General features: G+C 42.0%; 2 long non-coding RNA genes and 1 pseudogene across 4 annotated transcripts; 1 reads left to right on the top strand and 2 right to left on the bottom strand.

The window, feature by feature from the left end:
- Positions 1-22,855: 22,855 nt before the first annotated feature.
- Positions 22,856-24,150, bottom strand: LOC131910372 (small ribosomal subunit protein eS8-like; annotated as a pseudogene).
- A 1,498-nt stretch (positions 24,151-25,648) lies between these two features.
- On the bottom strand, positions 25,649-27,452 carry LOC131910371 (uncharacterized). Its single transcript, XR_009379119.1, has 2 exons — positions 26,342-27,452; positions 25,649-25,974 (listed from the first exon to the last, which is right to left on the bottom strand). It is a non-coding gene; the product is annotated as an uncharacterized LOC131910371 (long non-coding RNA).
- Positions 27,453-27,583: 131 nt separating this feature from the next.
- Positions 27,584-57,522, top strand: LOC131911196 (uncharacterized). Of its 3 annotated transcripts, XR_009379292.1 has the most exons (7): positions 27,584-28,082; positions 36,277-36,426; positions 37,941-37,997; positions 39,626-40,461; positions 45,375-45,768; positions 48,512-48,680; positions 57,219-57,522. It is a non-coding gene; the product is annotated as an uncharacterized LOC131911196 (long non-coding RNA). The 3 variants fall into 3 exon arrangements; XR_009379291.1 differs by lacking the exon at positions 45,375-45,768; XR_009379293.1 differs by lacking the exons at positions 45,375-45,768; positions 57,219-57,522 and adding an exon at positions 49,930-50,275.
- Positions 57,523-60,948: the final 3,426 nt, after the last annotated feature.

The following is a 60,948-nucleotide window of genomic DNA, read 5'->3' as shown; positions in this document are numbered from 1 at the left end:
TTCGGACACCAGGTTTCCCAGTGCTAGGTGCAGGGACCATGAGATTTTGGCCCTCAAGGTGGCTCTATCTGAAGCTCTTTCAACTGCTCTGCAGGCTGATGAGCGGCAGACACATCCCTTTTCTTCCCTCCTTCCTGCACTTTCTCCTTTTCTAACCGGAACATATTATTTTATTTAATATGACTGTGATGTAAGAACTTATAAAATGATTCAAGGAAAGTGTATGTTCTCGAATGCAACAGATCATTGCCAACATTTCTTTGCATTCTCCTTTTTATGCTTTTAAAAAAAACCAGAAATTGGGCTGGAGAGATGGCTTAGCGGTTAAGAGCACTGACTGCTCTCCTAGAGGTGTTAAGTTCAATTCCCAGCAACCATATGGAGGCTCACAACCACCTATAAGGAGATCTGGTGCCCTCTTCTGGCCTGCAGGGACACATGCAGGCAGAATACTGTATACATAATAAATAAATTAATTAAAAAAAAAAACCCAGAAATTCACAATCATGGTGAATGTTAACTTTCCTCACTTGATTTTCCTGCATTACTGAATGATGTCTATAACCATGGCTTTGATGTCTTTTAATACAGAGATGTATTTCTTAGTCTTTCCTATTTAGTCCATCTAGAAGAGATAGAGAATTGAGATATGATAAGATCCACTTGGAAATCTCCCTGAATATCCCCTTACTTGTCCTTTGAAATGTTGGCTGGGTTCTTTTTTTTTTTTTTTTTTTGAATACTGAATTAGCTTGGTGCCTTTTAGATAGGATGCTCAAAACTCCAAACAAACTCTGAACTAAAACACCGGCTGATTCTTTTCGGAAACTTGATTTGCTACTAAACTTAAATATAATACTTGATTGTTTTAACTCTAAGATTAATGCTCTCTTGAGCCCTGTTCCTGGGGTTTGGCCCAAAATCCTTCTCTGGATGTCACGTTTCTCCATCACCTGCAAGAAATCCTGCTACATGCCCAGCCTGAACATGAGGAGCTCTGTTTACAGCTCCTCAGTGAAAAGGTCATGAACCTGTGACCACACCGGGGGAGAGACCCCATAGAGAAGAAACCTACCACTGTGCTACAATTGCAGATATGGCTTCTGTGGCCTCCAGGTTACCTGGGGAGCCAGCCAGCATGTGATGTGAAACACTTACACTGACAGCTTTTCTCTGTGGGATGCTACACAGAAGGCCTGTGAGGGTGCCAGTTGACAGAGATCTTGCCTGCCTTCCTGGCTCTGCTGTGTTCTGCAATCCTGTAGAAAAGGTCAAGCAGGAAGAGGCAAGCTGAACCGATTTCAAGATTTAAAAATGATTCCAGGCATGGTGGCATACACCTATAATCCTAGCTGTTGCAAGGATGAGACAGGAGGATCCCAAGTTTGAGGCCAGGGGGATCTTGTATAAAAGTTAAAACAAAATTTCAAAAAAAGGTCTGTTTTTTGTGTGCATCAATCATCACCATTTTTAAGTCCTTAATCCACTTACCAATCCTACCCCCTCACTTAGACACAGCAAGACCAGCTGCTGGCCCTGCCAGTCTGTTCCTTTCAGATAACAGGGAGCCATCCCAGATGCAACCTCGTCTTTGTATCCAATATCCATACTGTTTGGTTACTTCTACTATATACAGCTTTCATATAGATCTACTTCATTTCCTGACTGGACTATCACATTTCACATTTTTTATCAGTTATTGGTTGCTGAGTGGATTTCTGTGTCACCATAGCAACCTATGCACCTATCCACCCCATCCCTCTCTCCATCCTCCCAAGTCCTGCTTCACTGCCTCTCACATTGTTCTGATATGTTGCACCTTAATTCATTTTTCTCAGCATCTTTGTGATCATGTCATGCATCATGGGTCACACTGTTTTTAGTGAAATCTACAGTCTGTGGCCTGGCCAACAGAGGGCTCTGGAGTCTGTTGCTTTCTTCTCTTCTAGTCTTGACACTCTGTCCTGATCGACTATAATGAAATATTGAATAGTGGATTCCAAAAGATGTATGTTGCAAAGATCTTCATAGTCTTGATACACATGATCCATTGGTGATCATTCAGAAGTGGCTATCCCAGGAGCTCATTAAGATGTCACTGATACCTCATTTCTCTGTGACAAAGTCTCAGGAAAAGATCTATGACAATGTATTTCCATACTAGTTCCTATACCTCTCACCCCAACTAGATTCAATATGGACTCCTATGATGTCTGATTCTGCATATGAAATTTTGTTTGTAGTTAAACTGTTACATACTCACTAAGAAAGCTGTGGATACTAAGACTTCCTGGGCACTAGACTAGGGATGTTGTTCCCCTAGCTTAACATGCCCTTACATCCAAGACAATCTTTTTTTTTAAGGGGAAGAGAAAGGAATGTGAGGGTAATTGGTGAGATAGTAAGCAAAGGAAGACTTTCTCACAAGATAATATGATGGAATAGCAAAAATTGGAAATGCAGGGGCCCCAAGATCTGGGGTACTGCTTACTCTGCATGTTTTCATGTAATAGGGTGAAGCCCATTGTTTTAGTTACTTTTCTATTGATGTGATAAAACACCATGACCAAGACAACTCATAAAATTAAGCACTTGATTTGAGGCTCACAGCTTCAGGGTGTTCGAGTCCATGGTGGCAGGAAGGTGTGAGAATTTACACCTTGATCTGCAAGTAGGAGACATAGAAAAAGACACACTGGGACTGGCACTAGCCTTTTGAAGCCTCAAAGCTGACCCCCAGTGACAAAGCCATACCTTCTAATCCTTCCCAAACAGTTCCACCAACTGGGGCCCAAATATTCAAACAGATGATCCTATGGGAGCCATTCTCATTTAAACACTACAGCCATAAACGTTCAGGATATCAGTAAACGATTTGTGTGTATGTGTTGTTTGTGGTGTGTGTGCATATGTGTGTGTGTGTGTGTGTGTGTGTGTGTGTGTGTATGTGTGTGTGTGTGTGTGTGTGTGGTGTATGCACTTGTGAGAATATATGTGAATGTATGTAGAGACTAGAGGTTGATATCAGTTGCCTTCCTGTTGTTTCTCACCTGACTTTTTTGAATCAGGGTCTCTTACTGACCCTAGAGCAGTGGTTCTCAACCCGTGGGTTGTGACCCCTCTGGGGGGTGTTGAATGATCCTTTCACGCGGTCACCTAAAACCATCAGAAAACACAGATACTTACATTATGATTCAAAGAACAGCAAAATTACAGTTATGAGGTAGTAACGAAAATACTTTTATGGTTGGAGTTGTTCCACGACATGAGGAATTGTATGAAAGGGTCGCAGCATTAGGATGGTTGAGAACCACTTCCTAGCGCTTGCTGTTTTGGCTAGATTGGCTAGTCAACAAGCCCCTGGGACCCCCTTGTGTCCATCTCACGAGTTCTGGGTTACAGATGAGCAGCATGCCCAGCTTTTTCGTGGGTGCCAAGAAATCCAAACTCAGGTGCTCATGTATGTGCAGTGGACACATCACCTGCTGAACCATCTGCCTAGCCCTTTTCCACATGCGGTTTCTTGAGATGGAGTCTTGTTATATCACCCAGGTTGGGCTCAAATTCCTGGGTTCAAGTGAATCTGTTGCCTCGGGAGATTAGAGACTGTGCCACTGTATTCAGCTTCAAAATTATTTACTTGTTTTTTAATGAAGTACATTGATACAAAATAAAAAGAAACTAGATTGTCCATATGGGGATTAAAACCTCAAATATTGTCCATAACTGTTTGGGAAAGATTAGAAGGTATGGTCAGTTTTAAAGCAGGAGGGTTTTTGCTGCTTTTTTTTTTTTTATTAATATGGAAAGTGCTTCTTCCATAATACTAAGAATAAAAGAAGAATACAAATTCTAACTTTTCTAAAATATGTACTGCAAATTGACATTTTAGAACATTGAGTTAACACTGGTTGTCTCCTGTACTAATTTTAAAATTATTTTTAAAATTTTCTTCCTGATATTTTCCAAACATTACTTTTGGAATCAGGAAAACATAACTTTACCTTTGTCACGAGCACTGCTAGGATTTGATCAGAAAGAGAGAAGAATTTAAAGGATTGAGTGGAAAGGGAGAGGAAAAGAGAGGTGTGTTTATGTGTGTGTGTGATGGTAATAAGAAGAGACACATTTTTTTTTTTTTAATTTAAATCCCTGGGACACATTTTAAGGCTGTGTTTTCAGACCATGGCTTCTGATTGTGAGGATCCTAGGATTCAATCATAAGGCATGAAAAGATTGCTCCTGTAAAATTTCCGAGCATCCTTTAGAATGAGGTGTAGACAATGGCTTCTTTTTAACCATTGTTCTGAAAACAGCAGTGAATTCCTTCCATCACTTTAATTTGCATATTGATAAATGAGTCACTGGATGGCGAAGCTCTGGAGTTTTAAGAAAATATTTCCTTCTCTCTCTGCTTCTCTGACTTATCTGGAGTCCTCGCAAATCAGTCAAGGGGATAAGAAGCCCAGTCCCTGTGGACCAGGGTGTCCCTTTGTCCCCAAGGCACGTCCAGTGCTATCCTGGATTAGGCCATGAATATGCACAGAGCAGGACATGGGAACGACTCCCCCCTCTGCAGTGACTGAATTACAATTTCAAAATGGAATGAGTTAGATAGTTATTATCAGTGTAATTATTCATAAATGTGCCTAATTATTCATAATTATTCAGAAGCATATTACTTCCCTGATTGCCGTGAGTGATCCTTGAGCTCAATTACAAGTGGGTTCTGGTCACAGGACTCAGTGAGTCCGGATCTTCTCTGCAGAGTTTTAGGAGCCCTTGGTGTCATCTGGCCCTTTAAATACACATAGCAAATCTGCTGCTTGAAACCCCATGGCTTCAAAGCCCCCATTGTCTTCCCCCCTTTCCAGTCACACACTCGTCTTATTTGGGTTCAGCCTGTTCCTTTGAGGGCGCACAGTGAGGCTGTTGTTTAATTAGGACTCTTGTTGTCATTCCTGTGTTTGATATCTTAATAACACCGGAGATCGCACACAGGAAAACAGGCCAACAAGAAAGGACCCTCATGCTTGGGGAGGCAGAAGCCCCGGAGGCTGGGCCATCCCACTAGATCAGTGGCTGAAGCTTCCTGTAAACAGACATCAGCTCCCCTGGCAGGTGGAGGAAGGCGGCCTTATTCTACTTAACACACTGCATTTGTAGCTTGTATACATACACCATGCTACCGAGGGCCATTTTGAAACAGCATCACCTCAGAAAACAGTTCCCGTTCTGTCTGAAGTTCACTGTGTTCTCAACGTGGTGCAGCTTGGACATGGGCTCGCTCTTGTGTGAAGGCTCACCAATACACAGGCTTCAATGATTGAGCCACAGCTCAATTTCTTTTTTTCCTCCTCTCTCCCTGGAAAACATTACAGCAATTACCATATTGTAGGGCGGCATTATGAAGTGCAAATTAGCATTTAGATTAGTTCTGGGGGGCAGGGAGGAGAGGTGTGTTAAGATCTTCCTAATCATGTATAGTTGTGCTGCACAGAGCTCTGGGCAGGGCTCTTTCAGATCCTGGTTGTCCTGTCCTGTGTGTGTGAGCATATTAGGTGGGTCTCAGGGGACAATTTCTGGGGGTGGGGGAGGGGGACAAAGACAAGCTGGCTCTGATCATGCAGATACACCCCTCAGACATGGGCAGCAGAAGCTGAAGATCCGCTTCATGCGTGTCGAGGTTTTCACCAGCTCCCCCTCTCATAATATAGCATTCCTGATTTGATTTTCAAGATCCCCTGGAACAAGAATCACTACTTTCACGTTTTGTATTTGGTCCAAGAAAGGAAAAGTTTCAGGCTTTCCTGACAGGGTGGAAAGAGACAAAGAAAACAAAAAGGTATAACCTAGAATTAAGACGTTTCGTTTTTCTTTACTTTATTTTACAAATTTGTCAAAAAGACAATATGCATAAAGGAGAGGGCTCCTTCCCTGCCACCCACAGGAGACAGTGAACAGAGCCTTATTGAAGCGCGTTCGAGACCCACGTCCTCTTTCCAGGTTTGCAAGCGATCATTTACTTGTTCTAGTGTTTCATGAATTCCTAATATCCACACAACACAGTGAGTGGAGCAAAGTGTAAGCCACAGTCCTAGTCATCATAGTCCCCAAGTCTACTTTTGAAGGACTCCTGCAGAACTCGGCTCTGATGACCGAGGAGTGAGTTCAGAGGAGGAGCATGAGGGTTGGAGAGGCCAGGACAACGTCTGTTGGATTTGGAGGTCATCTTTCCATAAGAGTAAAGCCTCCCCGCTAGCAGAAGTATTTTTGAGAACATTCTAAATGTTCCAAGAATCACCTCCTGTCCAGGATGATGCATGTCAGGGTTGGGAGGTGGAAAGCACTGGGGAAGAGGTGGCTTCATTGGGGACCAGTCTGACAGAAGAGAGGGGCTCCACGGAGGTGAGTGGTGGAAAGCAAGCCGAGAAGGGAGCAGTGCCTAAGATAAAAATATTCTTATCTCAATCTTAACAGGCTTCGAAAATGGATCTAGCAGGGCAGCAAGCCGCCTCGGTGGGTAAAGCACTTGCTTACAGCAGCCTGATGATCTGAGTTCAATTCCCAGAACCGAAGTAAAGGTGGAGGAAGGTAACCTGACTCCATAGAGTCATCCTCTGACCTCCACACACAACCTGTGGCATATGCCCCTCCCCATCATGAACGTGCATAAAAATAACAATAAAATAAAATGGATCTAACAGTAAGTTTTCCGAAAAAAATACTGCATGGTAAGTGAGATTATCTAGTTTTTCTATGTGCAATATGCAACTTCTCGGACATGGTAGGCCTTTTGTGTGGTTTGATTAACTCATTAAACTTGAAATGATTTCAACGAATTAGATACAACACTGCTGAACTCAGGGCCCAGTCTCAAGCATGTGACTTTCCCTGTGGCAAATCTGTCATTAATTTAGCAGCAAGTGTAAAAAGCCATATTTTAGTGAAATAAATACGATTTAGAACAAACTCTGTCTTTATCTATGGTCACATGCTGAGCTATGGTCACCCCAGCTAGGGTCACCTTCTCAGCTAGGGCCACCTTCTCAGCTAGGGCACCTGCTCAGCTAGGGTCACCCCAGCTAGGGTCACCTTCTCAGCTATGATCACCTTCTTAGGCTTTAGTTGAGATGTAAGGAAAACTGCCTTAGCAGAATAGAAAAATAAAGACCCCCTAGAGCAGATGGACTGAGAAGATAGATGTGCCAGTCTGGTCAGAGAAGATTTTGTTCTCCCCAGTGGCCCGAAGGGTCACAAGTTAAAACACTGTAATTTGAGGCCTGACAGATGACCTAGGTAGCAGCAGAGAAGCCAACATACCTCCTTGTGTGCAGGGCACACACAGGAACAACAGGAAGACTGGGTCCCAGGAACGTTTGCTCAGGGGTTTGGTCAAGACACAGATTGCTCAGTAAGGCAGGGACGGCTGGATCATGAGAAAGCCCTTTGCACTTGTATGATTTAGCACTCCATTCCAGGCTTCAGCCCTGACTTCATTTACCATTCTGTCATTCCCTAGGCCCTAACAAGACATCGGGGTAGGTTCCTTAGTGCCTCTCCAGCTCATGTCTCCAAAAGCACCAGGGTCTTGGAGAAGGGCTTGACAAAGCATATGCTTAATAAATATTTGTGGAGGAAATGTTAGATGAAATAAAAAAAAAATCTCTTTTGTCTGTTTAAACTCTCAAGTCCTGTAGCTTTTATTGATTATACTGATTCCAACCAGTTATTATTGTCATTTTTTTCTAACAATTTTTTCTATAACTGGTACTATAGCTGGGTTTTTTTTTTTTTAGTAATCTTATTTTTTACTTATACATTTAAGCTGTAATAGAAACAAATGTTGATATAATTTAAATTTAACAGAAGCTTCCTCTGAGTAAGAAGAAGATTCTGGAACTGGGCAGCATTCTGGATAGAAGTTGGTTCACAATGCCCAGAGATTTATTCATTGTCAGAAAAAGAAAGTTACACCCAGAAATGATCTGATAGGTTGTAGTCAGCATTTGCCTTATGAGGACAAGGTCTCAGAGTTAGCAGCCTGTGATTGGCTGAAGCTTCCCTGTCCTAGGGTTGCTCCCTAATTCTCTGTTTATGTATTAAATTGGATTGCACTTCCCAGGTATGGAAGCAGCTTTGAGACAAATTTATCAATTTACCTTTTGTTCTTGTTGCCTTCACATCATCTAGATCCCTGCATGGTTCAGCACAGCTGTGGCTGAGACATGACACTGGAGGGCAGCTCTGACCTAGTAGGATGGGCACTTGGGGAGGAGCAGAAAGTAGGGATCTGTCTGTGCTGACAAGCATCATGGGAAGGAATATGCCATAATCTCTCTGAGCCTCAGTTTGATGATGTTACAAGGTGGGGATAATTCACATGTTGCTTGTATAACAGGGACAGATAAGTTCTTTTAGTAAGCACCCAATACAGTACTTCATACTAAAATCTTCCTTCAGTTGTTATTGGTACTGTACATACATCGTAACTTCTGTATTTGAGCCGTGACCTTTCTGTGGGAATAATGGAGGCTCAGAAGTACTAACGCGTGGGAAAACACACATACCTCTTGCGATTCATTTGCAACCAGGATTCGAGAAGCCTGAAGCCAGGACACTTACTTGCTTCTCTTCCTGGGTTAAGTGAGATTCATGATTCAAGGACAGACAGCCTTGGGCTCATGAAGCAAGACATAGAATGAATCTGTCTCCAACACCCATTTAATTTGAATGAAGACTGTTTCTTAGGACAGAGATAGACTATTCTTCTGCAGTTATCCAAACACAGCCGGAAAACTAAGTGAACTAGATCACAGGAGGATCTGAGGGACTGGAGAATCCTGGAAGTCGGGTAGGGAAAGCTGTGGGTGAAGCCTTCCTGGTGGTGGAGGTAACGCCTAGCCGCTGTGATGGGGGTGTGAGAGTGGAATTACCCAGTTTGCTCTGACCCACGGGGAGGGTTCCCAGTGTTCTTAGGGTACTCTGGTCTAGAACTTTGTCCCTATCAGGTTCCCCTTCATTCTTCCCATTTTACTAGTGGGTATCTACATCATCATAGTTCAGGTTCAAACACACACACAGACACATTCACACTCACACTCACACTCACATACATACAGAGATACAAACACACATACACAGACACACAGAGAGATACATACACACGTACACAGACAAACACAGATACACACACACTCACATACACAGACACACACACAGATACACACACTCACATACACAGACACACACACAGATACACACACACTCACATACACAGACAAACACAGATACAAACACACACACAGACACACACACAGAGATATACAGACATACACATAGATATACAGATACACACACAGATACACACATAGATACAGATACATACATAAACATACACATACACACTGGTATACACAGACACACACATGGACATACACACACAGATACATACACACACACTCACATACAGACACACACCTCTACAGACACACACACACACACATACAGACATACATTCACAGATATACACACAGACACACACATGCACACTCACATACACACATACATACTCACAGACACACACATACACATGCTGGGCTCTTTTCCTTTTCTTGGCAACATTGCTAACGAGTTGTGTACTATCTGATAATGAGAGGGCAGTGTCCTTTCAGAAAAGACTTGGTAATGTGTTCTTACTGCGACCTCACACACAATTCAAATGACAACCAAGCACGGCAAATGTGATCTAAAGATCTGATTCACAAATCCCAGTTCAGCGTGCTGTGCCCAGGCTGTCATCAGTTTGGAGGGACAAGCCTCCTGCCATGTGTCTGTGCATCTGTCCACCTCCACGTGAGTACTGATGTTAGCAGCGAGCTTATGTGGGATGTCCATCTCTTTCGACTTTTCCATCAATCCAGCTTTTGTCGATGTCAGGGATTTTTTGTCCACTTCACAGAGGTAGTGGATGTCAGAATCAGGAATTAGGAAGCAGAGAGAGCAGGACTGCAAACTTGTGCTGTTTCTGAATGTAGAGCCTTAAGTTCTCTATCTACCTATGTATCTTTAGTTAGTCTGATATTTCTTTCCCATATCTTCACTGATCAAAAGACTCCTCCCTCTCTCTCTTTCTCTCCCTGCCTGTCTTGTCTCTGCCTTCACTGAAATAAACTGAATTTTATACTTCTTTCAATTTCTTTTAAAAATCTCCGTAATTGCTTAATACCCCATTGCCAACAGCCTTCACTCATCAGCTGACTGGAAAGGCAGGTTGTAATTCTGTCTCTGGTTTGCGAGATCCCCTACTAAACCAAAACCCTTAAGCTATGTTCTTGCAGACTGGGACATTAGCAAGATCTCTCGATTGAATTACAGAATTGCATTCCACCAAGGATTCAGTTTGGAGAGTACTTAACATTGAACTACATGAGGAGACACAAGAGTAATGGGTCTTTTCAGTAACATCAGCCTTTTTCCCTTCAGTAAATCAAAGGCAGTATTACAAGACCTTCAGTTATGTGGCATGAATGGAGTTAAAAGAATACAGGGGCTGGCAATTGCCCCCAAATTAAAGCATTTCTGCCATCTCCTGAAGGCTTATTCTTTGCCTTATAGTTGTTAATATGAATAATTTAAGAATCTGGGAGATTTGCCATGATTTAAAAATTTTTGAGGGGATATAGATTCCACAGTATCCATCGCCCTGGACACTGAAGGGGAAGAAATTACTGACCTTGTTTCTTCTTTTCTTGAGGGACCGCTTTGGGGATTTTCTAATGTAATTCTTTGTAGCTGGGTGCTTTGCCCTCCAATCTTGGTACTGAGCTTCTGGGGTCACTGCTAGTTGTGACACAGCCTGAGTGCTCTCCTAGCTTTGACACTGACAGGACAATATGATAAAGGGGTCACCATAGAGAATCTCCCACCCACAGCCTGTAGAGTCAGTTTGGCTTGTCCTCCACAAATCCATGCATCACAGGCTTGATCACTATTCTGATGTACTATTGGATGGTAGTTATGAGGTACAACCTATTGGAAAGAACTTAGGTCATTGTGGACATGCCCATGAAGGGGATATTGGGACCCAAACTCCCATTTCTGCTTCCTGCATGCCATCATGTAAACACATGCTTTGCCGTGTGCTCTTGCCTTGATGTACCACAGACACAAAGGCAACAGAGTCATGTGACCATGGCTGAAAACTCTGAAACTATGAGCCCCAGTAAGCCTTGATTCTTCTTCCTTTCCTCCTCTTCCTGAGAAGGGTGCCATGTATCCTACGCCTCTCTCTTGCTAGGTACGTAGCCAAGGACAAACTTTGGACTTTCTGCCTCCATCTCCCGAATGCAAGGTGACAGGCACATGCCACCATGGCTAGTCTGTGTGATGGCGATGATTAAACCTGGCGACTTTGCATATGCTAGGCAGGCACTCTACCAACTGAGCTACATCTCAGTCCCATCTTTCTTTGGCAGAAATTGATTATCTCAGGCATTTTGTCTCAGTAATAGAAAAGTTGACTAATATTCTCAGAAGGCTCCAGAGGCAACACCATGGGACCTGAATGGCCTTGTCCTGATGGGAGTTCCAACTAGAGGTTTCTTTTGCTTCTAATCTGGATTTAGCTTTCAAAGTGGTTCTGAATCTGGGAGTCTCAGCCTGCATCTTCCATGATTTCAAGAGCAATGTTCATTTCCTGGAAGACGTTTGAAAACTTTACTAATTTCCATTTGTAATTACACTTTCCTCATATGAAGGAATGTGGAGAGAAAGAAGAAGAAATGGAGAAAGTGTGCAAGCTGTAAAACTTGGCTACTGAAATCCTATCAACCTTCTTTTGAGTCATGGAGGGACTCATAGCCCTATGGTAGTAGTGGTTGCACAAGTTTGTGGAATACTTTTAGAAAGAAAACAAAATGTTAACCAGGATAAAAGAGAAGCCCCAACCCTGTTCAAGTTTGAAAGTAAAGGAAATCCTGGAAAAGGAAGAGAATTATTAGTATGTGGAAAGTTGATTTAAGGGTCAGATATGGTGGCACACACCTAGAATCCCAGTGCTCAACTGCAGGGAGAGTTGCAGACCTCTGCCTCAAAGTAATCAGCAAAAAAGTTTCAAAAGAACTTCAAGGATTTAAAAATGTCTTAAACTCTTTTGCAATATCATTGCATAGACCGAAAGTTTTACATCACCAAGGATCTTCTAAGTGTAATAGCTCATTTATCTGCATTTTGAAAAACGTTATAAGCTTTGGGCATGCCCCCTTGCCTCCCTCATGTTACTGGACAAAGACCATTGTACCTAGAGTGTCAGGGAGAGGAAGCAGGGACCCTTGCTAACATGGTGAAGCTAGAAACCCAAGCATCAGCTCCCCTCCAGACCTGCACAACCAAAAACTCCTTCTAGCAGGTTGGCTCTGAGAATTTAGAAATGACTGGTAAGGATTCCTGGTGGCCTACTGATGACTGGTGAGGACCAGGAAACTCTTCTTCCTTTGAAGGAGGCTGCTTGAACACCACACATACACACACACACACACATCACACACATACATCACACACACACCATATACCACACATACATCACACACACACCATATACCACACATACATATACACACAACATAACACACACATACATACACCACACACACATACCACACATATACATACCACACCACACACACACACACATGTGAACATACACACATAACCTATACCACACACACACTATAACCACACACACACATACACACCACATACCACACACATCCATACACCACACACACATATGCATCACACACACACACACACACACACACACACACACACACACACACACACACCCCTCTACTGTTTCTGCATGTGTGAGTGAGGCTGTTTTCCTTTCTATCTTTTAGGGACTCTTCCGGTAAAATGAGATCAGGCTGAGAATTTTCTCAGAAAGAGCTGCATGAAGCTGTTTTTTAATAGTTCTGGCAATGTTTTGGGCTTGTTTTCTGCTTTTTCTCTTGACTTTGTCTGAAACTGTCTCTTAGCTAATTTGGGGGAGCAAGCCAAAGTGTAGTTGGAAGTATTCCTATGTCCTGCCCAGTCCCACAGCCACTTGGATCCAATTAAACACACAGAGGCTTATATCAACTACAAACTGTATGGTCTATGGAAGGCCTCTTGCTAGCTAGCTCTTATATCTTAAATTAACCCATTTCTATTAATCTATGTTTTGCCATGTATCCCATGGCTTTACCGGTCTGTTGGCATGTTGCTCCTCCTTTGGTGGCAGCTGGCGTCTCTCCCTGCCTTGTTCCTGTCTCTCTCTTTGAATTTCCCACCTCCCTCTGAGCTGCCTTGCCATAGGCCAAATGGCTTTATTTATCAACCAATCAGAGCAACACATATTCACATGGAAAGACATTCCCCTATTACTGAAGTGCATGAGATGTATGTAAAACTAGTAAGAAGAGCAAAGGTCAATCTGAAGTTCTAGAAGACTGTGGGTAACAATGCCAGGTGCCTGCAGCAGGAAGATTTCTGGTTGCCTCGTGTTGTTTGATGGACACTGCTTCTTCCTGTGCAGAGCTGGCCTGCTTGCTTGGACACTCTGCTGTGGTTGAGTCTGGTCCTGGAGGCAGAGGTGGACCTATTGGAGACATCTTGGGCATTCCGATTGCCTCTGATCAAACAGGATTTTCCTTATGGAGCTCAAGTGTTGGTGAGGAGAGGACCTGTGACTTGTCTCTGGGTGAGCATTTAGTAGGACAGCAGCTGGTGTTTCCTTAGAGATAATATGACTGGGGCCACATGCCTTCCTCCAGAAGAGAATTCCTGAGGAAATACGAGTTCCCACCAACCATGAGACTATTTCCTTCATCTATTGTTGTTTCTAATGAATATTTCATGACCAGTTAACTAGCAGTCTGTTGTCCTTCTAATAAAGAAGATATTATAATCAATAAAATGTATTTATTGCCCTCATTTCAAAGTCTTAATTAAGGACCCATCCCTCATGGAAGCCCTTTTGACAATACCATTACAAGTGTAAACAAAGAGGCAGAAAGCCTTTGTCCTTTAAAAAGACAACTTTCTCTATTATCTGAGCCCATTAAGTGTGCTTCTGCAGTGTGTTTGTGAAACCAAGTAACTAGCTTGTTAGGGAAAGGATAAAGAGTATAATTCAGTAAGAAAAACAGGAAAACTATTCATTCACTGAGAATTCTGCACATTATGGACAGAATTGTTGCTAAATTTGAGGAATTCAGAAATTTCTGTATTGCGGCTTCAGAGTCAGAAATGCAGTATTGCTCAAACAGAGGGGTAGCCCAGGCTCCCACTCCCTAAGTAGAACAGGCCCTGAGAAATGGAGTTTAGAACGTTCCAGATGACTTTAAACAGGCAGACCACACAGAATCCTGCATCAATTAAGAATGAAGATGCACTTTGAGGAATGTGTCATGAGGTGATTTTGTCACTATGCAACGTCTCGGCATTTCTTAAGTTCTTACAGAAGAACAGCTGTGTCAGTTATCCCCAGGCTTTGAGATTGTAGGAGACCACTGTTGCCTATGTGGACCCTTGTTGACTAGGATGTGGTTATGTGAGTCAGGATTGTGTGTCTTTAAAAAATACATTTATTAATTTATTGTGTATGTGCATGCATGCATGTGCACACACATGCCACAGTGTATGTGTAGAGGCCAGAAGACAACTTTTAGGAATTAGTTCTCTCTTTCCACTATGTGACATCAGGATTGAAGTTAGGTCACCAGGCTTGGTGGCAAGTGTTCCATCCACTGAGCCATCTCACTAGCCCATGATCATTTCTAAATCCTCAGTTTTCATTCTTTTATTTTTTTATTCTTTCATAATCTCGTACTTGTATGATGAACTGTGAGCGTGTATCTCCTCATATCCTCTCTTAATTCCCTCCTCCCACTTCTGTTGACTGTCTCCTTCCTAACAAGTCTCCCTCTTACTTTGCTTGTTTTTTATTTATTCTCTTACTGGAAGCTTAAGTTATGAGTTCTAGGAGTTGAAGTCTGTCATAATCTGTGCCATTGAAGATGCTCTGTAAGGCGGAGGAGCTAGTAGGTAGTTGGTTAAAAACAGCCAGAGTAAGTGTTGTATTCTGAAGCAAAGTGAAATTGAGAGGCCTTTCTGTGTGTTTAGGGCTCTTGGCTCTCCTGACCGCGAAGATGGAGAGAACTCCAAGCTGTCTACTCACTGCCGAGCCACGGGGATTGAGCGGTCATGAGATTTCCCCGAGCGTCTGCTGTGTTGCCAGTCGCCTTGGAATATGCCATTCTGCCTCATGGCATTAAATTCAAATATAAAAGTCTAGCTGAATTTTAGAGAAATTCCACTCTGTTTCATTGGAAAAAAAAAAAAAAAGAAGGGGAAAAAGAATGTAAACAGCTGGCTCAAGACGGCATGGTGAGGTGGCAGAATTTCGGTGGGGATTCAGTCATCCTGCTGTGGCTTGGGGTAGAGGGAGAAGAACTGGCATCTGAGCACTCATTTGGCCAACGGCTGTTGAAGGTTCTGTACAAGGTGACAGCTACTCCATGGATTCCTGGTGCTTAGTCATGGGGGCACATCCAAAGTGGGTGTGATGCACCCCACTAATCAAAAAGAGAAGCAAAGAGAGCATCCTTCCCAGAAGATTGTAGTTAATATCAAAATCCAGTTTCTACTGTCTCATCACCATCTACCAAAGGATGAAAGGAGAACTCCTTTAGAATATGTTAAAATTGGCTTGATTTTGATTATTTTGGCAATAAAAACCATTGGAAAAGTAGTAAGGTAAAACCTACTAAAATCTTGACAGTCTTCAGGATTCTAATTATGTTTTATATAAGTTTCCTTTGATTCTATCAAATTTGCTGTGGTAATCACTTGTATGAATTTTTAGTAATGTGTCTTATGAATATAAAATGCAGGAGTAGAATATTCAATAGAAGTAATCCTTACTTGATAATTCTGAAAGGTAAAATTATTTCATCAGTTATCTTTTCTTCATATAAGGAGCAACCAATGGGCTGGTTTTTATTGCTATTTCTGCTCATTGGTGTCTTGTCAAAACTCAATGAAAGGGCAAAAAAAAAAAATGAAAATATTAAAAGGACAGTGAAAACATATCAAAACCAAGAAAGGCACACTTGTATATTCTTATTTTCACACTACTCAATTGGTCTTTGGTGAATAAAATGGACAATAAACTAAGACCAATGTCTGCCAAATGACCTTTATTTTTCCTGAAATTAAATGATGTAAAAATATGCAGTGTTGCGCCATCTGGTGGTTCCATATGGATCAACACACTTGAGTGGCAAATCCTGTTGTAACTTAAGTCATTCCAGTATTTCTTTAAATATGAATTCTCTCCTCCTTGAAGAGGTCTATTTTATTACTGCAAGTAATACTCACCAGATACCATTATTCTTTTTGGATATTAAAATATAATATTTAAAGTTAAAATATGTCTGCTATAGTGCTTTGTGGTTCTTGTGAATCCACACATCTTTGCCACTGACTCCTACCAATGTGTTTGAACTGTATTCAGAAACCACTAAGAATGGTGTGCAAAAATGATGTCATGTCCAGCTTTAGAACTGTGAGAGGACATCTGTTAAGACACCAGAAACATTTTTATCTCTGTCAGGTCCTGGCTCATTTTATTTTTTTAAAAACCGATTTCCATGTAACTTAACATTCAAAGCAATGCTCTGCTTATTCAGTATACACTTTGTCTGTTTGGCAGATGACATTAGCAATCAGTAAACTAAGTTTTCAGTTAGCTTTGCCTTTCTCAAGTCTAGATGTGATTTTCCATTGTGGACTATAGTATGGCCATCATGCGTGTTAAGACAGGTCCTTCCTACATACAGCTCTAGCTCAAGAACTTGCTTTTACAAGTTGAATATGCCTTACTATGTCTAGAATTCTGGCCACCACACCTGATCCCCAAGATCCACTTTTAGCTCCAACTTTGAGCAGGAAGTAAGTCTGGTGAACAATAGAACTTTGCTTTCCCCCACTCATCAGTGGCTCCTCATTGAGTTGATGGTGTCAGAGAGGACCCGACACTGGAGTGGACAGGGAGAGAGGACAAGGGCCCTGTTGGGAGGGATAGAGGCTTCAATACCACAGTGACATTTCTAGCAAGGAAGGTTGGCAAGCTGCTTACGTGGAATAGCTTACTAAAGGGATCCAAACGCCTCCCCAGAGACTGGTCCTAAGCGTGGTAGCTGAGAGCAAAGACCAACAGCAATTATTTGGTGGGCAGTCAAGAGCAGGAAGGACACATTCAGAGAACAAAGAGCAAAAGGCAGAAGAGGGTCCTTCTGAAATGTCCCTGTCCCTTAACTTACGATATGATTACCCACTATGAATTGACAACCTGTTAAGTTGACTCCACTTAACCCACTGAACGTTCCGCCTTAGCATGCCAGTGCCAGCGTCCTGTAGATTGTTGGCTGTTTTCCTCTTTGCTCATGGGGCTCACTGAGGTCTGCATACTGCTACCACTGAGCACTGCTGGAAAGAGCGTGGCCCCTAGCGTCTCCTCAAGAAAAGATCCAAAGTAAAAATTCCAAGAGCAGTTCCTGCTGGCTGCGTCTTGCTTTGATATCGTGCAATTGATGTATAATTGAAAAATTGTAAGTCAAGCCATCATACATTAGGGACAGCATGTATTTCTCATCAAAACAGATTAGGTGTTATTAATTGTGCCAGAGTGAGGGGACATAAAAAAGAACCCTTAAGCTTCTCTTGTACCTTTTATAAACTGTAGTCACAAGTGTGTTCAAAGATATATGTAGTTCTCTCTATTATTTTTATGGGATGAATAATGCTTCCCTATTTATTCAACAAAGTCTTAATCCCCAGAGCTTCAGAGTATCATCTGGTGTGGGGGTTATCATACTGCAAATACAATTAGTTAAAATGAGGTCATTAAGGTGAGTCTTAATGGAACATGATTGCTGTCCTTATTAAAATTTGAACACAGAGACATGCTCATAGGGAAAACACCTGTGAACATGATGTCAGAGATGGGCTGCTGTGTCTAGAAGCTGAGGAGGCATGCTGGAGATCGCCACCATTTCACCAGAAGTAGAAGGATGAAATTGATCCTTTCTCAGGAGGAACCGATCTGGTAGACATGCTGATCTTAGATTTCTAGCCTTCAGAAATCCTGGGAGCTGGAAATTGTAAGTTCACTGGGTGTGGTTAAATAATCTGTAAAATCTATATCAAAAAGTTAGCTTAAAACTGATAACAAAAATTGACATTTAAAAAATCTATATATAGGTAACTTCAATTTGCTACAGCATATTATATGTGATTCAATTCTTGTTTAAGGGGTGTGTGTGTGTATGTGTGTGTGTGTAACTTGGATTCAACTCTTGTTTAAAAAACAATCTACTAGGAAGTAGACTTTTTTGTTTATTTGCTTGTTTGTTTTTTTTGAGACAGGGTTTCTCCATGTTTTGGTTCTTGTCCTGGATCTCGCTCTGTAGACCAGGCTGGCCTTGAACTCACAGAGATCCATCTGGCTCTGCCTCCTGAGTGCTGGGATTAAAGGTGTGTGCCACTGCCATCGGCGAAATAGATGTTTTTAAGTAGCAACCATGTGACTTGCTTTCTTCTTAGCTGATGTCCTCAGTAGGATAGAAGCAAGCATGTGGCTGTCAGCCATCTTTACTAAGGTTAGAGAGTACATGCCCTGTGACTTCACTACCATCTTGAGTAAGATGATCACATAGTATAAAGCAACTAAAGTAACAAGTATAAAACTTCTTAGTCCTACTGAACTCTCTGTTTATCATTGTACTTCCTTTTTAGCCTAAGGAGACAACAGCAGGTCTCTAAAATGTTTTGGATTAGTATGGATTTTTGTATGATGAATTCCTAAGGTTGTAGAAGTTTATTCAGATTAACAAAAGTTGATTTAGAGACTTACATGTAACTACTTATGTCTTTGACAACTGTGTTCAACACCAGGCTTCTAGAAAATTTAAGTAAGTAACAACACATGTTTGATAAATAAAGTATGTTTAACAAATAAAGTTTGTGGTAGTATTGTGTTCCCCAAAATATTGTGTACCCTAATAAACTTATCTGGGGCCAGAGAACAGAAAAGCCACTAGATACTTAGGATAGGCAGTGGTAGCACACGCCTTTAATCTTAGCATTCCAGAGGCAGAAATCCATGTGTTCAAGGATATAGCCAAACATGGTGACAAACGCCTTTAATCCCAAGAAGTGAGCCTTTAATCCCAGGGAGTGATGGCAGATAGCAGGAAGGTATATAAGGCGTGAAGACCAAGAACTAGAAGCATTTGGCTGGTTAAGCTTTTAGGTTTTGAGCAGCACAGTTCAGCTGAGAGCCATTCGGATATGAGGACACAGAGGCTTCCAGTCTGAGGAAACAAGATCAGCTGAGAAGTTGGCCAGGTGAGGTTAGCTGTGGCTTGTTCTGTCTCTCTGATCTTCCAGTGTTCACCCCAATACCTGGCCTCAGGTTTGATTTTATTAATAAGAACTTTTAAGATTCCTGCTACAAAGGTTTATAAATTCCTAAGGTCTATTCAGGTTAAGTAACTGACTTGAAGATGTATGTTTATCCTCTTTGTCTTTGCTGACTTTGTTAATACATTTTCAAGGTTAAGCCTGAAGCAAGTAACTAAAAACAAATAAGGTTTGTTTAAAATCAGGTATACTGAATACAAAATGGTCCTCAAACACTTCAGAGATCTGCTGAATATGGCATTTAATACGTTTATGAAAAAACTTCCCATGATAGACAGAAATGCCAGCTCCTAGTGGCAACCCTGAGGTCTCCAAAGAAGGCTGGTGGTGCATCAGTGATGCCACCTGGATTGCAGTAATGCTAATCACTGAAAAATCTGCCCCATGCCTCACCTGCGGCCAGGCCCCCATAACAGGTAGGGACTGAAGGTTGCTGGGAGAACCTGGCAGCCAGCATCCACTTTGGTATGGTAATAGGCATCTCAGTTAGCCCTTTCTCCCCGGGCTGAGACCTAACAGAAGTCTGAGCAAGGGTTGAGCAAGATTGGTTCCTCGGGCATGGATTTCCTCAGCCCTGGACTGTGGGTCCTCAGCAGTACCTCTGGAGTTGGCAAAAACAGAGAAGAAGATGTGCTGGCAGGCTTCTGTCCCACGGGGGGATATTTCTGATATGTACTGTATGCTAAGGCAGCTGTGTAACTAAGTAGCTCTGTGATATATACAATTATTGCCCTAGTCCGACCTCTGTCTTTTTATTTGTTAAATGGAAGAGCAGATCCATAGGCCCCTTCCAGCTCCTTATGTCCACCATCCAAGGAAGTGCTTTTTTCTTAAAGGAACATTAAAAAGGAGTCGAGTTTGTCAAAGTGCTGGAACACACTCAACTGTCTTTATGGTATGGATCAAAAGAATCAAAAAGCTGTTGCCTCTCGGGAAGCTTTATCACCCTCACTTCTTAGCAGAAGCTGCAGTTTAATATGGTTATGGTACGTCTTAATGAGGATGCCCTAATTTAGGAGGGCGCTCATCATGATGATCACTATAGAGATCACTGATTTGAGAAATGGTTCCCGTCTTAATGGGTGCTGAGAATGAAGGCTGGCTGATTGCTTCTTTCCTGGGCTGGGAGTGTTGATGTGTGCTCTGCTAATTGTACTTAATTTACTGTGAAGTGTTTTTTTCTTTCTTTACCCAGAAACTCCTGTTGCTGGTGCTATTGGACAAAATACTGAACTCTTACGCCATGTGAGACTGTAGTGAAGGCTTGAAGTTATCTTTAATTTCCTGAGGAAGTGGACCGGAGTCCGCCCACTGTTTTCCTCTGCTCTCCACATCACTGTTTAGACCTGTCAATAACTTTATTGGTGAGCTGGCGGTAGTGCCAGTCGTTATCAAATGGATAGTTCTAGAATGCCGAAAACTGAGACTCAGTAGAAGGTCGGGTTTGTAGGAACAAAGGTCAAGAACTACAGTGAGAATGAATCAAACAATCCAGGGGCAAAAAATATAGTAGGCCCATTGAGCTTGTGGAAAGCTTGGCAAAGCAGTGTATGCTTATCCAGGACTTCATACATGGGCTGAGGAAGAGACTCAGTCTTGGGTCCCTTTTAGGAGAGCGAGGGTCAGAGGGAGGTCAGTAGCAAGAGTCTGAATTGAAGGTTTTTGGTTTAGTCAACCCCCATTTCCCTGCACACCAGAAACACACCTCGACACACCCAGGAACCAAATAAATCCTAATTTTTTCTATGAGATATTGTGGCCCACAGAAGCTGTGGCTTGGCCCCATGAGTCAGTTTCTCTTATCTCCTCCATGATTGTACAAGGAGATTTTAATTCCCCCAAATGGAGAGTATGGGCAGCTCTTGTCAGCTTCCTTCTGTTAGGGTTTGTTTCTCAAAGACTCACAGGCTTGGTTGCCAGCCTAGCGCTGTTGGGAAGTGGTCGGGTCTTAAAGATATGGGGTCCATGGGCAGAAGTTAGGACATGAGGTTTTCCCTTAAAAAGCATGTTGGTGCCTGGTTACTCCTCTGTTACCTTTGATACTCAGATACCATGGGATGGGTGATTTTCATCACCACACACTTCCTGCCATGATGTTCTGGCACAGACTCAAAAGGAACAGAGCTAAATGACCACATACTAAAACCCCGGAAATCATGAGCCAGAATGAGTCTTTTTTTCCTAGTTGTTTGTCTTAGGTATTTTGACACAGGGATGGATGGCTGAATAACGCTGTTAACAAATATCAACAACACCCTCTTTTTTGCTAATGGAACCTTGCTTGTGCTGGGACTGGCCATGGTTTCTGGGATGGGCTGTGATTCATCTTTCTGTTTAATTTCCATGCTTTCTTTACAGCTGTGTCAAACAGCATCTCAACTTTGGTCAATAAAACAAGAAGTCAGAAATCGGAGTCACTTGACTAAAGACGGTACCACTGGCAGATACCAATTGTTATGGTTATTTTATGGTCAATATGATAGCGCATGGGAGGCGCTCAGATTAAACGTTCTTTCTAGGTGCGTCTGCAGGGATATTTATGGAGAAGATTGCATTTGATCTCATGCACTCATTAAAGTAGATTGCCCTTTCCTGAGAAGAACAAAACAATGGAGGGGGAGGAATTTGCTCCTTTCTTCTTTTTTCATTGTTTGAGCTAAGGCATCTCATTTCCCCCCTCAGAGTGAGAGTTATACCATTGCCTCTCTTATTTCTCAAGTCTTTGGACTTGATTTCTTGGGATATCATCCTGCAGACAACAGGCAGATCAGAGGATGTCTCAGTGTTCAGAATCATGTGATCCAGTTCCTGATTGATATCCATCTGTCTATCTATCTATCTATCTATCTATCTATCTATCTATCTATCTATCTATCTATCTATCTATCTATCTACTTATCTATCACCTATCATCACATATCCATCAATCCATCCTGTTAGTTTTGACCCACTGGAGCTCCCTGATTGGTACTCTACCCTCTCCCTGCACCTTCCAGCTTCAAGTTGGGACATGACGTCTAAGGCTGTGTAGGGTTACAAGTCAGCAGGACCTCAGTGAGGAGAGATGACATCCGGATTGTCTACTTTATTAACTCACAGGTTATTCTGAACTCCCCCTCCCCAAGCTCTGAACATTTTGTCATATTGAGTCCTACTCTCTCACAGTCAAAACCATCACTGAAATAGAAAGGGGGTGACTTACACACAGCAGTGTGACTTGGGAAAGACTCCACCATTGGAAATGTACCAATATGGTATTCAATTTTTGTCCCAATTTGCTGTTTCTTTCTTTCTTTTTCTTTTTTTAAAATATAGAACAATAAACACCTTTATTACATGAGCTATGAATGATGCTTTATTTGCCTTTCCAGGCTTTGATCTTCCTCAGATAGAACTCCAGCTCCTTGCCTTCTAGCACATAGCCATCTGCTCTGCCACACTGGCCTGGTCTTGAGGCAATACAGGCAAGAAGCTTGCCCTGCTGGAACTGCTCCTCCAGAAGACGGCTGATTTTAGCGTTCTTTTTTCTTTCATCATATTTCTTTTGGATTTTCTTTGATCATTTTTTGTTTAATATTTCTTCCTCTTCAGGAGTCAGCTTGGCCCAGGGGCAGCACATAGTGAGACTCATACCACTGTCGGTATGGTGTGCTGTCGACAAGCACGATGCAGTTCTTCACCAGGGTCTTGGTGCGGACCAGCTCATTATTGGATGCATTGTAGACAACATCAATGATCCTTGTTTTGAGAGTACAACACTCAGATCCCCAGGAAAAGTTCCCCACATCCAATCTTAGGGCACGGTACTTCTTATTGCCTCCTCGGACTTGGACTGTGTGTATACGACAAGGGCCAATCTTCGTGTTGGCAGCAGGCCGTCCCAGCTCATACTTCTGCTTCTTGTGGTAGGGCTTTCTCTTACCCCCAGTCTTGCGGCGCTTGTGCCAGTTGTCTCGAGAGATGCCCATCGCTCGGCGCTGGCTGGAAAGAGCCCAATTTGCTGTTTCTTAATCAAAGTTGAGCAGGTCTGTGCCTTGAAGGTTTTGTATTCTGTTCATCTTCTCCCACTTCATACAATGGGATAGAAAGAATCCTGTGCAGCAAGCTCTATGGAGTGTAATAAAAACAGTGGAAGTGATTGTACCTATGCATTATACCCACATTTGCAACGGCTTGATTTATGTTATATGACATTAGCCACCCTCAGTTCTCCAAGGGAAACTCAGCTGGAAATCAGTAGTTGCTCTCATAACTTCGGTTCTGTCTTTTTCTCAAGATTGCTTGAGGACTGAGAACTAGACAATTAACCTCAGGCATTCAGCTCTGGAAGCCAGGTGTCTCTGGCTCTTCTACGGAGATTGATTGCCCCGTGTGTCAGTCTGAGCATTCCTGAGTAATTAGGATGCACTTTATTGGCAGACGCAGTCTGACCTCACCTTGTCGAGCTGTCTGAAGTGTGTGAGCAGAGAACCCCCCCTTCCACGGCATACCTCTGCAGCGATCTCTCGGCAGTTACTCTGTGACATGTTGTCATGACATAAGCTCGTGTGAACTGCTTTGCACTGTCCTGTGCCCCAGGGCACTGGAGAAAATGGTAAGCATTGAAAGTTTAAGCCAAATAATATACTTTTAATGAGATCTTGTGAGCTGCAGATCAAAAGCATCATCAAAAGGTAAAAAGTTCAAAAAAGCCCTTTACATGCATGCTGGGTTTGACCGAAGTGGCTTTCCCTGATCTTCCTGATAGAATCCTAAAAAAAAAAAAAAAAAAAAAAAAAGGGAAAGAAAAATCATTTTTGTTGCTAAATGTTATGCTCTGGCACACTTCTGTTGCTTTTCATTACACAGGAAGAAGAGGAATTTGGTGGTGCGTGATCTAGTAGCTGGGAATGAGGACGCCTTGATGCTCAGGAACATGTGAGAATGTAGGTGCACTTGGGGCTGCTGTCCAGGAAGGCAACCTATCAAAGCAGCACCAGGTTGCGGGGGGCGCTCAGCTCTGCTCCCTTGACAAATCCACCACATGAGACTTTTCCTGTTAGAACTAAGAGGCTGCAGACAGGACTCAACAGATATCTGTAGGACTCCCGAAACTGTTTTTTTCACTGGACCCTGCGAGGTAGCAGCTGTGAATAACGTGCTTGATTTTTAACCATGAGTGTAGCATTTATCGTAAGCACCCTTCTGTGAAAGTTCTCTTCTAAATGTCTGTCTTCACCTTTCAGCTCGGGGAGGTGAGAACAGAGGGTGGGACATTTATAGGCCTACTATGCACCACCTCTGCACCAAGATCTCCTTATGCATACAGCGTCTCATCTTGGTGAGAACTCTGGGAGTTTGGCGTCACTATGTGTATATTACAGGTAAGGAAACCATCAGAGATAGCTGAGCAGATTGTTCAGGGGCCCCCAGCCAGTAAGCAGCACTGCTGAAATTTGACACAGCTCTGTGAGTCTAAAGCCAAGTTTCTGTATCCTGCTGCCTCATTCTCTCAGCACTGTCCCTACGAAGAATGCTGCTCATGAATCCTATGAATGCTTGCAGTGTGTGTCATCCTTCCAGGTTCTTATCAAGACATTTGCCAGGGCCATTCCTAACTCCTTGTCATGCAAAGTGTGGCTCTAGGGCCAAGATCAGCAACCTAGTCTGGGACTGTGTAGAAAATGTCTATTTGTGGATTCTTCGCTAGCTTTTCTGAATCTGGTGGGGAGGAAGAGGAGTGAGATATGTTTTACACACACACATATACATATATATGTATATAGTATATGTATGAAATCAAGCTTCCGGCACACACCATACACTTAATCCTTCATAGAGCTGCCAGGGAATCTTGATATGGTGGGCATCATTCCATCAGATAGAATGTGCATTTGATTTCATGGGGCTCTGGGCCTTCTTGGTGCTTTTAGTCAGGCACATGCAACATTTTGTTTTCAAGCAGATCTATTAAATGACCATTGTTCCAGCTGATCATGGACACTTGTTCCTATTCATCTTCATAGCCCTGGTGTCTAGCACTCTGGAATTGTTTATTGAACAGATTTAGCGAACTGCTAAGTTACACATCATTTTCTTATGGCGAATAGAGGCTGTAAAATATATTAATCAACCAGACAAGTTTAGAAGATTGGATCTAATTCCTTTTTCTCATTTCTTTTTTGTGGTAGACTTTTGTCTAACAAAAAGAATAAGTTGGAGTTGGGGGTAAAATGACAAGTGTGAAGTCCATGGTCAAGTTGATCCACCAAACTCCCCGAAGTTTCCAAGAACCTGCCCGATGGCTTGTGCAGACTGTGAAGCAACAACTTCTTCGCAAGGTAGCCTATGAGCAAAGAATTTATTTTGTGACCGAAGTTTTATTCAGAGTCCCAAAGCTGGAAACCCTGTCATTGGCAGGTGCATTGTCTTTCATGCCCTTCTGCAGACTTCAGAGACAGAGCTCCCCTGGAAGAAGACAAGATGGGAGATTGACAAGAGGAAATTGTAGGTCAAGATTCCATTTTGAGGGATACCACAGTGAGGCATTCGGAGGTCCAGTAACTTGTTCAGAGCTCTGTGGGGACAAGCAGTGGGTCTGAGATGGGGCTGGGGTATGCCTGATGTAACAATTATGCTTCTCTTTCCAGGTGCCTGATTCTCAGAATCCTTTGGGACATTTGTGTATTTTTTTTCTAACTGCTACCATAGTCCTAACATATCAGGTTTTGGGAGAAATATCTAGGAAGATTTGTATTTTTTTAAAAAGTTAATTATCTTATTCTTAAAATTTGAAGGCTGAAAATTTTGATATGCCACAAGTGGCAAGGCTTACCTGCAGAAGCATCTGCCACAGGAAACCTGGTGGGTAACTACTGCTAATTTCGTGGTTCCAAAGGATGGTTCCTATACATCGTCGTCGTCGTCATCATCATCATCATCATCATCATCACCACCACCACCAGCATCATCATTATCATCACCATCATCATCAATATCTGAGAACTTGTTAAAAAAAATACAAATAAGGAGGCTCCGCCCAGAACTACCTGAAGGGAATATTAGGTCATACCTGGCAGTCTGAGTTCTGATAGTGTTCCAGGTGATTCTAATGATTGCTAAAATTTGAGAAGCACCTGATGTCACTGATCCTGTGAAAATGTACAGATTCAGAGAAGGACATGTTGCTAAGAATCACAGCCATTTGTAGCTCAGTGTAGATGACTAACGTTAAGTCCAGGCCAGGTGCTGGGAAGCGGCAAGTGTCCGGAACAGCAGATTCCAGAGAGGGGCAAAAGGGGAGCTGTGGTGAGGGGAGAAGCAGATAACCCACAATCTCCCCACTTTTCAATTTTGCCTCAGGCTAGTCCTGCCTGTGTTAGTACCTGCCTTCTAAGAAGCGAATGTCAAAAGTCGTTTTCTTTGAAGGTGACATGGGAATTTAACACCTCAAACAGCTAGAATCCCACTAGACAGTTTTATGATGTGATAATTTACCGCCTACAAGTAACTACACTTTGCCCAGGTAGATATTAGGCAGCTAAATTTAGGTGTCAGCAAGGAATTCTATTGAAAGTATTTCTTTTCTTTTTTTCTCTTTCTCTTCTTTTGTTTGTTGTTGGAGGCAAGTCTAATTGGAAAATTAAGTTTCTTGGAGTTCATTGCACAACTGAAAAGATGGGCCAATGATTAGTGGAAAAGCCGGGGTGACTGGCGATTCCCACGCTTTAATGAAAGCCCTTAGCCTTACTTCTCACAGAACACAGCGGACAGGTTGCTTTTTGAAAAGCTAAAACAGTCAAGTAAAATATTCTTTTTTTTTCTGCCATTAAAAGTGAAAATATAGAAGTAATAGTCACTTCCCATCAATTATGTGCTAGGTGTTGGGAACTCAGTGATGGACAAGATGGGATTTGGGTTGTCTGTAGACCCTCTAGTCCAGTGGGCAGCTGGCTGTTATAACTACATCAGAATACTTTCCCCCAGGCTGAGCTGCAGGGACAGCTAGATCTGTCACCCTTAAGAACATCGGCCACACAGTGAGAGAACAATGACCACTTGGGTTTTAGAGGTTACTTTGGTAACCTAGGTGACGGAAGAGCTGAGGAGACAGGACATGAGACACTGAGTTTGCCAAAAACCAAAGAGACCTGGGAAGATGATATTGTTGGACCTTAGAAACTGGCTCACTCTGTGTATCTAGAACTACATGGGGGATTGCAAGGCTCCCAGAACAGTGGGCAGGTGCAGGCGGAGTTAGAGATGCCCACTGTAGTGTAATGAGACAAGAGCCTGGTTTCTCCTTGCTTTCCAACCTCCTCCCAATATCTCCCGTGAAACAAAGCCAAGTAGAAGCCACCATTTCTGAGGTGCAGAACAGAGACAGAAGGTAGAAAAAGGCCCTGAAACAAAGTCCAAAGGAGGACAAATCCCAGGTACTGTTGGAAGAGTTTTAGGTCAGCTAGTCACAGTAAGGAAGCTTCTGGAAGACTTCAGGACCACCCCCTGAGGGGAATCGGTAGATGTTACTTCATGGAGGGCAGCTGAGGTACAGAGATCATGAACCTGTGTGGTAGGTGCTCTTTTTATCTCCGCCAAACATCATACTTATTCAATTTTTCCCCCTCTTGGAGCATTCAACATCTATTTTCTTTACACGGAGAAAATTGGTCTGGTGGTGAACCCACATGGATACAGCACGTCTGGCTGACTTCTGAAAGATGTGGAAGAATCTAGTGCAAACACTGCAGGATTAAAGGCAAACATTGGGAGCTGAATGGCTTACGTAGACCCTCAGTGCTCTCTTCCCACCTGGACTGTAAAGATGCACGTGTAGAGCTTTAGTTCATCTACCTTTAACCAGAACTTTTGTGAGTTCGGTATAGTGACCTCAACTTGGGACAATTCTTCTCTCAAGGGCCAGTTTAAACATAGTTTAAAGCAAAATCTCAATTCATTCTGGATTTGTTTCATAGAACACAGGCTACTAAGAAAGACAATTGCTAGGAAATTCAGTGGAAAGGCATAAAAAGCACAGGTTTAATTTAAAAGATATTCAACAGGCACAGTGACTCCGCTTCACTGTAGCAGAGCCCCAAACGTCTTCCTCTGAGCTTTGGTTCCATCTCTGTGGAGACCAGCCCCCACACTCCCAATTTTTTTTTTTTTTTGCACAGGTCTTGGGATGGTACTTACTTGCTCAGAGTGTTCTCATGAAATCAGAAGGCTGTTCTGGGGGAATCTAGACTTTCCCAGTTTTGCCCTCTGTGACCGTTGAGTCCCAGGAAGTCATGCCCCAGATGTAAAAACTTCCATCTGTGAGTGCCAGGCACACACGTGTGACTTGGAGGTGGATTCTTGGCTGGAGGTTCTACTCTGCTTTGCCATCTCAGGCTTGAACGCAGTCTGCTTCACCTTGGCGCAGCAAGGCCTGCATCTGTCCAGCTGCCTCATTTATACGTTCTTTTCAGGCCAGCAACTTGGAAAAGGCGGCAGACATAGCGGAAAATGACAGTCATCTTCAGGGAAAGGAAAATGGCCAATATTAGACAAAAAAAGTATGAAGTAAATTTTTCACCCTGAAGGGCTGAAGAAATCATTAGAGTTATCTGACAGCAACAGTCTCCAGGCACATGGCTTGGCCCCTGGCGATCTCATTGCTATTTATATGCACTGGGACATCAGTGGAGTAGCTGGGCTGTCATCAGCCTGGGATCTATAAGAACGTACATAGGGCTCAGAGTGAAGGAAGCCAGGCAACCGTCTATCTATCTCCTTAAAGCTTGGATTTCAAATTATTCACCTGTAGTTTAGAATCAACACACACACACATACACACACACACACACACACACACACACACACATTTGTCGTTGAGAATCAGCACACACATAATCACACATACCACATTCATTTGTAGTTTAGAATCAACACACACACACACACACACACACACACACACACACACACACCATGCCCTCTCCCCTACAAAACAGCAACTCAAACAAATAAAACTCTAGAGGTTAAAAGTGATAGTCCCTTCCTCAAATACTCTTATAGTTTCTGAGTATTGATAGGAAGTGAAATAGAAAGAGGGGTCCTTTGTGAGGGTTAAGATACTCAGACTAAGAAATGAGAAGCATAAAATCTCTCCCTTACCCCTGACAGTTAACTGAATCTATCGATTTTTGTGTTAAAAAGTTGTCATGATTGACATACAATGCAAGTTAAATCCATACCTGTGTGTAATCGAGTCGGATGCAATGACATAGGGATGCTACATTTATTCTGGTTGAGAAATAGGTTCCCTCGGATGCCCTTTATTAAAGTTTAAAGGAAGTGTTGACTCGGTGCTGGGGGAAGGGTAGCGAATGAGCTCTCTTGCCACTGACCTTTAGGGGCTGGTGAGCTGCCAGCAGTGCTGTCGTTAAGCACAGCAGAATGCAGTTATGTTTTTAAACAGAATGCTAAAAAAAAGAAAAAATTCCCCCAAACCCTCACCTCCACATCAGCTTCCAAATACAGCTCCCTAGATCCCTCTGTGCTTTTGACAAGCGTGTTGGGCACGAGGGTTTGATCATCGGTGCATCCACAGCTATGAACCTGAGCCATGTGTCAGTGCATTTATCAAAGAAAAGCTTGGCTGTGTATTTCATCCACACAGTCTAATCATTGCAATCAAAATCTTTCTCAAAAGTCAAAGTTTCTCTGTCTGAGCCTTTAGTGTGATTAAAAAAAAAAAATCAAACTGTCTTCTATGTTGTACCATACATCTTACTGCTTCCAGGGACCTGCTTTCTCTCTGAAGACCGAATCTTCTTATTGACTAGGTTGTGCATTTAAGACCTGAAAATCGTGACCCCGGTTGCCTAGCAACCGAGGAACTCAGGCCTCAGCCCTGGTAAGCGAGATGGAAAAAAGGTCAATTAATGTGGCAGGCCTGTCCTTATCAATATGCTACTGTGGCAGCTACTTTTATTTCTTTACAGTAATGTATCATAATAAGTTTTGTAGGTCTTTATACAGTGGCTCTCCCTTTTGAATAAAGCGTAACTAAGACTTGAGGGGATGTCTGATATAACAGAAAATGTAACCATAAAAAAAAAAAAAAAGAACCTAGAATAGAAATTGTCTGACTGCTGGGTACCCTGCCGGGCTGCCCGAGGCACTTACACATTTCCATTGAGTTATTTTATGATCAGGCCAGTATGTTATTGAAATATTATCTCTTTAGCCTTTCTCATTCTGATAAGAAATGACAGGCTCTCAGAGCAGTAATACATACAGAGTACAAAATATGGAGCTGCAGACGAAATTCAGCCTGGGTAAAGAGCCTTGGAGAATTTCCATTAAGACCGATCGTCCCTGGCTAGTGTTTTCAAATAAGGCACAGGACACATCCTTATGTCCACTCTAATTGTGATGAGAATTCGGATTCTCTAGCAATGATTGCATTTAGAACGATTACTGAACAGCATTCAAGAAGAGTCTGCATCAAATTTACAACCTCATTTACGATTCAATTTCTTTGGGACATAGTGAAATGCTGTCACATTTCAGATGCACAGGTAAGAATCACAATCAGGATATGAAGGGTCATATTTAGGAGCAGAAGAGGATAGGAAACCAAGACTATAAAAATCTCAAGCTGAATATTCGGGGGATGGTTTGGTCCAGAACTCTTTCAGCAACAATACATATAGATTTGTTATTTTATTTGTAGACCTCTCATGGGAGGACCCTCATCTTTTCACCGTGTGCCTATCGATTCCTTGTTGTTGTTTAATATGGAATCTGTTTCATATGGACAAAATCAATGAGTATGTATTTATAGATGGGTAAGGTAGGCACCTGGTCCCTTGTCTGGTGTCAGGAGACCCGAGTTTTATTCTCAGATCTGTTTCCATTAGCTGCGTGACCTTGGGTAGGCTGGAATGTCTCAGGGTCTCAACACTGCCCCCTACAGGGCAGAAAGGTTGAACGTGATTGTCTTCAGCCTTCTTTCCTGTGATGGATGTACCCACAACCAGCCAGCCCACAACCAGCCAGCTGCATCTTCCATCTCTTCTTTCCTGTCACACACACACACACACACACACACACACACACACACACACACACACACACACGATCACATTACGCCAAGTGTAATATCTATGTGATTTTGTATGACCACCACTTTAAAAGAGCCTTTCCTCTCTGACACATGGCATTCACAGGGACATATGTTCAAGAGTTTTCAACGATCAGCATCCGTAAGGGATGGTGGCAACTGGCTTCCTACATATTCAAAGTTAGCGTTTTTCTCTCTGTGGAGCCCAGTTTCTGTGAGCTTATGAGATTCACGACAGTTTTTCATTTTCTGTTCTTTCCTTGCTTTTTAGATCGCATCAGTGTAGGGGCAGATGCTGTCTCCCTCCTCTTACACACAGCATAGTGAATCATCTCAGCCTCTCTGTAAAATTTCAGCTTAATGGAGTCCTGGCATTTCTGATGAGACGACGAACTTCATTTTATAGAACAACCTATTGAACAAGCTGTTCTTGGACATTCCCATCTCAACTAAATGTTAAAAGTATTAAAATTCACATTAGCACCAGAGGAAATTTTGCATGGGTAATCCTTTAATACAGTGTTTTATGGCTCTATTAGCGGCACAGCAGCTGGTGACATGATGAATTTAATCCATTAAAAAATTCAGCAAGAGGTTTAAAAGTCAGCTTTTTAAAACATTATCTTGCTGCAAGGAAAGGGAACTTCTCCTCGGGGCCAGAAATGTGGCGGCTTCATACTGTGGCAGGTATTGGGAAATGAACCTGCATGACCAACTTTCACGCACTCAGAGTTCTGCACCTGGAGACAGAGTCCTGAGCCCCGGACTCAGGAGGTGTGTGCTAGGAACACTGGAACATCATCAGTCACACCTTCATCCTTCCCTTGTTTTCTGTAAGAGTTTTACAATGTGTATTAAGTGGTGACATTGTCTTTAGCATATTAATATTTTTATCTGAGCCAACACATGTATTTATATGAAATCAGAACCGCTTCAAGGTTTCCTTTAGTGGTATAATCAGTTCATGCAGGCTTAATCAAGGAAACATTTCTTGCCTTTGATATCAAAAATCTGCAAAGTCACTCGAGATGAATAACTTTGGCCTGAGGGATAGGTGACCTCCCCTTGAAGCAATGTTCCTGGTTGGTTCTGTGGGCACTGGAATGGACTGGGTGCACAGTGTGGCGAGGTTGGCATCTCTGATGGATTAACAACTGTCTGTCAGGTAGCTGGTCAATGGTTTTAACACTAAGCTTTAGATTCTTTAATAATCCTTTCAAATTGCGATTTATTTTCTCAAAAAGAAAATAAATACTTTGTACACTCCCAGTATATCTCTGCAAATTACTACATAGAGTTATTGCTTTCATTCAGGAGTTTTTTAAAAAGAGATTTTTTTTTTTTGAATGAGCAGGAATTTCTGAGCCAAAGCAGTAACAGGTCACCTTGTACCAAAGTGCCCCGTGTCTGCAAATGTGTTTGTTACTGTATTTCAACCCTTGTGAATTAAAAGTCAGGTAGCTTAACTCAGCAGTGGGTTTTGCTAAATAACCCATTTATCTAATTCCCGTGCTCATGTGAACTCACTCATCTTCCGTCCTCACTTAGCATAACTCGATGTTAGAGGTGAATTGCCATTTCTTGTGGTGCAGCTATTACAGGCTGTAAGAGCAGAAATGAAATCTACTACACCTGCCTCCAAGGAGATCTTTAATGGTCCCTACAGTGTAAACACACCACCAAGTTGAAAACAGCTATTGTATTTTGGGGTACTAAAAATTGGTTTATTTTTCTTCCAATATGAAAAGCTTCATCTCTCTCAAGGTACACAGGGCACCTGGATAGAAAGCTTCTTTCCAACCTGTAGAAGGGACGTGACACTCTAAAACTGTGTTCTGCATTTCTGACACCTCGCTCAGCCTCCCACCAAACATGGCTACTAAAAGGCTTGCTCTCTAGAGAGATGTTTGATGTAGTTAGGTAACAGTTCACATGAGAGTCGATCGCCTCGGCCTGAGTGGGGTCTGTTTTGATCATATCTGACCCTGTGTGTGAACCTGACTGCTCCAGGTGGGGCTCCAATTGTGCCCTTACAAAGGCTCCTTTTCTGGGTGTGCGTTTCTTCTTCAATCTAGATGGTTCCTTGAGGCTGAGCATGTTGTAAGAAGGGTGATGTAGCCCGAGCTCTCAACTAATAACACTGCCTTAAAAGAAAAAAAAAATCCCAGCACAAACTCTACTAACATGATTTTCTTATTAAAGAAAAAAATGCATAATAAATCCAGTCACCAATGCCAGTGGAAACATGGACAGCGTTTTTCAGGTAGACACAATTTTTATAAGCAAAGAGGGACTCAAGGTGGCATTTAGGGTTTTATAGTGAAACATAATAAGGTGCTATAAAGCTATTGGACCTCTTGGTCAAGTGTAGGGTTCAAACTGTTAGCTACTTCTACTCTAAGGAAATTTCAGTGAACATGATTTGTGTTTCTTGGTGGTTTGACTTTCAAATTTCTGCTTCAGGGTAGTCTGACTTGGGCAAAACTGGATGATTCCATGTTCAATTCACTCATGTTGCTACCTTAAAAACAAAACCAAACCAACTGAACAGCTTCTATTTCCTCCACCTCCTCCTGGAATGTTCTGTAGGCTGGCTTCCACCTATCCTTATATAAATGACCCATGAATGGCTTCCCTGTGCATTGGCCCTACATTTTTTTTAATGAATTAATCAACTAATTAACTTTGGTGATGCTGGCTGTTGAACTCACGGCCTCAAACATTTAACGCAAGCACTCCACCACCGGCTTACACCTTTGGCATTTGGTTTTTTTGAGACCATTTCTTACCATGTAGCCAGGCTCATGGTTCTCTAACTTAGCCTTCCTCCCGAGTGCTGGGCTGGCAGACGTGCACCACGGCACCTGGTTCATTATTTATTTACTTTGATGTGGTGCTGGGAATTGAACTCAGCTTCCTGTGCATGCTAGGCAAGACCTCTCCTGCTGAGTCAAATCCCCAGTCCCTGTTTAAAGAGTAAGACATTTTTAGCTCAAAAGCCCAATGGTGCTTATTTCAAAATATGGCACATCACTTACTTTAAAAAGAACTCCAACAAGCACAATTTAAAAGCATTTAGAGAACCATCCATTTGCTCTTCATAGCCACAGATTTTATCCAACAGCTGTCACCCACCAATAAGGTAGGACTTTACAGTTACAGGGTTCCAAACTGCTGTTTTGTCCCCCAAGAGACCCCTTCAACCCAATCTTTTCACTGTGCTGCTGCACCGTCTCACATTAGAGACACATTAGAGTCTCTTCTTCTTTCCTGCAAGCTTTTTTTGCCCTCTCTCCCAACTGAGTGATGATCTTGTTCTGCAGCATCCAGAGAGACCTCTGCATGGCTACGGCTGTGATGAGCTGAGGCTCACTATTCCCCTGCAGAGTAGCTCCCATGAGAATCTCCGTATTGGTGCCTGAGATACTATGGCCCCTTGTGTGGGTAGCAAGAAGCCCTCTGAAAAGATAGCAGATGGGAGGTCTGTTCTCTCATACCTGTGTTCTGATAACTATTAGCTAATCTCTTTCTTATTTCTCTACCTCTGACATTCATTCATCCATCCATCCATTCTGTGCATTTAAAAAGCTTATGTGTGTACATGTCTGTTTGTGCATGTTTGTGTATAGTTGTGAACATATGTGGAGGGTAGAGGTCAATGTTGAATTATTTTCTCTCTCTCCCCTTCCTTCCTCCCTCCTCTTTCTTTCTTTCTTTCTTTCTTTCTTTCTTTCTTTCTTTCTTTCTTTCTTTCTTTCTTTCTTTCTTTCTTTCTCTCTTTCTTTCTTGAGACATGGTCTTCCACTGAACCTGGAGCTCATTGATCTGGATAGACTGGTTGGCCAGCAAGTCTGTGTGACTCGCCAGTCTTTGACTCCCCAGAGCTGGGACTATAATAAACACAAGCCTACACCTAGCCTTTTGATATGGATTCTGGGAGATGGAACACAGCATTTTCCCAAACTGAACCATCATCTCTCAGCTCCTGTCCTTCAGGCTTTAACTGATTGGTCCCTCACACCCAGCAGGCTGTGGGTGCTGGGAAGTTGGTGAAGAATGAAACAGTATGTTTTAGATTAGGTAGGATGCATGAGAAATTCCAGACAGACAGGAAAGTGAGTTAAGAGAAACGCTCATGCTCCCAAGGCCCAGTAGATTTCAGGAACACAGAGAAGGTGAATAGGAGGGAGAGGTTGATGGTTGGGGGCAGGCGTTTTCTTTTTTAACCTCCTTAGGCCTGAGATCTGAGGAAGAGAATCACACAGATACCCCAGACTCTCTTGAGAAAGTCTGAGACAGTTGGCTTGGTGTAGGTGAAGGTGTAATTCCCTAACATTAAATTATAGTGATCCCTGAGAGCCCCAATTCAGAGCAGTTCTAGGAAGTTCTCATGGTAAAATCGGCTCAGTAGATGAAAGTATGAAGTGAGGTCGTACAGGTGGTTTGCAGACCATGCTACAGTGTTCTGTGAGACAACCTGACAGGAGCACATGATCATGAGTCACTGGTGGATGGTGGTCGTAGGGATCAGCGGGTCTCTGCAGCCTGAGTCTATGCCTTTGACCAGAGCCCAGGGTGGGTGATGTGGGTTCACAAACTGTGTTTTGAAGATCAAAGCTCCTGAGACCTCTTCTTCTCTCTTCCTCCCCTAAAGGTAGTAAGAAGCCTCCTGATAATTAACACCATTTTGTTTGTCTGACTCTGCCATCACTGAGCTGATGTCAGTATCACAGATGAAGCTTTAAGAAACACCACATGATCAGCCTCACGGTGTTTTACTGCACTATCAATCAAGAGTTCTATTTACAGTGAGTATTAGAATATGTGTGTGTCCTAGAAGTCTCATGCTGGATTTTGTTTGTTTGTTTGTTTGGTTTTGGTTTTTTGAGACAGTTTCTCTGTGTAGTTTTGGTGCCTGTCCTGGATCTCACTCTGTAGACCAGGCTGGCCTGGAACTCACAGAGATCCACCTGGCTCTGCCTCCTGATTGCTGGGATTAAAGGCGTGCGCCACCACTGCCCGGCTTTCATGCTGGATTTTGTAAGAATATCTCCCACATGCTTGTCTGTGCTCTGTGAGAATCAACCTTAGCAGGATCAGCAGGAGGTAGAGTCTGTTTGCCCTCTCACAATGTGCGGCTGTGAGGACTGAGGACCACAGGGGAAGTGTGATTTGTGAGGTGAGGTCATTAGAGGTAGTTCAGTCCCCACCTGCTGCTGTCTGGCAGGATAACTGCTCTGAGTTTGAGATTTCACTCACCACATGGGAATAACTGGGGGTGGGAAGAGAGAGAGAGAGAGAGAGAGAGAGAGAGAGAGAGAGAGAGAGAGAGAGAAGACAGAGAGACAGAGACACAGAGAGAGATATTTTCCCAGCACAACCCTAAACGTGAGTGATACTTTCCAGACCCAGGCACAAATTTTTATCAATGTTTAAACCACTGCTTTGAGGTGATTTTTATAATAGCAATCAGATTAAGGATTTGCCTCTTAAGACTTGGTGTAATCCTCATTTGAGCTGATAACAATAAATAAACTGCGTTTAGAATTTTCCATTGATTGTCTCCTCATTGTAGTTTCCAAAGCTTACTCTGTCTCTGCCTGTCCCCTCTCACTTCTATCCCTCTCCTGCTCTCTTCTCTCTCCCCACCTCTCTGTCTTTGTCCCCATACCCTTCCAATAAGAAGGCTCTATCCCATAATACCAGATGACACCACCTGAAAACAAACAGATGCCCATTAAAATGAATGACTGTCAAAATTTTTCCATGTGTATTTGATATTAACGACTGCAAGTGTGAAGGTGCCATTCAAATAGTTTATTATTGTTATAGGTTTGCAGCAATATATTACACTTTACGCCTTGGCTTGGAAGTTGATTACAAGTTTTATGAGACTGAGTGACTGTTATTGGCAATCTTGATGTTTTCCTCTTCCCCAAAACATGTCACAGACAATTGATTTATAGGCAGTCGATGATTTTTTATATTATATCATTTCAATAAAAAAATTAAAGAAGAAAATGTAGAGTGGGAACTAGACGGAGGATAATGAAGGTGCCATCAGTCCTATGGGGTCTTTTTAGAGAGCATTAATAATCCACATGTACCCAGTAGAATCCTTTCTGAGATTATTTGATATTCTACATGAGGCACAAAAACCAGAAGTCATCAGAGATTTTTATAAACACAGGTGGTGCTTATTAACTGAGAAATAAAAAGTTTACACTCCTGATGATTAGTGCCAGCATGTTTTCGCAGGCCTCTGCACTTTTGGGAAATGGTTTTTATTTTCCTCCCTGTTCTGATTCCTTTCATTCTGCAGGAACAGCTTGAGTGAGTGATGCCGTGACTTCGTAAAGCATCGCCGACAGATCCAAAGGTGGGGAACAGTGACCTCTTTTACAGCAGTCATGCTGATGAAGCATGGCCGTCTACAAAGTTTAATAGATGTGGCCACGCAGCCTCATAGCAGATTGACAGTGAGGATTCTTACCCGAAACGACTGGCTAAAAGGGGGATCTCATTTCCATACATTCTCTCTGCTGTGCAGTGCTTCTAAGATTTTTGTCAGAATGGTCTAGCTGACTGATTAATTTGTGAGATTTTAGTGTGTGTGAAGAGTAACATCCAAGCAACAACAGACAATAAAAAAGTGAGAGGATGAGTCTCTCACTCCAAAGGGGCAGAGCGTCCAAATGCGAAGGGCTTAACAGTGTCTGAGGGAGAGACCGAGCATGGAGGTTGTCTTCATTACTTTATATATACCCTTTGAAGAAGAAAGGGACTGCAGAAAGAGGTTTTGAGAGAGGAGGCATTAGACATATTTGGAAGGAAGTAGTTGTAGTATATGAGCTGTGGGTTAAAGCCCGTGGAGGGAGGAGGGCAGGCGAGGAGGGACATTCACACTGGGCATTTGGAACACTTAGGAGAGCTGGGTCAGAGACACGGTGGGATGCCGGCAAGTCCTGGTCCAGAGACTGACTGATCAGAGAAATGCAAATTTAATGCTTGTCTTAGTGGCGATGTAAAGGGTAATTTTTAGATGTGATAGTACTTTCTTATGGACACAGAGCTTTCTTATTAACCAGTTTCAAAGCTGTACATTGAGTCAGTGTCCTACTCAGTGGCCTGTACAGATACTGTACATGCATGAACATGAGCAGGTCAAATATTTCCTTGGCTAAATATGCACATGTAAGTGTTCATTTATTATCTCTCTCTCTATCATATGCTATCTCTGTGTCTTTACCATCTAATTTGTTTCTCTGTCTCTGTCTCTCTATGTGTATCTATCTACTATCTATCTATCTATCTATCTATCTATCTATCTATCTATCTATCTATCCATCTATCATCTATCTATCTATCTATCTATCTATCTATCTATCTATCTATCTACCTATATCTGTCACCTCTCACTATCATTTATGTTTTGTTTCAAGCAAAAAGTGTTGAAATTCTTTTATTTCTACATATGATTCAAAGTTAAAAGAGTTTGACAATCACAGAAATTACGTTTTATTTTAGATAACAGCTACATCATTTAAAGGAAGAATATATTGTATTGAGGCCTATTTGGTTGCTTTGGATAATATTTACATAATGTGATGACGTTTTCCTTGGATTATGTATTTTGATATTACTTACATTCTTAAGTCTGTGAAATGCTCACTGTTGTGTTTTAGCTTAGGAGAAAACCCTGGTCATTATACATATGAACCTCCTAAAACTTAGGAATTCATCATCTTCTTGGGTTCAGAAACCATTCTTTGGCAGCTGGAAATTGAGTTGGAAAGTCCCAGGAAAGACAGAGCTAAAGAAGAGGAGACACTCAAAACTTACACAAGGGACCATCCTGAATAGCCCTGAAGAGCTCATTTGGAGGGGGGCTTCAAGCAACCCAACCACAGCTTAGAGGCTTTAGCCAGTTAGTTACCTGCTTAACAACTATATTTTAGGGAAATAAACAGTTTATAGACTTGACAGTATTGCATTTCTGCTTTTCAGGATACAGTCTGAAACTGCCAGACACATGGAGAAGTGGGAAAATTGACTTCAAGCAAGCAAGAAGTCAATAGGAAATGGCCTCAGAATGACCAAGATGTTCATCAAACAAGGTTTTCAATATAGCTACTGTAATTATTGCTCACACAGAGGAAAATACACTTCAAATGAATAGATATAAAGGAAATCTCATCAGAGAATCATGAACCATTAAAAAAAAAGCCCAAAGGAATAGTGTCAGTAAAGATACAATACCTAAAAATTAAAAATTTACTGCATGTTTTGGCAGCATACTAGATTTGATAGAGGCGTCAGCGATGAAACAGTGCAGGACAAAGACATAACAATTTCAGGAGAAACTTTCATAAAACCATATGAAACCATGGTGGACACCAATGCCTGGAATATAGTTGTAATTTGAGTCTCATAAAGAAAAGAGAACAATGAGAGGAAAAGCTGTTTGAAGTAGACAGGATGTAACAAGGAAATCTAGAAAATAGCTAGGGAAAGACACTTAGTAGGCAAAGGAAAAAAAATTTGGGATAGTCACTGATTTCTCATAAGAAACATGGGAGACCAGAAGGAAATGAAGTAACTTCTTTAAAGTTTTGAAAGAAGGAACAACTGTCAACCTCAAATTCTATATTTATTAAATTTGTTCCATATAAATAAGGGCAAAGAAAAACATTTTCAAACTAAAAACAATCAAGAGAATTTGTCAACAGCAACAATTCACTAGAGACACTAATGAAGATCTTCTGATGGAAAGTAAGTCAGACCAGATGGGAACTTCTATTTTGGGGAAGGAATGAAAGGCATTAGAGACAGCAAATGCACAGGTAAATATGAAATAATTTTTAAAACTTTCTTTTAAACTACATAGGTCTGCTTGCAGTAATTACATAATATTCATCTGGGTAAACTATATAGTATATAGATGCAATGCACGTGTAAACTATAGTACAGAAGATAGGAAGTAGTATAGCAAGAATTGTAAAATAACAAAAATTAAGGTATATATGGTAATTAGTATTCAACACACTTAAACTATGCAGAGCAGTAAAGCTAAAAAGCTGGCAAATCATAAAACTTAAAAAGATATTTGACAATCTAAAATAAGGCAAGGAAAGAAGATCGGGGAACTAAAATCAAAAGAGAACAGGTAATGAACAGAAGAGTAAAACTGGACCAATTGAGAACATATCAGAGGCAACTAAACATTGGTGGGCTAAGCACACCATCAAAAGGGAGTGATGAGCAGAGTGGTCAGTAAGACCTAACTATGCATTATTGGAAAAACAAGCTTTCAGACAGAACAAAATGAAATGCCACGCAAACAGTAAGCATAGGAAGAGAATGGAATTGACATCGGATACAATAGACTTTAAGAAAAACAATGGTATGAGGGATAAATCCATTTTATAATGATGAAAAGAACCTCTCATTTCCAGGAGAGCTCAACACTGATACAGGCCTCTCTTAGCATGCAATTTATATAATAAGCAGGCAAAAATATTAATAAGCCGTGGGAACCCTTACTGACCGTCTTGAACTAAATTACGCTTGTAGACTACTGTACTCAATAACTCAAGATAAATACTATTCTCAGTAAACGTGGTATGATTGTAATACAATGTGAAGGTAAAGTAATTGTGTTCTGTAAATGTCGAGAAACTTAACAGGATTGATACTACAAATTTTCTAGTGTGTCCTCTGATTATGATGAATTCTCTTCTAAATAAAAAGATCTAGCAGGGCAGTGGTGACACATGCCTCACACACCTTTAGTTCCAGCACTCAGGAGGCAGAGGCAGGTGGATCTCTGTGAATCCAAGGCCAGCCTGGTCTATAGAGCAAGTTTCAAGACACAGAGAAATCCTGTCTCAGAAAAAACCAAAACCAAAACCAAAAACCTAATAGTTGGAAATGAGTCAACACACTTCTATTACAAAAGTGTTACAAAAGCCAAATAAGAAATTGAAAATTTATTGACAACTAACAAAATTTTATGGGAAATTTACAACTTCCAATCTTTATGTTAAAGTCACTGGGCATGCTGGTACCCACCTGTAATCGAAGCACTTGGGAATCAGAGGCAGGAGGATCAGGAGTTCAAGGTCAACTTTGGGTACAAAATAAATTTGAGTCCAGTCTGGGCTATATGAGAATCTGGGTTTCTAAGACCAGCCAACTAACTAAAAGAACAGAAAAGAAAAATACATATGAAAATGAGATGAAATAAAGACAAAGATAGCCTTTCAAAGAGTAACAAAATGAAAGACTAAAGTTTACCACAAAACTCCATCAAGACAAGATGTGACCCACAGGACAGACAAATAGACCAAAGGAACAGAGTCTTGAAACAAAACCTTGACTCTGAATGAAGTTTACACAGGAGGTCTCCATCCATCCTTTTATTTTGTTCTGTGTGCTAAAATTATATCAAAATTAAAAAAATTCGAATGAGTATAAAAATTCTAAATGCCTTGAACAATAACACACCAGAGAACACAGAAATTAAATGGACAGAAAAATTTGTGCAACTGATATGTTAATTTTTTTATTGTCTGGAAATACAAAATCTCCTGAAGATAAGACATACACATAACAACTCAGAGTGAATATTTTAATGTGTAATTAATATTCCTTTAAGATCTAAAGGCATTTTAAAAGTTAAGCCCCAGCAAAGTGTAGTGATATATTGTGTACCCCAATAAAGCTTGCCTGGGGATCAGAGGACAGAGCCAGTCACTAAATTAGACATAGAGGTCAGGCAGTGGTTGCACACACCTTTAATCCTATCACTTGGGAGACCAAGATCTGTCTGGATCTCTGTGAGTTCAAGGCTACACTGGGCTACATGAGATTAATCCATTATAGGAGAGAAAACAGAGCCAGGCAGTGGTGGCACACACCTTTAATCCCAACACTTGAGATCTCATGCCTTTGCTTGGGAAGCACACACGCCTTTAATCCCAGGAAGTAAGATGGCAGGGCAGAGAAAGGTATATAAGGCGTGAGGAAAAAGGAACTCACTCTTTTGGCAGGGGATTTCATAGGGGTAAGAACTAGTGGCTTGCTGTTCTGCCTCTCTGATCTTTCAGCTTTTACCCCAATATCTGGCTCTGGGTTTTTTTTTATTATTATTAATAAGACTGTTTAGCAATTCGTGTTACAGCAAAGTGCTCGGGAAACTTCAGTTACCCAAGGGAGGCAGAGCCTTGATTGCACTTTACAGCAGACAGCAGCTCTTATCATTGGAGGCTCAGCACTGGTTCGCGTTCACTTGTTGCTGAGATGGACTGAACGGCATCTTCAAATGGCCACAGGCTGTCATTACTACCACCTCTCTAGACCTCTCTGCTTTCAAGAATATCCCGGTGCCCTTAACTCACAGGCATGACTGCCCAGATGACTAAGGCTTTGACACCGTGGGGAGTGTTCATGGCTCTACAGGCTGCTTCTCTTCCTTCAGGAAGATAGTCCAAAGGCATCTTAAACATTTTCTTACTGGTTCATCTATGGTTCCCCATAGCACCAACTCACTTCTTAACTCGTCTCCTCCTGGCTTTGCTCTTTTTCAGCATCACAAGCCACGGTCCTCACTTAATGCACATCTCAGGCACTTGTCTACGATTTGCTTCAGGTAAACCTAAACTATAAAACATTATTCTAAAATAAAGAAGACTACCACTATATTTCAAAACCTATAGTTAATATGACTAATAGTGCCCAGAAACAAATCAGTAGCATAAGAATTTTGATCACACAGAAGTATAAAAATCAAAACTTAAGATGCTCAGTAAGAGAGCCAAGTAGAACCGGTGTGGTGGCACATCTCTAATTCTAGCACCTGGAAAGTGGAGACAGGAGAGTAGAGACTCCAGGGTCACCTTCAGCTGTCTACTGAGTTAGAGGCCAGCCCGAGCTATATGACACTCAAGCAAGCAAACAACAACAACCTAGTAATCAAACCCAATAAAAATGAAAAAGAAATTTGGATGAACACATATACAAAATAAATTGTCTAGAAAGCAAATGAAATAGTATCAATAAATTTAAAAGCATGCTCTTAGAACAATTCCAATACCAGTTGACATCTCAAAATGTATGGGGGGAATCTGATGGGGCTCTTAGATAAAGAGCCAGGAGCAATTAAGGGTAGCTGACAGAGGGGGATTTAGTTTTCCCCAGGATGAGCCTCCTAACTGGCATTCCAATACCAAGTGGTCAGCCCTAAGTAACACCAAACGTGTGTGTGTGTGTGTGTGTGTGTGTGTGTGTGTGTGTACAGAAAAAATCTCCATAAATTATAGAGGGCCTACAGGAGGCATTGTAGGGAAGAGAAGGGGTGAAATGATGTAAATATATTTTAACCAAAAATAAAAATTTGAAAAATTAGAAATTCCAGAAGATTTGGATAACAGGAAAAATTAGATAAAGAAATAGTTTAAGAAAATGTTTATTTCATCAAATATTGTGCAAGTTGAATACTTTAAATAGAATTACATGAATTTATACTAGCAATCTAAACACTAAAATAAAATGAAAAAGGAAAACATGAATTACCACACCTAACTCAAGAAATAGATACTGGAACATAATCATGGAAGAAATCAAAACAAATTTTACAAAATTATTTGTATGATATGGCTTTCTTACATGACCCAGGACTGCCTGCCTAGGGAATGGTGCAGCCCATAGTTGGCTTGGCCTTTTACGTCAACTAACAATCAAGACAGTTCTGCACAGACATGTTCACAGACCAATAAGATCTGGGCAATCCCTTAACTGAGACTCCCTTTTCAGGTAACTCCACAATGAATGAATGGAGAATGAATGAATGAATGAATGAATGAATGAATAAATAAATAAATAAATAAATAAATAAATAAATAAATAAATAAATAACCTACACTCCTCAAATCCTAGGTGACTCCAGCAAATATCTCCCAGCTTCAAACCACTATTGTTTTCTATGTCTTATGATTTCTAAATGTGAATAAATTTTTCAATTTCTTTCATAAAAATGAAATCACTGACGTTAAAATTGAAAAATGAAACAATCTACAATCCAAAGTTCACTGAGATGAAAAAGGAGTCGCCATTAGAACAAAGAACTGGAAGATGTTTACTGCTAATGTACAATGTTCTCAAAGGTCCAGATAGTACGTAAGACTGAAGAAGCCTGGGAGAGGCGAGACATTTATTTCTGAGAGGCAGAAAAAGTTACTATTGCCTGCTTATAACACAGATTTCAACACAGAAATTGCAAGAGAGCAAATGAAAAACTAAAGTTCGTTGTTTGGATGATTATCATTGATGAGACCCTGGATATAACAGTTTGAATCAGAAGGAATTGATTTTATTCTATAAGGTAATTCAGAGATCAGTGGTGAGGAATTCTAGAACACTCTGCTCCGGGTGGTGACTCAGCTCCAGGTTTCTTCTGTCCTCCATCTCCCTGTGCTTCAGAACACAGCTGGGTTAACATGTTCTGTAATGGACCAGACAGTAAATAGTCTACTTAGTGCATTTGCATATGTCTCCCTCTTTCCCCTCCCTTCTTCTCCCATTCATTCATTCATTCTTTGTTTTATAACAATTAAAAAAATGTGAAGTCATTCTTAGCTCATGGATCATACGAAACCAAGTCACAGGCCAGATTTGGCTCACAGCTGTAATTTGCTAACTGTAGCTCTGGAATGTTACTCTGTGGTTAAAGAGAATGCATCTGAAATCTCTGTTCCAGGACAGAAGCACAGACTGTTCTGCAGGTGCCTGAGTTCTACACATATCCCATCAGAGTCCCTTGGCTGTGGACAGCGGTAAGGTCAGCTGGGAAGTCTGAGCATCTTGTGTACCAGAAAAGGGAAAGGACATATTTGGATGGACAACTGCATATTTGTATTATTGGTTAAAATAAGCATTAGAAAAGAGCAAATCAAACTTCCTTAGCAATTGCTGGTTAGAAAATTTAGTGGAAAGGTATCTTTTAACTAATGGATCTAAAAACTTCTGGAAAAAAATTTAACCAGAAATGTCCAGTATCTACCTAAATGGAATAAAAAATGTTAAAAAATGTAAAAGTTGATAAATTAGAAGAAAGGCAAACTTTTTGGACGGAGAAACTGAGTATAAAATACGTAAGTATAATTTTCTTACATTATATATTATACTTCATAGAATTTGAGTGAAAATTACAACAAGAATACTCTATGAGTTTGACAAGACAGTTTTAAATGTGTCTAAAAATGAGAGAGAAAGAGAGAGACAGAGGTAAAGAGACAGAGAGACAGACACAGATTAGACTTCCCAGAAAAGAAACCTTTGAGAGAGCGGAGGGACAGCTCAGCAGTTGAGAACGTTGGCTGCTCTTGCTGAGGGCCTGCATGTCATTCCCAGCGTCCACAATGAGGTCACAGCCACCTGTAAGTCTAGTCCCAGGGGCTCTGATGCTCATCTCACCTTCACAGGCACATGGCACAGGCATACATACACAGATGCAGGTAAAACACTGATACGCATAAACCAAATAAATTTTTAGAAATATATAAAAGACACATTTGCAGAGAAATAAGAAGACAGGGAACTTGATATCCCATATATTAGTGGTATGTGCAGTCAGTCACAAGGGATTTTCATGAGAGAGAATGTAGTTGGAATAGGGAATCCCATTGTGCTTTTGAATACTTTTTAGGTGACAAGACTTGGGGAAACAGAAATCCTTGCTTTTATTTTGGGTAAAGAGATATGTTCTGAATTTTAGTTATATTTCCAACCACTCACCCTTGGGGATAGTCTTTAATTTTCTGTGCCATTTTGTCATCAGAAAATTCAAACAGTGATGTTGAACTGTGGTGGTTTGGAAGAAAATGGCCCCCAAAGGGAGTGGCATTATTAGGAGGTGTGGCCTTGTTGGAGGAAGTGTGTCACTATGGGGGCAGGGTTTGAGATCTCTTTTGCTCAAGCTTCCTTCAGTGTGACAGTCAGTTGACTTCCTGTTGCCTGCAAGATATAGTACTCTCAGCTCCAGCACCACATCTGCCTGCACGCCACCGTGCTCCCCACCACAATGATAATGGTTGGACTAAACTTCTGAAATTGTAAGCAAACCATCCTAATTAAATATTTTCTTTATAAGAATTATCGTGGTCATGGTGTCTCTTCACAGGAATGAAAACCCTAACATTAACTAAATGGCTGTGATGATGACGATGACGATAACCCAGCAGTAACAACTCACTGGTGCTTACTGTTTCCAAGTACAAAGTGCTTAAGGACATTAAGGGAGTCATTTTTTTTTTTTTACACTAATTCCAAGGGGAAGGTACCACCACCACTACCAGTGTCACCATCATCAAAACTTCTATTTGATTTTGCAGATGAGGGAAGAGGAGTTAAACCTATAACCTGCAAGATGCTGCATAGTAACAATGTGTTGGCATCAGGACCAGTGGTTCTTTAGCATGTTGAGCTAGGGACTCTTTCCTGGTACATGTAGGAAGTAACAGCACAGGTGATAAATAATAAACCTGGTATACATGGATTAGCAGAGATCAGATCCAGGCATCTGGGAGCTCCATCAGTTCAAAGGAAGGGAATGCTCTGAGTTTGTGAGGCTAGGACTGTGGTTTGTTGGTGAAGCACCGAGGAGGACAATGCTTAGCCTGTGGTAAATGGTTATCAAATGGTCTAACAATGTGATGGCCGACCATGTGACTAAAAGGTCCAGCCAAGTGCCTCTTTCTTTCTCTTTTATCTTTTTTGAAGATTTATTTTCAAGTATGTGTTTGCATGTGGTTATGTGACCATGAGTACAGGTGCCCTTGGAGGCCTGACACGGGTGCTGGGAACCGAACTCACATCTGCTGGAAGATCAGTGAATGCTTGATCACTGTGCCATTTCTGTCACCCTCAAATACTTAGATATTTATCATCCACCAAAAAATATTTATCTGCTGAGTGAGTACTTTAATATATTTCTGAATTTCAAAACTTTTGATATTCTTAAAATTTTCTAGACTTAAGACATTAGGATGATGAAAATTACAGTATGAAAAGTCTTACAGTTTTAAAAATCAGTGTTTTCTTGTCTATGATGCAACAAATTGAGTTCAGAGGTATTGAATTTGCAGAGAAATGAATAAAGGAGGTGGAATTTTAATTTGCTTTCGTTCAACAAACACTACTTTAGTCACAATGGGCTATTTCGCAGAATAATTCTAGTTGACATGTCTCATAGGTTTACATCACAACCAGTTTCTCATGATCTAGTAAAAAATTCATCAAAACAATAGAGTTCAAAGGTCAAATGCATTTTATTTGCAGTAATTGCCATAGAAGTCATTTGAGTGGTGAGTCAGTTATTTGCATCGATAATGAAGATTCCAATTCTATTATACTTTTGTGGATCTGTTAATATTTATATTAGTTCTCTGAAAAGTTTGACCAGAAATTTTTTCATGATTACACTGTTTATGATGTGGAATTGTCCCAGAAAAAACACACCATTTTGTTGACATGGACTGTCTGGTTTGCTGGGCAAAAATAATGTCACAGAAGATGAGTGATTTGTTAAGAAGTGCTCTTTATACAGAGTTTGGCCTGCTAGAGTAGATCTGCTTATATTTCAGAAGATTAGAATGCTGTTTTTACAGAACACTCGTGCTGTTTTAGATTTCTTTACGTACAGGTACAATGTGGTTTATTAACCACTTGGAAATGGCACATCTATGAAAGAGACAAGAGATATGATTTTGTCAATTCTTAGAGAGATGATTTCTTAAAATGGTAAAAGGGGTGGGGATGGTGTGGGAGTGGGGGAGAAGGAGAGGGAGAGCAAGAGGAGAAAGATTGGAAAGCTAATCCTTCATTTTCTTGTATTAGCTTCCAGTACCATCCCAAATAGCTGCCTGAGACCTCAATTTATTGACTCTAATGGAGATGGGAGAGGGAACGATGAGACCGATAGTGACATGATGTGTGGCTTCGCCGAGGTCATGGGCTTGGTTAATTCCTTTCCAGGGGGACCGAAGAGAGAAGGAGAGCGGGAAGGGTGAGCGCAGCCCATTTGTCCCTTCACTTTCAAGCTAACCGGGAACTCTCCATAATGAATGTCCCCGCTTCCGTCAAGGGCATCACTTCCATTTAACGAGCACGCAGGACGCAGACATTGCCCATGTATGAGGGTTCAGTTTGCAGCGAGCCACAAATCACATTTCATTTATCAGGCCCTACAGATGACAGGATATCACCGAATCCCTGGAGAGCCATATTCATTAAAAAGAAATCTTAAGTAATTACAACAATTAATTGACTTGAAACAGTTTCTGGTGGATAAGGTTTACATAATTCATTTGCCAGACAAAACAAGCCCGATCAGATTGGAAATGCGCTACTTAGGAGCATCCTGCTCTCTGACAATGCACCTTCACGGAAAACTGATTATCAATAAGAGCCCTCTCTTTTTTTTCCTTAAAAGAAAAGAATAATTTGTAAAAGGATAAACGGGATTGGGGAAAGGGTGGACAGGCTGGATTTTGAGTCTATAAAGTGGTTTGGCAGCACCCTTTCCCATTACTACTAAAATCAGTGAATGGAAATGCTAGTGGATTGTTTTGTTGACAGCTCTCTGTGTTTGTGGTTTGGGGAGCTATAGAGATGAATTCAGAGCAGACATCTTCTAAAAGCCTAGTCGGTTGTTTAGGGCGAGACTGGAGCCCAGTCCCCAAACCTGATGTATCTCATTGGTAGACTAGGAAACAAATGAGGGTAATTTTAAGAGAGCAAGAGAAAAAACATAGTGCATTATTTTTGAGGTTACTGTGTTTTTCTTTTGGGTTCATATAGTTCATGTTTTAATGACACATCAATAATGTCTTTAAGTGGTTGTTCACTCATCCAGGTTTTTTAAAACTTGTTTTTAACTGGTACATAAATGCATACAATTATATGTATTAATGGAGTAATGGGATATTTGGATACATTGCATATATTACGCATGCTTGAATCAAATTCAGTATTTCCATCATCCCAAATATTAGCCATTTCTTTGTGGTTTTTTTTCTAGCTTTTGGAGGTGTTTCGTACATTATTGTGATGTCCCTGGGGAGGGTTACTGAGTTATCTTGCTCTTAGGCCTCACAGGGTACACCCCAGAGTGACTGGTTTTTAAGCTTGATTCTCATGAATCAAGCTGCAGACTTTGGTATCCCTTGGGAAACTTGCTGACCATCTGAGCACAAGGTGCAGGGCTGACACACAACGTCAGGATGAGTTCCTGTCATTCACTTTTCTCATCCTAGTGAGCCAATACCAGCAACTTAAGAGAAGAAGGCTTCATTCTGGCTCCTGGTTTCAGAGAATGGAGTCTACCATGGCGGGGAAGGGGGATTGGCAGGAGCTGCTCCCGCTGTGGCAGTTGGAGTTTTGGGATGTTGCCTTTTACCTTGTAACTGAACCAAGATACCACTAGCTGCAGACATGGCTTCAAGGCCTACCGCCAGCTATCCACTTCTGCTACCAAGTTTGTACAACCTTAACCAATTGGGTGCCATGTGTTCAAACCCAGTAGCCTGTGGTGGACATTTCAGACCCAACCAATGCGCTGGCCTGCTGCTGTTCAGGCATCTCACACTACAGGGACCACTGTCCAAGGTAAAATGTTTGAAAACCTATAAATGGATGTTCAGTCTGTTGGTTTTCTCTTTTCTTCTAGAAATTAATCCATTATCCATCACTCAAGATTTCCCTTCCCCCTGTGCTACTCAGAAGGTAGCACTTCTGGAATCTGGAACTTCTGGACAAAGGTTTCAAGATTTGGCTTTCGTTCACCTGACACCTTTGTCGAAAACTGAGAGCTAGTATTACCAAACCAGGTATTCTGTTCTTGGATTCCTTGGCAACTATGATGCAGGTTTGTAACTCTCTCTCTCTCTCTCTCTCTCTCTCTCTCTCTCTCTCTCTCTCTCTCTCTCTCTCTAAGAATTGGTAATCGGTTGCTGAAGTGGTTTTATGACAGCTGGTGTAAAATCCTTCTAGATGACCCCATCCCTGTGTTTGTGGAGGGCTGTTGTGAGCTGGCTGTCTTGTCTCATTCATGTTGTGATTTTCTCACATAATAGGCAGTTTCTCTAATAGCTTAGGTATTTCCAGAATGGTGTTAAGGGCTCTGGTTCTTATTTCTGTCTCGTGTAGTGCCAGACTCACTCTAAAAGGTAAGTTCTCAGACTTTGCCTAGGCGGGCTGTGTTTCTGCTGGGCATTTGATTTGTAGAGCCTTTTCTGTTTCTGTTGTCTGCTTGGTCATATACTAAGCCTGTCGCTTAGGACTTCTGGGGCTGGCAGAGGGGCTTCCCAGGTGGGCCTCCCCTGTTCACCTTCTTTGGGGTTTTCCATTGGGATCTGGCAGCAGTTTGTGGCCATTTGTTGCCGGTAGTGCTGGGGCTAAGGAGGCTGAAGCTTGCAGGGTAGGAAGCCATCTTTCAGGCGGCCGAGTGTTGGCAGGTCTCTGGGATGCATGCTCTCACCTCTCTGTAAGGCAAAGGGTGGTAGTTTTCTCCTTTTGACTGACTCCTACTCATTCTGGTGGAGGACCAGGGGCCGTCTGGTCTCTGTCTTCTGTTGTTCTGATGTAGTCGGAGCCCCACGGGGTGCCTGGTCATATTGAGTAGGGCTTAAGACACCCTGTCGCTCTTGATGTCTCTCATTCTGGGGCCCCAAATCACAGAACTCTCATCTTTCCACCTTCTAGGATTCTCCTTTTATGTCAGCTTCAGGATTTATGGTTGTTTGGGGTAAGGAAAGAGAAAGGAAGTGGGCCTCTATGTTACAGATACATTTAAAAAATGATTACCAGTAGGAAGTCCCAAGGATCAATTGTAAAAACAAAAATAAACAAACAAAAAATCCAATTTCAAAGTAACCTCTTTGCTTTTGTTGAGGTAAATTCCCATCTAGCCAAAACATTTTTAAACTTTTAAAAGGGTATTTTTCCATAATACTATTTGGATGAAGTAAAATGTATAATTACTGTTTGCCTATTTGTATTTATATTTGAAATTCTGCATTAAAATACTATGAGGATTTGGAACGCTCTCTAATTCTGGGAGATGGAGCAAAGCGGAAATAGTTTAAAATCATTTTCTGCTTATATACCAAAGAAAGTCTCCGTGAGTTGATAACTGGTTATTCGAGACAGAAAGCACTTTCACAGTTCAGTGTCAATTTGTTTGTTTGTTTTTGAAAGCAAGGTCGGTGGTACATTGGAGATGGTTGATCAGAAGAATAAGAGAATTTCAAGAGCCTCGGACTCCTTCAGAGGGTTCCTACCTTCTGAAGATTCTGAGTATTGGAGGTAAAACCACTATTTATGTTTATTTTGCAAGGTCCCTTAAAAAACTACGGTGGTTGGTCGTGTTTGGCACATCTCCAAACAGTGGTTGGCCCTAGTGGGGAAAAAGCCCACTTCCCCAAGTGATATGTGTGTAGGGACAACCAGGAGGTGCACTGAGGCTGAGTGACATTGATGCCCAGCCCTGGCAATGATTTAAGCTAGACATTTGAAGAGACAATGAAAAATCTGAGCTGCTGAGGAGCAGGACAGGGGCTATATACACACAAAACACCAGCACTTCCTGAGAAAAGTGATGATTTTGATTTACGGCTTGGTGACAAGAAGCCTGGGGAGGAGGTGACAATTGTCCACGGATATTGAAAGACAGACTCTAGGAAGAGAAGGAGGAGGAGGAGGAGGAGGAGGAGGAGGAGGAGGAGGAGGAGGAGGAGGAGGAAGCGGCATCAGGATCCCACTGTTTGATCTGGAGGCTTACCACACTCCACAGTGGCTCTGAGTGACAGCTGGGGGCCCCCCCGGCTGGGAATAAGCATTGGCACAGCTCTGTTTATGCCCAGGGTTCCTCCTGAATGGACTGAACCTGAGGATGGAAGCTGCTCAGGAGAGTCCCGTAGGGAGGCAGCTAAGACAGGGTGCAGGAGGCAGGAAAGGTGAGGAGCAAGAAGGAAAGAAGAAAGGCGTGAAGGAACAAGAATGGGAGGAATAGAAAAAAGGGTGGGAAACGAGGAGGGAAGAAGGGAGGGGAATGGAGGGAAGGAAGAGAGGAGGAAGGGGGAGACAGAAGGGACCAAGGAAGAAAGGGATGAAAGGAAGGAGAGAGGAAGGAAGGAAGGGAAGGAGAAGAGGATGCTCTGGGGCCAGCTCCTGACTAGAGACGGTGATGTGGCTTGCCAGGATGCCTCTTCCCAGTCTAAGGATAAGTTGGAGGAAGCAGTCACTAACTTGAGGTTAGAATGGGTGAGGCGGGGGGAGAGGCTCAAGGGACAGAGGGATGTGGGCTATTGTTAACAGATTAAACGCAGAATCTTGGTCACTTGAGAAGGCTGGTAAGCTGGGTGGAGACATCTGACCTGGGGTGAGGCCAATGAGCAACCTAGCCCACAGGTGAGGGGAACAACGGCTCCTTGAGGCAGGGAGGAGTCTGGATTTGGAATACTCACAACTTTTCAAGGTCAGGATTTTTTTTTTTTTTGTTATTATTTTTTTCTCCCGCAGACAGGTTGCTAGGTAGCCCAGATTGGTATCTAATTCTTACTATAGCCAAGGCTGACCTTGAATGTTTGCTTGATCCTTTTACTTCTAACTCCCTCTGACTTGACAGATCCGTCCACCACACCTGGCTACTTCTCATGGTCTGTGAGGTGACAAGAGACTCTAGTGTGACGCCAGGGCTCAGGGACCATGCTTCGCCTAGGACAGCATTTCTCAACCTCCACGTGCATCAGAATCATGAATACCCAGCCCCCATTGGAGAGATTCTAATTCAGCAGGTCTGGGTGGGACCTAGAAGTTGGTTTTTATGATTTGTCAAACACTGTCATTCTGGGCTCACCGTTTGAGAAATGACAACTTATGAACTCAAGTCTCCGTCAGATTGACATACCTCCGAAGGATGAGGACGAAAGAATCCTAGGGAGTTCTAGAAAGCTGAGTAGACATGGCTACAGGAGGCTAGCCGTTCTCCCATGGTTGGGGTGTGTGGCTAGATTCCAGGGCATTCTCAAATAGCTGTGAAAGTGTGTGGGGATTGTTTACATGTACCCATCACTAGTTATTGAAGATTGGCTGATTTCCATGCACATTTGAATTTGTGGATGGTGGAAAGAGTGGCCTGGTCCTCGGTGTCTGAAAGGAATTTTGGTTAGGAGCCAGTGCAGAGCAGAGTTGGTGCTCTCAGCAGATGGACAACTTGGCAGTGAGGCCTGTGGTGAAACCTGAAGGTATGTGGACTTTCTTCTCCTTATTAAATCTTGCAATGGCTGTCCGTTATCCTTGGGGAACAACACAGAATTACTGAAATTGTCTGTACTGCTTCCATGGGCTGGGCATCAAGTTTTAGCACGTGTTTGTAAGTTCTCCCAGGAAACTTTATTATTAATAATCTCTCGTATTATTAGCTACTGCTACTGATTCTTTTAATATCAACCTTGGTGTCTCTTTTGGAAACTGTTCAAATGATTACAGCTTTCTCCTGCCCTTTTTATCTCGTTCTGTTCATGTCTCATAGTTGTAATTCCATGTGTGGTATTCATTTCCCATTTTCTACCCATCAGGCTAGCATTGCAGGGCTGGACAAAACTTGTCCCAGTTTTCAGGAACTTTCCATTTTGCAACTACAAATCCAGTATCCTAGGACGACCTCAGTCCTAGAGAAAGCAAGATGAATGGCCAGCCTAATATTGTTTGCTCCTAGAGCTCTTCTGTGACTGACTCTTAGCACTTGAGAGGAAGAGCATCCAGATCTCTGAGTTCGAGGCCAACCTGGTCTATATAGAGAGTTCCAGGCCAGCCAGAACTACACAATGAGACCCAGATTCAAAGCAAAAAACAACAAACCCCTCAAAATAATAATAAATAATCCCCCCAAAACACCCCTCAAACCTCCAACAAACAAGCAAACAAAAAATTTGTTTCAGGCAAAATTGAGGCATGTCTAGAGGACATAGACAGGAAGTTACTTGTCCCACACTCTGGACCCCTCTGATCTTGGTAGACATTACTAGAAGTCACCAACCAAGATGATTTTGTGGTCTGGTTCTAATCTTTCACTTTGAAACAGTACATGGGTTGTTTAAGGCCATAGTCGTGCAGCAAAGACTGTGTATAAATCTGTAGTGCTGAGCTTGGTGGTGGAGATGTCCCCATTTCTTTATTCCATAATGAGTACTTTCACATGCTCATCCTCAAATTCTCCACCCCTCCACAAGTCCACTGGTAAATTATATCCACGATTTTGAGGGAGTTTTCCAAAATTACCCAATAAAATGAAAATTTTTTGGTAGGAGTTGACCTTAATCAATGTCAGCTGAGAGTCTGAAGGGGCCTAGAGGATTGCCTTTGGCTCCAGCACAGAGGGCAATGGGCACTGGGATCCCTCCAATGTCCTGAGTTAGGCTGTGATGACATCCTCCTATGCTGGTGTTCCTTCTTCTTCTACTCCCAGGGACATGTGTCTCTGTAATGCAATGCAGTCTGTGTTCATGAAGAAATGAAGTGTGCATTCCAGGAAAAGAAATGTCTCTAGTCAAGCCCCAGTAAACAAGTGGCATTTCATCTGGAAAGTCCTTTGTAGTTGTAAATGGGCTCTTGAGTGCTTTCAATTGTCTAGGAGCGTTTATTAACACAGTATGTTTGGGGATCAGCATCAGGGATCTCAGTCTCCCAAACCATAAAATCAGAGAGCACATCTTGTTCCCATGGTGACAGAGGAAGAGCAAAAACTATCTAGACAACCAGTGGGGTTAGGGGTGGAAAGAACCACCCTAGGGGTGGCTGGTGGGCAGGTGGGTATGTGGTCAAGTCCTCCCTGACCATAAAGCAGAGACCGAAGTGAGAAGGGGGCTGATTTTCTTCTTGTCAGACTCACAATTCCCCACTCCACCCTGAAAGCAAGTCCTTCTTTCAGATTTTGAGGGGATACACTAAGCAGAGGGTGGCAAGTCTGGAGAGGAAATGGGGAAGCTGTTCAGGAGTGTTTTTACTTACTCAGAACCAATTCCACTCAAAGGTAGTAACTCCTATCTCTTCCTTGAGTGTCTTTTCCTCAAACAGCTCTGATGGAAGAAGCCAGAACAGTCTTCTGAGAGTCTTGGCCTGACGGCCAACACAAAGACAGATACTTCTCTCACAAGACTAACCTGTATATAGGGAATGGGATGGATAACCCAAACCCAAGCATACTGTTTCAGTGGCCTGTGCTACAAGTCACCCCTGCTTATATCAGCCAATATTTTATTATACCTCATGATCTTGTGGATCAGAAATATGGGCTGGTTAAGATTAATTACTATGCTGTCTCATGTGGCACTGGCTATGGTGGTTCTTGGTGATAGATTCCACTGGATTCCAGTCAGCTTTATTCACGGGGCCAGGTGCTGTGGAGGGCATGGCAAGCTGAACCATGGTTCCTAAAGATGCTTATCTCTGGAGCCTGTGAGTATTCACTCACACAGCAAGAGAGTCTGAAGATGTGATTAAGTTCAGGGTATTGACAAGAGAAGGTCATCTTGTATTCCTTGGCTATAACTGAAGTGACCTCACAAGAAGGACAAGGGCAATTTAACTACAGAGAAGATGCTCCTTTGCTGGGTTTGGAAATGGTGGAAGAAGACAAGAAGCAAAGGATAGCACAGAAGGCTATTGCTTAGAAAAGGCAAAAAAGAGACCCTCTCCTGAACCCCTGGGGGAAGGGGTGATCTGCTGACATCTCTATGGTTTGAAGAAGGAGTGAGGGTGACTTTTCTCATACCACCACTGAGGTCAGGGGTGGTGTTCTGTGAGAATCTTGTGAGATCACCTTCTTATTTGGGAAAAACATCTTATGTGGACATCCAGTTCTCTTAGCTAAATTCAAGCTTCCTCTGTGAAGAAGGTTTCCAGGGTCCTGACTATAGAATAGGTAGCTGTTGTACCAGATTCCTTAGTTATTATCATCATTATTATTTATTGCTATTTTATTAAAGTGTGTTTCCTCTACTATCCCTTCCAAGGCAAGCATCTCTAAGTCCCCATGTTCAGTGGCCTTTCATTACAGAGGGCTATTGAGTACTGATCACAACATAATGAAACAGACATAAAGTTCTTCTCATGTTAGTTTACAATTAACTTTATTACTACAACTTAAAATTCAGAAGTGATCACACTGCTACTGAAATTTAAACTTGAGTGTTAAAACTTTACAAAATTGTGTTCAATCGACTTGAAGAGGTGTAATGGCATTTGGTCTTGTCATCGGCCGAGGCAGCTGAAAAGATGAAATTCAATGTAAGCTTTTAAGTGTAAGGCACACTAGCATAGGAGGGCATGGGAAATGGCCCTGTGATAAGTTTGTTTAGTTGCACATCATAGAAAACCCAGAACAATGTCTTGTTCTCTGATTGTTTTCACTACCATGAACGGAGATGTGGGCTAGATGGAGCACTGTGGGCTGGTAGCCTCACAGTTATTTAAAGTCAATTTTTCTCTCTCCTTCCTTCCATCCCTCTCCCCCTCCCTCCTCTCATCCACTGTAATTATTCAGCTGTTCCCAGGAAGACTCCCTGAACTCCAGCCTGAAGTTCATCCCCTAGGAGGAGTGAAGGACAAAAGACACAGTGGACATGGGCCAGCTCTCCGTCATGGAGCTTCTGAGAAGCTGTCATGTACATCACTACATTTTTGTTTTGTTTTGTTAATTAGCTGAATTTCATTTCATTATTATAATGAATAGGAGAAAAATCAATGTGGAAATATTGGACATGTGCATCCGAGGAAGACCTGTTTTCTGATTGGCTTTGAGCACAGGATTCAAATGTATAAACATTAACATAGTGATGTTAAGCAAATCATGCCTTTCCTCTTTGAATATTGTTAAATTTTGTTGTAGGTGTCATGAAATTCCTTTTCTTTTTCCTAAAGTCTTTTCTGGTAAAATTGGGATATATCTTAGGTTCACTTAGGTCTTATATGCAGATATATCAGACAACTTTCTGGTAGTGACAAAAGAGAAGAGGTTTATTTGGCTCCTGATTTCAGAGATAGCAGTCTATGGTCATGTGGTCAGGATACTTTGGGTCTGTGGTAGCGCAGCACATCATATTCGGAGCATATATCAAGAGGTCACTCACCTCATGGCATGTGGGGAACAAGGAGAGGAAGGGTCTAGGAAACCAATACCCCTTCAAGGCCACTTCCATACTGACCCCCCTTTCTTTCACTACGTTCTACCTCTTCAAGGTTCCACTCCCTCCCAACACACCATGGGCTGGAGATGGAACATTTAACATATGAGCCTTTGCAGAAGATTCATGATGTAAACTGTAGCAGCTTTGAGGAACAGGGAGAAGTGTCGTGCTCAGTTTTCTCAATCATACGAATCAGGCCATCTCATCCTATGAAGTATCACTGAGTTTATGCCCTCACACCTACAAGGCAGGCCATCTCATCCTTGGGGTTCTAAGGGTTTGCAAAGCTGTTCAAACTCAGGCACAAGTGAAATCCTGATGAATCTACTTTCAAAAGATCGAATGGACTGACACATCAGGACTTCAGGAGATAACAACAGCCTGACGTGAAGGCTCTTGGGAGTTCTCCCTGTGCTATAACGGCTGGTAACCCTGAGGCTGACCGCACAAGGTGACAGTGGTTCTGTGATGTGGAAGTTTGAATGGTGGGCCTGATCAGAGAACTCTGTCACTGTCCTGGTAACTTGGCTCCTGGGTCCCTTCAGTAGGACTTTGTGAAGCCTGTGCCCAAAGGGCAGCTGGTGTCAACAATTCAAACCCATTTTCCTTCTGTCCAAATACTGTGGCAGGTCCCTGAATGCAGAACATATATGAAAATCAAGGCTTGGGTCATTTGTATCTGTTGTAAGTTGAGGGGAAAAGTCTTCCCAAATGGTTTTGTGTTAAGGAAATATATTCTTGAAGGTAATTCTTGAAGCAGTTTAAAGAAAAGAGCAATGGTAAGAGAGAGTGAGTTCAATATCGAACCCATGTTTCCTAGAAGATAGGTGTTGCCTACTTTGCCAGTAGTATTACTTAGGTGTTAAGAGGCTCAGCCCTGAGGCTAGAGAGATGGCTTAGCAGTTAAGAGCACTTACTGTTCTTCCAGACGACCTGGGTTCAATACCCAGCTCTTGCACTGCAGCTCACAATTGTGTTTAACTCCAGTTCTAAGGGAATCTGATGGCCTCTTTTGGCCTCTGTGGGTACTGCATTCATGTTATGCACAAATACACAAGCCCAAACACCCATATACAAATTATTAAAATAATTTTTAAAAAGACGTTTAAGTCTTATGTTTGGAAAATTCCTGGCAGCATTTTTGCTCCATATTTATTTCAAAGGTGGCAATGAATATATGAGTATTTTCATGACAAGGCCAGAGGTTTTCCACAAGTCGTTCTTGATATGGCCCAGCAACACAAATGAATTTTTGAATGGCTCAGATCTACCTAGCTTTCATATGGTTTGATGGACCATCTGTTCTCTGCTAATTTGGTCCCCTGAAGCTTTCTCTAGACATCTGACTAACTCTCTGGTCCACAGACAGCTCTCTTAGCATATTTAGAAGTCTGGGAATGAGGTCCAGGCAGATCTGAGTTGAAGATACAGTGGTATTTTCTAGCTTATCAGTGGTGGCAAATTTTACTGTTTGAGCAAAAGAGAAAGTTGGGACGCACTTGAACATAAGGAGAAGGCTAATTGGACTTAGGTGCATTGCTGAAGGCTTGGGTTAGTTATGCTGTTGGAAGCTGGTAAGCTATAGTAGTTTCACCAACATTATGAATTTCTGAATCCCATAAAACCCTCAATGTCTGGTCACCAAGTAAGTGACTTGTTCTCAGTGGTGCTTTGTTGACTTACTATGAGCTAGAGTTCTAGAAGAGATAAAATACAGGTGAATAGCATGGTTCCCCTTACAGTAGGCACCACCACTTCCCCAGACGTACATGTCAGAATTAAAATCACATTTGAACGGAGTCTCGCTAGCATAGCAGGCAGGCAGTGTGGCAGGTTCCTAAACAGCCTCTGAGGCTGCTGTCCACCAATCACTGAGGTGTTGCTGCAGATTCTCCACTGTTAGAACCATAAGATGAGACCGGGAATGTTCCTCAGCAAGGAAGGCCTTAAGGGGGAAGAGACAGTTCCTTATTGCAGGCTCGGGACACATTGTTCTTTTTTATCCGTGTATTTACTGAGTGTGCGTCTCAAAGTTGAGACACGTACACTTCCATAAGGAAGTTCTTTCTGTATCTATACGAGTGCAAGGGAGTCTAATTTCTTCATTAAATAAATGTCCATATCACTCATCCCATATTTTGTGTTATTTTGCTCATGCGTGGGGTGGAGACTGGGGTATGGTTCAAGCTCAGTGTGTCCTCTCCCATGGGGCCTCACCCAAGCATCTTCTTGCTTTCTGGGGATTACCACCAGGTGACTCATTAGATTGTGAGGTTAGAGAAGAAATAAGGACACTGCTGCTCAGTGTCCACCAGGAAGAGGGACATGACTCTGAGGACCTCAGGAGCACAGGCACAAGCCAAGTCAGGGTCAGAACGCAAGTTCAAGGCTAACATGAAAGTTGATAATGGCCACACACGATGTTTAGAGCCTTGCTCTGGGAGAAGAACTGCAGAAATGGAGAGGCAAGGAAAGATGGGACTGCAGTAATTCTCTTTATTTGAGGTTTCCCTTGCTATTTCATCACCTGGGGTTAACTGTGGTCTAAAAATATCAACTGCAACTGCAAAACTCTAGAAAGAAACGACTTACAAGTTTTTAGCAACTTTTTTTTTTACAGCATTTTGGTCAACTTAATGTAATTAGCTATTAGTTGTATCATTGTTAAACTTGATCATAGACATATAGGATGGAGTTGGGAGAGAGATATGGAGCTGCAGGGAGGGAATGGTCCTTGGACATGTTCAACATACATTCTATTATTGTATGACAATTCATGTATTCATTCTCAAAGAATAAATAAAAAGCAAAGTGTACAGGATAGCTACAGTTGTAACTGTACACGTACGTGGCTGTGTGCTCTCTGAAGCTCCAAGCACACATGGGAAGCTTGGAACATAACCTCAGTGGAAAAGCAGGGTCTAGGACACCTTGAGAGACAGAACAGTTTGTGAAACTCACGATATGGGAACAAAGCATGAACAGGTCTCAAATGATCAAGAAACTACAGAAGACCATTGCTGGTCCAGTGCTTTGGTTTGTACTATAAATATCCTTGAAAGGCTTGGCCACCAGCATTGACGCCAG

This window comes from Peromyscus eremicus, chromosome 5 (genome assembly GCF_949786415.1).
Source record: "Peromyscus eremicus chromosome 5, PerEre_H2_v1, whole genome shotgun sequence".
NCBI classification, from domain to species: domain Eukaryota; kingdom Metazoa; phylum Chordata; class Mammalia; order Rodentia; family Cricetidae; genus Peromyscus; species Peromyscus eremicus.
The sequence above is the reverse complement of the archived record's forward strand: the minus strand, read 5'-3'. Positions and strand labels throughout refer to the sequence as shown.